This window comes from Brienomyrus brachyistius, chromosome 21 (assembly GCF_023856365.1).
Source record: "Brienomyrus brachyistius isolate T26 chromosome 21, BBRACH_0.4, whole genome shotgun sequence".
Lineage (NCBI taxonomy): Eukaryota > Metazoa > Chordata > Actinopteri > Osteoglossiformes > Mormyridae > Brienomyrus > Brienomyrus brachyistius.
In genome coordinates this window covers 5,271,024-5,343,112 of record NC_064553.1, presented here as the reverse complement: position 1 = coordinate 5,343,112, position 72,089 = coordinate 5,271,024, and the positions used below count along the sequence as shown (strand labels likewise).

General features: G+C 45.6%; 1 protein-coding gene across 1 annotated transcript; it reads left to right on the top strand.

Moving 5' to 3' along the window:
* Positions 1-12,981: 12,981 nt before the first annotated feature.
* Positions 12,982-27,290, top strand: LOC125716871 (divergent protein kinase domain 2A). Its single transcript, XM_048989678.1, has 4 exons — positions 12,982-13,992; positions 17,416-18,273; positions 22,823-23,126; positions 25,468-27,290. The coding sequence occupies exons 2-4, from the start codon at positions 17,620-17,622 to the stop codon at positions 25,797-25,799; spliced, it is 1,290 nt and encodes a 429-aa protein (XP_048845635.1). The 5' UTR covers positions 12,982-13,992; positions 17,416-17,619; the 3' UTR covers positions 25,800-27,290.
* Positions 27,291-72,089: the final 44,799 nt, after the last annotated feature.

Below are 72,089 nucleotides of genomic sequence, written 5' to 3'. Positions count from 1 at the left end.
TTTCCCACGGCGGGCCAATGATTCTGAGGACTGGTAAAATTTATTGTTGTGGATAAATTAAAAATTTATTGTGGGGCCATGTGAGACCCAAAAGTTCAGGGCTAATATGTTATCCCAAAACAGCCCTTCATAAAGGATTGGTTTGACAGTAGGGTTAGGTATATGAAATAGTTTGCTAGAGCAGCTCATGTGAATGCTGCTCGGTAGGATATACCTGCTGAGTCCATGACAGGGATGTGAAACCACAGCCACACCGGTGCCTTTTAGCGTTGAATTATTTGCCACCCTCCCATGAGGGGGCGCCGCTCATAGGCGTGTCTGGATGAGGACCGGTCTGACAACTCTTGGCTGCCAAGTGCCACCATCTGTCCATGTGGCCAAGTTAACGGATCTTTACACCCCTCCAGACGCAGCTGGAGAGTGAACCTGGCGTGACGGTAGAGCTGTGCAGGGCCGAACCTCCGCCGCTCCTGGAAAAACGTTAGCGCCACCTTTCCCGGGCAGCTCTGTTCCGTCCCCGTGGTGTCGCCCGCGCCTTCTGGCCACCTGTGAATTGGAAAGGCTGTGGGACATGCTGTTTGTGACAGGGGGGGGGAGCTGAAAGCTGCTACTACACGATCTGCTTAGGTGTCTCTGGGAGGGGGCACTCTGAGAGACGGGGGAGAACATCACACAGGCCCAACTCCAGCTTACAAATTTTGAGTGGGTGCAGGCTTACTTAAGGGGGCCAGGGGGTGGACCAAGCTGATGAGCGGGTGGGTCAAACTTATGACAGGGTGGGCCAGGGTTATGATTAGGTAGACCAGGCCCACCCTGGAGCTGAGCCAGACATGACCCCGAGTTCATGAGCCGGTTCTCAAACCATGTGTGACCGCTTCCATTCTCCGTTGGTGTGGGAATGTTCGCCATCCACCTCTGGGCTGTTTATAATTGGTCTGGCCAGCCATCACTGCCCCCAAAACAGCCTCCAGGCTCTGCTGGACCCGGAGAAGACCCCTTCTTGCAAGATGGGTCACAGAAATCAGCATTCTGCTCCTGGCCCCCATGAGGCAACAGCCGCCATACTAATTGGATAGTCCGTATGTTATATCATAAATATGGTCACTGGTAAAATGAATAACCCTCCAATGCAGTGAACTCCAGTATAAAGCAATATTAAGAGTACATTTTATTTATGATATTTGAATTTAAGTATCACTCTAATAGATCAAAAGTGGGTCAGAGGACCATTTTCACTGGGTCAGAGAACCAACTCCAACTGGATTGTGTATGTAAAAAAAAGTTGATTTCGAACATTTTTTGTAATGTCGAACTTCTGTGGTCGCAAATTATGTGATGTGCAACGTCACTCTGGAAATATTTTTTTTGTTTTTTTATAAAGCCCCTCACACCACCCATTTTTGGCTAATCAGACAGACAGACAGACAGACAGACAGACAGACAGACACAGACAGACAGACAGACAGACAGACAGACAGACAGACAGACAGATAGATAGATAGATAGATAGATAGATAGATAGATAGATAGATAGATAGATAGATAGATAGATAGATAGATAGATAGATAGATAGATAAAACCTAGAGTTGTGAGTTACTGATTGAGGAATGATGCAGGGCCTGACGCTATACCAGCTGAGAATTGCTGTTCTAGATACTAAAGAGATAGAAATATATTTTTTATTTTACTTATGCGTGCAATAAAGGTAGGTTTAGCTGCGGTAATTTTGTTATTAAACGCACAGTTGGGAAAGCACTTTGGCCAATCAGCACGAAGGCCCTGCTGTGAAACTGTCTGCTTTATAGAATCCATTAACCTTGGCCAGCGTGAACCATCGATCAAGTGTGAAATTGCAGCGCGCCCCCTTGTGCCAGGACTGTTGTGGGGGGGGGGGGGGGGTGGGGCACCCCAAACAGCAAGAGGGAAAGCTGCTACAGGGTTGGCCTGGCTGGACGTCTGCCTGTTCTGCTTCCGTATGTATAAGGTACACCAGACACTTTTTTTGGGAAAGCAGGACCAAACACACCATGGAGCAATTAGGGTTAATGGCTTTGCTCCAGACCCCAACACTGCCGACCCTGGGATTGGAACTGGCATCCTTCTGATTACAAACAGAGTCCTAACCCGCTGTGCCACACACCACCCCCAAACCCATCGAAAGCTCTGATTTGTTGTCTAACCTAATGGCTCTGGTTCAGCTTTCGGTCCAGCAGGAGCTTAGCGAAGCCTCCCTTTTGTGCCAACATGCCTCGGGACAAGCCAGGGACACACACAGGCACCCAGTAAGGTGTCTCTGCCAATCACAGAAAAAGCTGAAGCCAATTTAGGAGGCAATTACAGTGTTAAAAACCCAGGCAGTGGGAGCTGTCAATAAGAAAGCTAGCATTCAGCGCCCTACTGGAGAACACATGGCCCAGAGACAAGCCTGCTGGAAGCAGACTTTTATCAGGCGTGATGGATAACCTGTGCATTCTGTGCCTGATAAATATTCTGTGACAATTTATTCGTTTTGGTACCAAGGAGAGTGACTTCTATAACATTACATTTATGTATTATGAAATACGAACGCTGTAATTTGCAAATACTGAGGGGAAATTGCCTTCTGCCTGTGCCACTGTGTTGCTGTGCGAGTGAAAAATATGGGAAACCCCTCCCTTAAAGATAATTAACTTATGAAGGACATAGTTTTATTACAATCATACATCCTTATCCCTCCCCTTGTTCCAAGATGGATGGTACCTTCACTGTGGATTCAGATAAAATTGGATGGCCTTGGCTTGTAATTACAGGGTGTGAATCTTCACCTGGGATGCACGCGAGATGATGCGCTCTCTTTAAATAGCTGACAGATGGGCCCTTGTTGATATGGCATTCGGTCCAATCAGCCAGTGGATGGATGATTTGAAAAAGGGCAATGGATCGTCCAACGTTGCCTGACCCTGCCGTGTTTGTAGGGGGGGTGCACATGGTCTGTTGGACCCCCAGCCGGACACTATACCCGCATCCTAACAGCACCCTCTTGTGGTTATTGGCTGATAAACATGCTTTTGTCACATTCGTTTAGAAATGAGTTACAGTGTTATTTTTATGTTTAGATACCGGAGAACCAGATTGGGAAACACTGGCTTAGGTCAAGAAGGGAAAACATGTGACCTAAGACACAAAATAGCTGCTTTCTTGCTGAACTACCATTAGCTTTTAAGAATATTGCAGTCAGAATTTATTCAAAACGAATGTCCAGTGAAATGGTTGGAAACATTTTGGATGAGGAGATTATCTGACTTCTTTAATTATATTTACTGCAGCACAATGATATTTAACCCAGATGAAAAATCTGTCACCCTAACTGAAGATCTAGCAGATCGGAAGTCATTTTTACTGAATTCAAACATGGCAAAACAGGGTGTAAAATAAAATATGTTTCACTAGAAGCCAGGTGGATGGGAATTTCTGGTATATAGGCTTCTGAGAGAAAACCAGGCACTCGAAGGAAAACCAGATCCCAACATCGGGACACTCTAAGGAATTCCGAAAGATCTGTTTGCTTCAAGTGGGAGACCAGCCTGCAGACACGTTTCCGCACTACGATCCCGATGGCCTCACTCTGCTAAAACGTAGCGCCACTCTCGAGGGCGATACTGATGTTTGAGTTTCCACGGCAACCTCGCCAAGCTGCCGAGGACCCGTCAGTTTCCACAGAAACGCATCGCAAAGAGCAGAGGCAGGTTGCCGTTGGAGAAGCTGCTGGACCGAATAGCCTCGGACATCGCCGTGCTTTAAGTGCCCTCACAGCATGTGTGATTTATTGCAACCAAAGAGCCATTCTGGACATATGATTTTCATGCCCTTTTGGCTAGAATTTGGAATTACAGTGGGGAGCCCATAACAGCTGCGATTGAGAATGCCAGGAACCATGGTAAGCGTCTTAAGGAGGCCAGATCGGTGATGAGCTTGACAATCTGGTGGGTCTAGGACCAGGCAGATCAGGAGCAACCATATGACTCCGTTGAAGCATCCAAGCATGATGCTTCTCTTGGACAACTCTGGGATTCTGTCTGGCATGAGGAGAGCCAAAGGCGTTCTCAGTACAATCTGCCTGGATCATGCCTTCCATCCATCCCGGCATCCTCCCAGGAGAACGCAGAATCTGTCATTAAGGAGAGTGCATTCTGCCACCGTCTCAACTTGCTGACGCTATGACATTCCCAGCAGCTGTAAAAGAGAATGTTCAGATGGATGGTAGAGGAGAATGCAAGACTGCCGTCTCCTTAAACCGTAAGACATCTATTCTCAGAGTTCGGTAATTCAGGTCGAGAGAGTAAAAGTCCAGACCGAGATTTTATTTCAACCAACCAGTGGAGTGTAAAGAGTTACAGTCACGGAGTACTCAACTGGCTGGTTGAAACAAAATCCCGGTCTGGACTTTTACTCTCTGGACCTGAATTATTCTGGCCTTAATATGCGGCACCGTAAAGCCACACTGTGGGAGAAACATCAGAGAGGTTAGCAGCCTGACAAAGTCACTGTGATCTCCTGAGCTCCGTGCCCACTCAGCTATGGCGCCCCCCCATATTCATTGCTTAAGGGTGTGACGGCGAGTGGACACTGTTTTGCACCCAATGGCCAGGGTAAAGTCTTATTCGCCTTTCGTCTGCACATCCTTAATTAGGCATGAAGCTGCTCCATCTAACCAGCCATCTTCCATAACTGCTTATCCAACACAGAACCACAGTGAGGATCGAACCTATCCAGTGACATACAAGGCATGAATTAAGGGGCACCCTGGATGGCATGGCCATAGAGCAGCTGACAGTGGACCGACCTTCTGTTATAAAACGGCCCACAAACCATGCATGCAGTTATGTCATGTACTGCAGCGTGATATACTTAAACGTATATTGTATGTTATCTGCATGGTTTAATGCTTGGCAAGGTTTAACATTCTCTGAAAGAAAAAGATTAGTAGGATTTATACATTAATCATTACTTATTGCTCATTTCTTAGCTGTGATTCGCTGACAATGGAGAGCTCATTGATGAAATGAAGAGATCAATATTGTGTGCTGTCACTGTATTCTAATGCAATAATTTATTTATTTGTAAAATAATTTTACGTTAAACCGACCTTCCTCCTTCAGTTCCCAAACATTCAGCTACAGCTTAATAAATACAGTCACAACCCGTAAAGAAGAACAGAAAATACGCCTTTGAACAAAAAACACATCTTTATGTGGTAGGAGAAAGATATATTTTGTAATTATACAGCATATTGTTTATACAAAGCACCTCTGTTTTCTGCCTGATGCACACTTTTCCATGTTTAGGGGGAACAAACTGAATAGATATAGCAATATAACCATCTCCATCTGTCTCAGTTACAGTGTAACCTCAAACACAAACCAGGTGTTGGACATACAGGCATACTTCAAATGAGTAATTTAATAAACAAGATACATTGACTATAAATAAGAACAATAACGTCTTTATTTTAATCTGAGCAACAATACAATTTTTAAAGAGTAACTTTCCACGTCGTCGTTTTTGCTAGAAAGTGTCCCATAGCCTACAGTCCCAAGCAGACATGCTCCACACCGATTCCAGCTCCTGCCCCTGCCTGACCTCGCTGCCATGGCAACAGATCCTCGCCCACTCCTCAGGGCTGACAGTCCATCGCTGCTGCAGAACTAGGCTGAGATGAAACTGGGCTGGCAGCACGTAAGAATATCACCGTGTCTTTGTGGGCCGAAGGAGGTGGACATGGCTCACGGGGTGGTGCTCTTACGGCTTCCTCACTTTTGGTTTATCCCGAGTAGATCTTGCATTTGAGGTCCTAGCAGAAACCCGTCTGGTAATTCTGAAAAATTAGTCCTGAGTGTGCGCTAGAAAAGTTTGGAAATCAGGCCTGAAGGTTAGTTCAATGTAAAAACAGCTGCTGTAGAAGATATTCTCTGTATGATATTGTGAATTGTTTCAGAACTTAAAAACAAACAACCAAAGATCAGGTTTAATTGTCAAATGATGAAAAGGTATTTCTTGGGTACCTAAATGAAATGCATAAATAAACCAGGTCCATTGATAACATGTCACATTAAAGCATAATACAGTCTACAAACGCTGTTAGACTGCAAATGAAATTTAGCCTGCGGCTAAGTTCACGAATGCTCTTAATTGTCCGCTGTCAAACTCAGTAACATAAACTGACAAGGCTGGGACATACTTGTGTATGACCGGGCTCTTCTGTGTAATACCTTCTGCTAAACATAGCCGAGTACGCTTCACGTAGATCGCTGTTATTCAGAGCTGAACACACGACAACCACGCGGCTGAACAGCACCACCTAGTGCCCACGGCTGTGAAGGCGGGGTGTCGCTTTCTTGCCCGTGGTACGTATACTAGGTCTGTTTCTAAGCACGGTTCTACAAGACCAGAGGCCTCAGAGAGGTATGGACACCCTGGCAGGTTCATGGGGACCAGCACATGACAGGGGTCCTTGAAAATGTTATATTATACATACAATTGGGAGGCGGGAGCCAAGGTAACTCCCCAAGGTAGATTTTGCGACATGTCTCTATCGGTATTCTGGGACGGCTGTGTGTTTTTAGGGGGGTGAGGATTTGGGGTCGATCTAGTCCCTACCAATGTTGAACCCAAACCTATTCCCTTGGACATAACCTCAACGCAAGGGCGTAATTTTAGGTTGAACATGGGGGTGTTGAGGTCTCCACCCATTTAGGGGGCTCCAGAGGGTTGTATTAGCTGGTTTAATCACTGGGGGAGGTTACCACCTGCCTATCCCCCAGTAATTTACACCCCTGGTTCAAAGCCACGTTCAGCATGAACCAGGGCTTTCAGGAAGCAGCGTTTACTTGGCCCACTTGGGTCAGATGCTGTCACCTGTCCCAGAGGCAGGATCACGAAAAACGGGGAGTGACGGGCCAAGACATGAACGGACACTCAGCCTGCAGAATTCAGCAACAGAGGCTCTCCCCAGCGCCATTCCCAAAGCGCCCTCTTCTTCCTGGCCGAGTGCCACCTCGCCGTCTCGGGCTGCGGCTGGGGGCGGAGCCATATGACACGTGCGGAAGTGTCACAGATGGAGGGAGCTGTTACTGCCAGGCTCCATGCTAGGCAGTCTGATGACGTCTACATACCGTTTCTCTTTATTACACATTCGGAAAGGTGTAGGTGGTCTTATTTTGACAGCATGTTATTTATACCTTCCGGAAATTCTATCTTTAGGATAACACAATAGTGTCTCACAATATATGCTGTTCATCTCACACACACACAAACACACACACACAAGTTTGTAATTATATCTTTGTGGGGACTCTCCATTCATTTCTATGGGGAAAACTCTAATCCCAGCACGACGACTTTAACCCCGACCCACCCACCCCTAACCTTAACCATAAGTAACCAAACAAAATACTTTTGACACTTTTTTTTACTGCATTCACAGATCTTTGTGGGGACCTGGAAAAAGGTCCCCACAATGTAATATAAACATAATCCACACACACACACTTTACATCTCAGCAATACAGCAAATTTACAGCAAAGGTATTTCCAATAGTAAAAAATCAGTACGGTACACTTTGAAAGTTGGGAAATCAGGGAACTGATGGTATTTCAAACAAAGCAAGCCAGTTCTTTTCAAACTGCAGCCTGATTGTCCACTTGATCTAATTCCGTTACTGTAAAACTAGCCACACACCAGACCAGCTACAATATAAGAACGGCAGGGATATAAAGACGAACTGTGTAATGAAAAGCGGATGGACAGCACCGGGCAGCGGGCCGCATGTGGCTTTTAAAGACAGCATCTCACTCCAGGGCTGGCAGCATGTAATTGACTCAGCAATGCAACAAAGCCAGCACATCACCCCGAGGCGATGCCCTTTTAAGTGGACATGGAGAGGTGCTCAGCTTTAATTGCTCCAGAGGAATATCCAGCTGAGTAAATGGACGACATGTATAGTTTCTCAGTTCAGGAGCACCAGGCGAGCTGTAAAACTGCACCGTCTGCGGCAACTTGGCCTGACAGCGAGCAAGAGGCTCATGCATTTTAGTCACCGCTGTCTCCTGATCCCGCCCCCTAGCGACAACCTTTAACCTCCCACGGTGCCACACAGTGTCGGCCATTCCCTGCTGGCCCAGTCACACCTCTGCTGGTGGGCGGCTGAGCTCAACTTTCTCTAGAGTATATTCGTTTCAAAGATGCCATGTACTCTGCTAGCACTGTGCAGCAGAGTTGGGGTTTCATGTTACTACTCCAGGTACGAACTGGCGCCCAGTTAGCTATTTTATTAACTCATGTTTGCGCAAAACATAACAGCTTACAGACATTAACTGAAATCGATGGCCAACAGGTTATTTATTGACAGTGTGAAGAAAACCTTTTTTTTTTTAACATGGCCTTAGAAAATTCAGACCAGTCTTCCCACGCATGCTGACATATTAAAGCTGGAACGACAAAAGAAATCATTAATGATCATTAATCCTTGAACAGAGTGCTTTGTTTTCTATGGCAAGTCAATTTCCATTCTCAAACTTCTTTAGCAAGACATAAATGTACAAGATAGGAATTTAGTCATTCAAGGATGAGAGCGCGATGGGCTGCAGAGCAAAGCGGATACTAGTATACAAATTGATCAATGTCACATTCAGTATAAGTTACGTTTCTTCATTCAGACACACTGCAAGAGCATAATAAACTAACAGAACAGAGGCTGCTATGCAGAAGATTGTCGGGTTACTTTGTTAGCGACATTACCCCGCCTTGCCTAATCGCCCATTCAGCACGGAGAAGGTAAATTTAATTTGGATACAAATTCTGGAAGCCTTGCACAATGTGCAACAGTAACGCTAATGAAATTAAGCTCAGACATGCTGGTTCATTTTAGTGGAAAAAAAACGCTTCCCCTCTGGCCTTTGTGCCGCTCAGATCAGCATCAAACTGGAGTACAGGGGCTGAATCAGGTCCTGCCGGTATGGTGCCAGGACACCAATGAAATAGCTAAGTATTTCTGGCAATATAAAAGTAATTAAACCGTGTGGTTGAGACCAGCTTATCCGAGGCAAAATGAAACATTCCCGAAATAGCTGGGCTTAAGTTAAGCCAGCATGGCTTGCAGGTGTAAGTAGAAAATCCGACATGTCATGAAATTCATTGGTCAAATATCCAGCAGACCATTATCGACTTACCGGGACCATTGGGTCACTTGCAAGAAGAACTACACTGCAATATTAACGTCGATTAAATGACAGACAAAAGATAACGCACTTTCCCTGAAACTCCTTTACAGACACCTGCCCTTATGGTGTATGCCACGCATATGAGTTTATGATCATTAAAATAACATGCGTAAAAATCCCGACATTCCCATCTAAACGACGGTAAATTTGATACAGAACGATTTGTCTAAAATAATGCAATGTTACTTACTTACTTAACAAAAAGGAGATGGGCCATGGAGAACTAATAGAGGCTATACCTAAAACAGGAATGCACAAGAGACACATTTAAGACAAAGAACAGCACCTATGAAATCTGAAAACAAGTGGGAAACTGACACTGACATCTACAATGCACAACAAAAGAGCAGGGCAAGGGAAAGTATATATATATATACACACACTTTCCAGTGAGGGTTTGACACCGCCAGGGCTGCCCTTTGTCACCGATTCTGTTCATAACTTTTATGGACAGAATTTCTAGGAGCAGCCAGGGCGTTGAGGGTGTGCAGTTTGGTGACCTCAGGATTAGGTCTCTGCTTTTTGCAGATGATGTGGTTCTGTTGGTCTCATCAGACCGTGACCTTCGGCTCTCACTGGAGCAGTTCGCAGCCGAGTGTGAAGCGGGTGGGATGAAAATCAGCACCTCCAAATCCGAGACCATGGTTCTCAGCCGGAAAAGGGTGGAGTGCTCTCTCTGGGTCGGGGATGCAGTGATGCGGGCGCTGCATCGGTCTGTCGTGGTGAAGAAGGAGCCGAGCCAAGAGGCAAAGCTCTCGATTTACCAGTCGATCTACGTTCCTACCCTCACCTATGGTCACGAGCTATGGGCAGTGACCGAAAGAACGAGATCGCGAGTACAAGCGGCCGAAATGAATTTCCTCCACAAGGTGGCTGGGCTCTCCCTTAGAGAGAGGGTGAGGAGCTCGGTCATTCGGGAGGGACTCGGAGTAGAGCGGCTGCTCCTCCGCAGGGTGGCTGGGCTCTCCCTTAGAGAGAGGGTGAGGAGCTCGGTCATTCGGGAGGGACTCGGAGTAGAGCGGCTGCTCCTCCGCAGGGTGGCTGGGTTCTCCCTTAGAGAGAGGGTGAGGAGCTCACCATCCTGTCCTCCCTGTTATCAGCCTTTGTGTTTTCTCTTGCTTCCTGTCGGCCACATGGCTTGAGTCGAGCATGTGGCTACCTGTTAACCCCCCTGTTGTGTGTTTGAATCCTGCGTTCTCTGTTTTTGTATTTTGTTCCCTAGAGTTTCATTGGTATCAGTTTTCCTAGTGGTCTTTTGTTTTGGTTTCTTGCTTTGTGCCTGGGTTGTGTTTTACCCGTCTGTCTTATTTCTGCAGTATTAGATTCTGTTTCTGTCAGTTTTAGTTTCCCAATGATCTCCCAGTTTCCTTGAGTTAATAATTAGTTTCACCTGTAGCCTGTTTTCTTGCTGCAGTCTTTGTGTTCTCCCTGATTGGTTAATTTTTTCATGTGTCGCTCCTGCTGTGTCGTTACCTGGTTTGGTTTCTGTATTTAAGTCCCTGCCTTAGATCAGTTCCCCAGTGGTTCATTGTATGAATGACTGTATGCCAGTGATGGTGTACGTTAGTTATTTGTTGCCTGCCCTAATCCATTTCTAGTTAGTCATTTTGTTTTATAGTATTCCCTGTGTTTTCAGTTTTGTGAATAGACCCCTTTTCCCTTGAGCCACCAGAGGTTCACCCCCCCCCCCCCCCCCCCCCTTTTCCGTGCCTGCACCATGCCACGCCCTCGTGCCAGAACTGCCCGGGTGCATGACACTCTCATGCTAGTCCAGTGGGTGCCACTAGAGATTGTGGGCTCCATGAAAGCACATTATATTGGGCCCCTCAACGCAGAACAGACTAATCCAATTATGATCCCAATATTTTGGGGTCTTAGGCGCCTTCATGACCCAGCTCCCCCCCCCCCCCCCCCCAAAAAAAAAATCTATCAGAGGGTACACAGACTCAATCTACAGAAAAATGTATGGATAACAATCAGCTTATCTGAATGGCTTTAGACTATGGGAGGGAACATGCCAACCCACAAGGAAATAAAGACGGTACAAGCTGAACTCAAACACCAAGCCCTGCATGTGTGTATTAACTGTGCTACCCGCTAATTCACCGTGCCACTCGGCGACTATTACGTGGAACGGAGTTTATACTAACATCCAACACTAGATGTCACTGAACACTCGATTAAATCCTGATACTTCTTGGCTAAGATCAACCGTTGCGCACACCGCAGTGATCTTTCTTAGGCTTTGAACCATTGGGTATATTTATTTAGCATTTTAATAATGGAAATGTATCTGTTGATTTTTTAAACGTAGCCGCGTGTCTGCATACAGAGCTTCAAGCAATAAAAGCTTAAAACAGAATGCGGATATTCGAAGAGTTACTTCCCATTCTTCAAGATGAACCATTTCATTGTTTAATTGGTTATTCTATGATAATACAGGCGTATATTTACAGATTTTGAGAAGTGCTGTTTCTCCTTATGCTCACAAGTAACAGAAATATAAATACCTTCATTTTGATGACACTGGCATGTTTAAAACCAGTCCTACACAACAATGTCTAGCTACACTTAACTGTTGTGGCAGTACTTAGTTACCGCTGAAATGTCAGACTTCATGTAAAACTGTCTTCGTAAATTCAGTTATTCTCATTTAAAAGGGCACATATTTTAAAAGGGTACCATTGCAATTTTGCTCAAATGTCATATACTGTTGATTGCAGTTTAGCAGCATTATATTATATTACCATTGGAAAAAAGATTATTCAAAGAGAAATTTTGATATTATAAGCAAAAACATTTGAGGAGATGGTGGACCTTAACAATAATTAGCTTTAAAGGTTATTTTTTTACGCGAAGGGGGAAAAAGATAGAGCTGTATATTCATATTCTGCTATGCTTGTTTTAGTTAGCTGTATAATCGACATTGCATTGATATACCAATGTAATAGGTTTCCGACAATATTTATTCAGTATGGTAATTTGGTTGCTTGCAAAGAGATAAGTTCGTTCTAACAGCATATATGTTACGTAAACAAACCACTGGGAAAATTAACCTCGGTGAATATCACTATCCTGAATGTAATAAAGCCTGTGTTTTCTTGTACAGAGATAATGAGTTTAGTATTGATAGTTTACCTCTCCAAAGCTCATGAATCTACATTGCCTTAAGCTCACGGTCTGATAAAATATTCATAAGTGATTCAGTTGGCATTCCCTGCTCCCTTGGACACCGGGCTATTTTTGCAGAGAGGCCTCTCGTTATTTGCGATGCTGTCCAATTTTGCTTCTGTCTCCCCTGACGATGCTCCGGTTCTTCCCTGTGGGATACCGCCCGATGTTTACATGGTTTCAGTACCGGGATAACGTATGGCGCCTGGACCAGCGCACAAATAAAACCAAAATATACCCCTTTCCGCTCAATCATCGAGCCACTTCTATTACATGTAGTCTGAATTTTCAGAAAACTCTTTGCTCTGCAGATATCCCAAAATCATCCCCGGCGATTCTCAATGGGCTCGGGATTTGATAAACGTGCTAGTACTTCAGCGATCAACACTGAAATGGTGACAGGCTGCAACCAATGGTATTACACTATCCGTGTTATTCTGTACAGTATATTTATTTGTACCTACGTCTACGCATAAGTGACGATATCCATCGCACTACTAAAGCTCTTGACATATTTATCTAAGTTAGTGTATTGTGCATTTCAGAACAAACACACACACTTGAAATTTCTCTAAGCACACCGTTTAAGTCAGAGGACGGACACTCGATACATCTCGTCCCACACACACATCGCCTGAATTCGTCTTTAGGGGATTTCACGCTAAACGACTTTTTTTCTAGTGCGAAGCTGCAGAAAACTGAAGGGAATGAGAGGGGGGAAAACGGCTGATTCAAAACAAGAGAGGCGGAGTTGGAAAGCAGGCAATCGGTGAAACCAGCGGCGTGAAAGACGCTGCCGTAAAGGGACGCCGGTGGTCGTAAACTGGAGAAGTGGGAGCGGAATCCATTGTGGACGCTTCGGGGTGTTTCGGAGGAGCGGGGTTCGGGACACTGCACGCCGCACGGGTGCCCTTCGCACGCGGAATTTCGCGTGGGATCCGGAGCAAAGCGGTTGCGAAAAACGCCGCCGTGCAGGGCGATATCCGCAGCTGGAAGAGTTTGTTTGTGAGCCTGATCGCCGACGATCGCTCTCTAACCGTGCAGATAATTTGAAGCTTTTGAGTTTTTCCTAATGGTATTTTTATTAGTATCATTTAGCCGGATATGCACACAATGTATGTGTTCACCCGTGCCGTGTTGTTACTATGTATTCGTTAAAGAAACAAAGTTATGTATCGCATATCTGTTTACGAGAAGGAGTTTAACGAACTGGGCAGGGATTAACTTAGCTGCGTGTGGGTAGTTTTATTACGCCGTGCACGACTAGCTTGGCGTTTCCAACCGAGACGGATGGAGAGAAGAAAAGTGCGAGAGGTAGAGCCAGCGATCTAAAGCAGCCCGCGACGCGTCCTCGCCCTCCACGCCGGATAACCGGAGCACAGGCACGGAAAAGTGACGAGACGAATCCAGCGCTCGGGGTATTAAACATGCCAGACCTGCTCTTTCACCCCTTTCCCCAGACGCCTGCTAAGATACCTGATGATTGCAAGTCTGAACTCTAGATGGGCTCTGAAAACCATGGCGGAGTCGTGATCGACTGAATGCTGTTACACTGCGAAGAGGTAAAACAATTAAGGCACCATTGCAACTTGCTTTTTGCCAATCGAGTTTGGGACATTACACTGTGAGGTTTTCTAACGCGACTGAAGCGTCATTTTATTAATTTAATGACTCTAGCCTAGTATTACGCTCTTGAATCAATGTAGCCCAGGAGTTGTGGGAAAACTTAACCAAGAAGCCGTGTAACAGATTTATTTATAAACCTAATCTTAAACTTAAATAGTAGTTTAAGTTGTTTCTTCGGGTAGCACGAAGAAACTGCAGCTAATTTCGATAAGTTTGGAAAGACGCTCCGTCGTCTTGCAGTTACATGTTTTATATAGTCTGCAGATTACTTCATCTGGAGGGTAATTATATTGAAATTGCATCTGGCTTACCTCTACTGCTTCTTTTATTCAGGCATATACAAGAATACAGGTTATACCAAGATGGCATTTATAAACCTACATACCACAGTCCTGTTGCGCCATGCAGGAGGCGCAACCCAAGTTGTAAATAATTTATTGTCGTTGCATTCTACTTAATGTCGTGATTTTGCCGTATTTCACGGATATTATAAGACAACGTTGATGACTTATTTGAGTTGTCTCAAGTAAAGCATTTTATCGACGTAATTGAAGTGCTATTTCTAGCTGTCTCCGGATATGGGCTATAGCCTACCGTTTTTAATTTTAAAGGTGTCAGTTTTTCAGTATATATTAACAGTGTCTTTTAGTTGACGCCCCATTTGGGACGGTCTTCGAAACTAGGATTGTGTGGGTATTTTCATGTTAGTTGCACAATTTCCGGATTTGCATTAGTTACGTGGTTTGAAATGCTACGGGTTAGCGGGAACTGTGGTTTAGATTCGTCGAATGTGGTGGTAGTGCGGAACAAAAAACTATTTAGCCGGTAAAGCTATTAAATCGCTTTTATAACGTCATCTGTAGTTTAGAAGAGTCTATAAAAGCAGATATCAATCAATTCGGGTCACCTGACTTGCATACCGTGTGATGATCTTATTTATTGTTGTTGTTGTTAGTATTATTATTAATGATAATAATAATGATATGGTATGAAATATATTTGGACAAATAGCAGTTTATATTTTCTCCCCGTAGTGTCAGATATCAGGAAAGTTAAGGAGCATATTCACAGCTCAGTCAGCAGAGCGATTGATGGTTTTAAGCAGGTTCACACGGACGTTTTTCGTTACGAAGGGATCCCCAGACGACAGTGGTGACCGGGACCTTAACAAGCCCTGCACCTGAGGAATGGTCTTCATTTTCGGCGCCTTAATAACGCCCCCTGCTTCCGTGTGCTCCACACATTATTTACAGGGATGCTCTGCCTAGTCCATCCATGTAGGGTGTCCGTTGTATCCTGTTTTTCGCAAATTGGATTTCCTTGCGCTATGCTGCACATTTAGGTCACGGTAGCTCACAATCACGACCTTACATCTCTTCTGCCGAGAGGGGCACATTATTTTATTATAGACACTAATTTAAACTGACGTGGCTGAGTGCTGTCGTTATTTTTATTAACGTGGAAAGACAGTATTTTAACATTTAATTTTCTGCACATCTTTGTCACAGGGACACGTTCTCTGTTTGCTTGTGAGTTTAAGGAATGCAAGTACATGCCGGTGTTTACAGTTGGGAAGGTTGTGGGTTTATGCTCCGTGTTCAGGAGTGTTGGTGTATTTAATTTGGTGGTGTTTGGTTTTATGCCATAGTATTGTTTTTTTTTTTTTTTTTTTTTTTTTTTTTTTGCGGTTAAGTGCAATTGGCGACCTTGAGAACAGAATTGGTTCACATGCCCGCTGTGTGGCAGTTGTCCTAGTAGATGTTGCCTTCCACGATGTATACTTTTTAATTGGATCTACCCTAGTTTTTAATTCTTTTAAGGCCTCAAGGTGGCTTAGGTGTGTGTATGTATAACCTATAGCTGTGGGGGCCTGTCTGCCCACCAAGATGTGTGGCTCTCCGGAGGCAGGAAAAGCGAGATCTGGACTCACACGGGTGGGAGGGGAACAGCTCAGAAAGTCTGGCTAGAAGTTACTGGAATGTGAATGGTACCTGCAGTACCTGGACAGTGAGGTGGTTTTAAGTGATGGTGAAATGGTTGAGGTTATGGCTTCCTGCTTGAAGGTCCAAGGAGGGTTTGGATGTCATCCTGCAGAAGTCAGTACCTTCATGGTCTGGCCTGAAAGGCCCGGTCTTCTTGCACGTGGCAGTGGAGCTCATTCCAGGGTTAGAGGATTAGGGACATTTATCCTGGGAAGCGATGTCAGTGAACCTGATTGGCTGCTCCTTCGTGGCTTTTTCTCATTGGTGCTTAAATGGGTCTGACCTCGGCTATTTTTTTTTTTATTTGGATTGGCTCCTGAAAGACAGGTGGGGGCCGATTGTAACTCGAGCCAAATTAGCGTGCGTCATCCTCTGGGCCTTTGGTTAAACCCGAGGTGGTGGGGAGGAGCCTCGGAAATGGTTTGGAGTGAAAAGGTTTCTGGTTCAGCCAGCCAGGTGGCCTAAAACTGTGTGTGATGGGTACAAATCTACAAGTCTGTGTTGGGGGGGATGTTACAGAGCCCTCCGGCTTGATTTAATCAGCAAATAAAGGTCAGAATGTGTAGAACCATCCATCGTCAGCATGCTTCTGTTTTGAGCTTAGCTTTTCTGTAAAATGGGGTGATTATCAGCCTTTATTAATCCAGGAGCACCCCCGACTATATATAGACCAGAGTCGTGTGTGATCACCAGATGTAAGCAGTCGTTTTCTTTGATCTAAGGGGGTGGGGGGATTTAGCTGCCGCTAAATCTGAATGTTGAGATGTTGCAAAACAGACAAACCCCTCAACAACTGCGCTATGGACCCTGGGTTTGAGAGGATGTCCATGATGGGTGGTGAACTACATGATGACTGTTATAAAAAGAACTGTAAAAGTTATATTTTTAATGCTGGGGTGTTAACCTCCAGTCCTGGGGGGCTGGAGCCCTGTGTAGCTTAGCGCTTTCCCTGTTCCACCACAAATGATTCAGCTCAAGAGTTGTGTGGTAATTAGCACAAGGAGTTTGAATCAGGTGTGTTAAATGAGGGGGAAATGAAAAATGTGGGCCCCCCCCCCCCCCAAGGATTGGAGTTTGACACCCCTGTATTAAAATGTTTTAAAGTACTTTGAATATCTTGCAGTTTGGTGGCTTTCGTCTAAAACCAGTGCAGGGCAGAACCTCAGAAATAAATGACTGCACTTATAAGAGTGATGGTTCATGGTGAAACGTTTAAAATAGTTGGCATGATTACATTGTAATGATCTTGCTCACGTTTTTGAAGGTCGTTGCTCAGTGGTATAGGGTGAATGTTCTCGGTTTGGTTTTGAATGAGATGGAAACATGGTAATTATCTCTTTTTTTGTGTTAGAGATCTTATTAATCTTTTTGTTTTAGGTTACAACTGAAGTTTCCCACTGGCAGCTTGCTGAAGGCCTGAGAACTCAGATGGCTCTTCGAGCTGATGGAGACGTGAGCTTCTCTATATGCTGGCACCATGGCGATACATAGATGATGACTGCGATCAGGCCCCGGGGGTGATGGACCAGTGACGTTTTTGTTGCGCTTCAGCCAGAGCCCCTCACCACCTCAGGCCAGAACATGCTGCGTTTCTCCTCCCTGAAGCTCGGCCGACTCTACAGGTGCTTCAAGTTCCTGCTGGTGGTGGGCCTGTGCGTGGTGCTGCTGATGAACACGCACAGCCTGCTGGCGTCCTTCCAGAGGAACGAGCTCGCCGACCGCCGCTTCGTCAACCTCAACAAGTGCCCGGCGTGTTTTGGCACCAGCTGGTGCCGCAAATTCATGAACGGCCAGGTGACCTTCGAGACGTGGGGCCGGCTGCGCTTCCTCGACTTCTTCAACGTCAAGAACGTCTACTTCGCCCAGTACGGCGAGCCGAGGGAGGGCACCAGGCGGATTGTCCTCAAGCGCCTGGGTTCCAACCAGGAGCTGGCCGACATCGACCAGAAGATCTGCAAGCGGGCCACGGGCCGGCCGCGCTGCGACCTCATCCAGGCTATGTACAAGACGGAATTCGCACGCCTCAATGGGGATGTGAGGCTCCTCACCCCAGACGTTGTGGAGGGCTGGTCTGACCTGGTCCACTGCCCTTCTCAGAGACTCCTCGACAGGGTGGTTAGGAGGTACGCAGAGACTAAAGATTCTGGAAGCTTCCTCCTTAAGAACCTCAAGGACACTGAACGGATGCAGCTGCTGATGACGCTTGCGTTTAATCCGGAGCCCCTTGTCCTGCAGGTACGTTGTGCGGCACGGTCTGGTCTCCAGGAAGTCTGGTACCATTTGAAAAATCTTTGTTTAAATAGATCCTTCCATGTATAGTAGGGGGACGGAAAGGAGGTGTTGTGGTTACCACCACACCTCTAATATCAGGGTCCAGCGAGCCGAAGAAGGGCCCCAGGCAGATTTCCCTTAAGCGCCGGGTCTGTCTCTGCGTATGGAATTGGCATGTTCTCCCCATATCATCGTGGGTTTTCCTCTGGGTGTTCTGGTGAATTGGAGCTGCCCGTAGGTGTGCTTGTGTGAATGAATGGTGTGTGAGTGCACCCTGTGATGGTGAACCACCCTGGCGTATTCCCTGCCTTGCGCCCGCAACTTCTGCAATAGGCTCTGGATCCCTGCAACCTTGCGCAGTTGGAGCAGCTACAGAAAATGGATGGATGTCTATTTCTGTCTCTGTTATATTTATCTTTCAATTAAGCGACCAACCCATTGGTCAGTCAGTCAATTTTGGTCTCTTCTATTGTGTTTATATGAAGTTAAATCCTGGTAAGATTTAGCATAGATCATAAGTCTATTACTTGGATTAACCATGGTAGGATGTGATGTAAACTGTCATCTTTAAGAAATCGCTTTAGTTCAACATGTAGTGTTTCAAAGGAGCCGGTAAATCTGCCGCAGCCTCGCAGACGCTTTGCGCTGAGCGATTTAAGTGCAGTCGTTCCCCTTTGCAAGCAGCCTGCTGCGACATGTAACCCTGCATGGGATTTTGAATCATTGAAGATGCGTGTCCCTTAATGGATGCTAGGGATGTTTTTTGCCTCTTTCCTCAGGCTACTGTCTCAGCATGAGATCTGAGGGATTTCGTGGAACTAGGCCATGGACCAGTTAGGACGTACGGAGGATGGCCTGCTTTAGCGATAGCGCCGCAGCTAATCGTGTTGGGTGCTAACGTATCCCATGCTCGATTGGTCCTGGGGGCTCGCCTTTCTTTTTTGCGCTGATCTGGCAGTACTTTCATCGCGGTTAAGATGTCATCACACTTCACTCGAGGCTACTGATGAATTGGCTCGCTCCCTGGCATGTTTTGACTTGGAGTCTGTTTACGAGAATCAATAATTTTGTTTTATCCCCCTCTATACTTGGCAACCCTCTTGTCTGCATATCGTAATTGGAGATGAACAGCCAGGGGTTTAATGCCTTCTGTGGCCCTTCAGGAGTGACTTAGTGGGTTTGATTTGGCTGTAATAGTTGCCCTATGTCCAGCCGGCCCTTCCAACTCGGCAGATGAGAAAACGGTTAAGTGGCTATTTTTCTTGGGCGATGCCCCGCTGTTTTCCTGCACTTTCTGTTTTCTTATGAAACGTAAGCGGAACGTCGTCTTTGATTTGCTGACTGTTGTGAAACCTTCCCTGAAACTTGCTGCGAGTGCGTCTCTGCCGTCTGTCGTCGTATTCAGCTCTCTGTCAAACCCAACCTATAAGAATATGGTAATAAAAATATAAACCCAAACCCTTTGGATGAGTTCCTAGAAACATGTTAGCAGATCTGTCGTCCGTTGACGTCTTGACTGTACATATGGCGCACGCTGCTTTTTATAGAACATGGTGGTTTCGCGGTTGTTTACATAGTTATTGGGTAGGCAATAAATTTTGACCTCCTGGTTTCTGGAAGGAACTCAAAGGAAATGGCTTTGCGTGTCTGTGTGTGAATATGAGGCCTCACTTTGGGGCCTGTGACACGTTGAAGCTGTTTATTTATACAGAAGGGAAACTGAGGAGTTGTAACCTGTGTGAGTCTGTGTTTGTGGGAATCCCTTCCATCCGATTTCAGGCAGCCATTCGTGACTCTGCTCGCTTCCCTGTTCTTTTATGAATGTGCTTGGCAGGTGTCCCTGGCTCGCGGTGGGGGTGGAGTTGGGTGGGATTTACTGCAGAGACCTTTGAGTCCCCTGGGGGGTTGCCTTGCAGGACGCGGTCTGCGTCTACTGTATGCTAGTGGGGCCCCTGCTCCATCTCCATTGTCACGTGTTCAGTGTCCCCTGTGTGATTTCTCCCCCCCCCTCCATCCTGTCATTGGCTCGCCCGCGGTTTTTCCCGCCCTTTGACTATGTCTCTGCTGCTTCCGTAATTAGAGGGCCTGTTTACTAATTGCACACTGGGATTTAGAGAACCAGATGGAGATCTCTGCGCTCAAAGAGCAGCGGATCAAAAGGCGTAACGGCAAATGATGCCCCCCCCCCCCCCCCCCCCCCAATGCTGACGTGATTTATTTCACACCTGGGTTCAGGCCCACCTGCATCAGTCAGCCCTTACTTCATCCTCCGCCCAGTTTTTTTTTCCTGTCTCTCCTCTGAAAGCACGATTTGGGGTTAGGGGTACAGAGTAGGGAGTGACTTCTTTTTCCCACCTACACCCACTAAAAGCCCCCCCCCCCCCCCCGAAGATCTTTGTACCTAAACCATTTAATAGAAATGACCTCACTGTCCCAGTTATGTAAGGCAATGCTACTCCTTTTTTCTGCTGTCTTGGCGGATATGACTTACAGCTGTTGTTTTATGCAGGTGGGGGTGTCGTGGCTAGGTGAAGGATGGGGGGGGGTGTTATTTGGCATCTCCATGCTGAGTTATGTCCCTGTGGGGGTCGTATATGTTCTTCACCTAGTAATGTTTAACCAGAGTGGGATAAGCCTGTTCTGTGGCCGGCTTCACGTCCGTCTGTATTTTTCTTTTTCTCTCGTCTTTTTCTCTCGTCTTTTTCGTCGTTCTCGTTCTGGTTAGACCAGGTTCCGTATTCGGACACGTCGGTTTGGCCTGTCGTCACGTCCAGCTCGCGCACAATACCAGGTCACTTTTTATAACCGCTGTTAACTGTTCAGGGGGAAAAACAGTAAAAGTTGTGAGTGTGATTTTATTTACTTGCTTCTGGACGTGCCGCCTTGTAGGGAATCGAGTCCTACGCCGAGCAGCTGTACAAGACGCTGGTGGAGCAGAAGCTGCTGGGAAATGGAGGAACAGTGGGGCCATTGTTCCCCGGTGAAGGAGGCATCACGCTTATTACACAACGGCTCTCAAGTTTCCTTCCGCGGTTTTCTGCAACCTTTCTCCAAGCACCATAGCGCCCCCCCCCCCCTCCTTAAAAACAAGCGGGCTTTTTCAAGGAGAGGGGTGAAATTACACCCCAAGGCTGACCCACCTTCCCCCCCCGACTGTTTTGCCAAAAGCTCGGCATGTGTTCTGGGTGGGGGAGGAGGTCCGGGCAACGTGCATACGGGGGACATGCGTGTCGTAGGACTCCGAATTAGCGGCTTGCTGGCTGGGTTTGCTACAAGCTGAACCTCGGATATTCGTGTTGGGTGGTGCTTTGTGGACCTTGACATTTTTTTTCCCCCCCCCCCCCTCTTGAAGATTACTCAGTCTCTGGGGGCTGATTTAGGTCAGACTGAAGGGATGTGGAAAAGGGTGATGAGCAGGCGAAGTGTCATTACGGAAGACGCGACAGTTTGGCGCCACCTAATAATGGTGGGAGGGGCCTGTGTGTCCCGTCCCATGTCTCTGACATCATCTCGTTGCCATGGCGTACACCAACACGCCTGTAAACCGCAAGATCGTGCCGGAAAGCTGTGGTGCCTTGTGCCTTGCTTCAGACCCCTCCGTTGACGGCCATTGACCATTGACCATTGACCATTGACCATTGACCATTGGCATCTGAAGAGCTCGGCCTAATTAAGACCTTGCCGAGGAATGTGGGCTTCACGTGCACAACTCATTCATTCCAGAACCTGGTCTAACCAGTCTTGGTGCTCCTTCCCACCCTGAAAGCTCGACCGCTGGAAGCTAACGGTGCTTGAACTTTACCTTGATGCCTGGACCGCGGTTGAGGATGAAGCCCTATATAAAAAGTCGCACATTAACCTCGCCGCCCTGTTTAATGCAGCACTGCTGTGAAGCTCTGTTCTCCCCTGGAGCGAAAGGAAGTCCTCACGCCCCATCGGGAATGCTCCGCCTCGTCTGTGGCTCTGTATTCCGTAAAATCTTTAAGAATTCCGGTCTGCCATATTTTTCCGCGCATTTCCGATGTAGGCCAATGGTTTTCCCGTTGCCGGATCTGCCGCCCGACGGCCCTGAATTCCTTGCCAGGCTACTGTGAATGAACGAACGTCATACTGTTTGTCTTTAAAAAAATTCCTCCCCTTTAATTGTTTACTTTTTTTTTGTGTGGCTGCCACAAATTGAAGAGGCCACGCTTTAATGAGGCAGGCACCTCTAGAGACGATTTCGGAGTCTGTCTGCGTTCAGGGGTGGGGCTGGTTTGCAATCAGCTCATGTGTCTTGAAGTCCCTCTGGTGCAGTGTTTCTGTTATAACCGCTGATATTGTGCTTTTTTTATAAAAAAAATTGTGCTATTTAATTATTCTAAGCATTGGGTCTCAGGAATGTTACATTCAATGTCATTAACATTTGATGTTTGTGGGAAGGAAGTTGGGTCGGACCATTTTATAAATTCAGTATTCTAATGAGGCTTGAGGATCGGAGTTTAATGCTTCCGTTTTCTGGCACCTTCCGCAGAGCTTTCCTTCCGATGAGGGCTGGCCCTTTGCCAAATACCTGGGGGCGTGTGGACGGATGGTAGCAGTGAACTACGTGGGCGAGGAGCTCTGGAGCTTCTACGGCGCCCCCTGGGGGAAGCGTGTGGACCTGGCCCGGCAGCTGATGGACATCGCCGAGCAGCTCACTAACAACGACTTCGACTTTGCGCTGTATCTTCTCGACGTCAGCTTCGACAACTTCGCCGTGGGCCCGCGTGACGGGAAGGTCATCATCGTGGATGCAGAAAATGTCATCGTGGCAGACAAACGGCTTATAAGGCAAAGTACGTGACTCCCGGCTCAGTATTCCTCTTTGCGGCGATGTTCGTGCAATTTTCTAACATTTACTGGAGACTATATGGAAGATTGAGGCGTTTAAGTGTGAGGATTTGTTCTTGATTTATATAGATGAAATTCAGCTTAAGCTTTAACTCCTATGTGGCTCCAAAAGAACTTGTATATTTATGAGTCGCGATTATTGACATGAACCCAAAATCTTTAGGCTAAATCGCTTCTGTGCAATTCAGGGCTGTGTAAATTGGTTCAATAAAGCTGTAATCTCCTTTGGGTGAAATCGTCAGCTAGCTAAATATAACTGATATAAATAAAACTATTAACACTAGGCAGGTTAGATAAACTGAGAGGAAAAATAACTGCATTGGGGGTGGAGTGTGGCTCAGCGGGACCGGGTGCTGCATTTGTGATTAGAAGGTCAGCAGTTCAGAAGTCAGGGTTGGCAAAGTGTAGTCACCCCTTGAGGCCCTTGAGAAAGACTGTTACTACGGGGACTGTCTGACCCTGGCTTTTACTAAGGTAATTAGTTGGGTAACAGTATTAGCTAAATAGGTTAAATGTACATCCCCCCCCCCCCCTTTCATTTTTCCTTTCCCGTCTTTGGGTTGGGATCACGTGTCAGGATGATTTGTCAGGTTTGCGTTGCCGTTGCATTTCGCTGACTGACACAGGGGAGCAGCGGAGTGCGGAGGGTGGCCTGGTTGGCAGGGGTGGAGGTGGAGCAGATGGCTCAGGGAGGCCGGTGTGTGGGGGTGGGCGCCTGGAGCCCTTCAGTGGTAGAGGGAGTCAGCGGTCTGCCAAGGCGAGGAGTCCACATCGTTTCTCCAGCTCCCACTCGCTGCTGCAACCACAGCTATTTCTTCTTTAAAAGCAACACAAAGGTTGAACCTAATTTCTTTCCAGTGACACCTGCAGGTCGGTCACTGAGAGTGCAGGCCGCAGGTGATGGTGGATGAGGAAGGTTGACTGCCGATTGTGTGTTTGACACATTCCACTGCTTGTAAGGCTTCTCCACGTTTATCGGGCCGATTGTGTGGGAGCGGCAAGATGAAAGGATGGGTTAATTCCATTTTCCTGAGAACTGGTTTTTCTTGAAGGTTTGGCGGGGGGGGGGGGGGGGGGTGGGATGATAGAGAAGCCTTGGGCTAATGAAACCTGGAGAATTACAAGGCTTGTCTCTCCTTAGGGGATCATGTTGCCCCCCCCCCCAAAGTGTGGGTGAGTAATCGCTGAAGTCCATTGACTTGGAAACGGCCCACCGTGTCAGAGCGAGCTGCTCTCAATCTCAGGCTGGATTTAATTCTGGTTTCCTACCTCAGTGGTTTAAGGGTCTGGGGTGAAAGACAAGCTGCACACGTTGTTTTGTTGGGGGGGGGGGGGGGGTGGGACACGGCTGTCTGGGGGTGCAAGGTCAGCTGATTGAGGTTACTCATGTTGATTGACTCTCTCAACATTACCATTGTTCATATCTGATGGTGTAAATCGATGTTTTGTATCTGGATGTGCGTTCTGTCTCATTACTGTTCGTGTTCTTGGGGGGGCATTTTGGCTAAAAGGAAACGTTTAGCAATGAACGTCTTTAACCTTTGTGTGTGTTGACCCTGTCTGGTTCCATTCTGGTGCCTGTAAAGTCTCACGAAGGAATCCCATCTGTATATGTGCTGTCACATACCCGCGTTTGCTCCCCCAACCTGGCTGATTCTCACAGGCACGTCCTCCTGTCTGGACTGAGAGAGGTTGGGTTTTGCTCCTTTCCTGCACATTTTTAATATGCGGCCATTTACAGAAAAGCAGATAAGAATCCAAATCCCGTTAAGTGATTTTTAAGTGACTTTAATCCCGTTAAGTGGTTTTGAGGAGGCTGGGGGGCTTGCATGTTGTCAGTCATAAATGAGCATCCTCCCCCCTCCCCCCCCATCTCCATGGCTACTCTTCACCTCTTTAACTGCAGCTGTACAAGTGTCTGTCGCACTTTGCTAAACCGCAGTTAAGTGGTGGGATATGTTACTTAGTCACCTGGGCAAAGATGCAGGACGGTGGGGGGATATGTAACCCCCAACATTTAATTTGGCCTTACACCCCCCGCCCCCGAAAATATATTACATTTTTATTATTAAATAAAATTTGTCTTATTATTAAATTATTGAATTATTAAATGATTAAGCTGTGCCAAATATCAAACACTCTCCTACACCCTTACATCATAGGAAACACTTTTCAGTTGCAATCAGGAAAATGTATTGAACACTGGATGAAACACATGTGGCGCATCCACGCTGGCTGACCCATACAGAACTAGGCTAACTGCTTTTCTACCTGCGCCCCCTACAGATAAGCCGGAGAACTACGACGTCTGGTATGAGAGCCACTTCGAGGACTGCGACCGCGAGGCATGCCTCTCCTTCTCCAAAGACATCCTCTGTTCACGCGTCACAGTCGACCACAACTATTACGCCGTCTGTCAGAACCTTCTGTCCAGGTATGCCAAGTGGCGAGGCACCACGGGCGGCCTGCTGCACGACCCCCCCGCCGATGTGGCCAGAGAGGGGCGGCTCGAAGCCCTGCTGGACGAGTGCACCAACCCTAAGAAGCGATATGGCCGGTTTCGGGCGGCCAAAGAGCTGCGTGAGTTCCTCACTCAGCTTAGTGAGGTTGCTAGGTAATGAACGGGGAAGGCTGTGCCTCTCAGTGGCCGCGCCCCCTTTCCTGTTTTCACCACGGCAACGGCTAACGTCAATCATCTTTCCTCATCACTTTCCCATCATTGGAAGTAGAAGGGATTATTAGCCGGTTGAAAACCATTTTGCATCAAGTTCATGACCCTTTCTGTGGGATTTTTCTTTTCTTCGTTTGTCTATAAAGGGGATGGTTATGAAGTCATTTTTATAAATTTGCACTTTCCTGTCCCATGAGGACGGGTCGTGTCACTGTAGGGCATGTCTCTGCTCATATTAATCCTACCGAGGTTGCCATGGATCCCATTCTGAAATTAACCCGCAACTGCATCTAAATCGATATGATTTTTTTTTTTTTTGGCTCTCTCAATTCTCCCGGCTGTCCTTTTAAAGATGAGTTGATGGCATCCGTCCTCCTACCCAACCTGCTCTGAGGTGGCCATGAAGTTGCTGAGATGTGGACCCCCTTTCCCACTGTACAGTCTCCTCACGTCCCTGGTCTTCAGTCCATCATGCGAATCAAAATATAAACGATGTAGGGACATTAGGACGTTCCTTTGTAGGGTCAATATTAGATTTTTTTTATGGGATTTTGCGATTGTGGTTGTCCACATATTGTAAGTGTTGTGCATATACCAAAGATTCTGGATATATGTAAGTCGTTAGCCCACTTCTGGAGTTCCCACCACCTGATGAATCATTTACACCTTCTGGAAGCTTGATTTAAGTCTTAGGTTTAATGTCATTGGAGTTCTTGTCCTCAGAGGAACTGTCAGGGAAGTCGTCACGATTTTATTTTTCTTTCGGTTGTATGGAAAGCTGAACTAGTATTAATTGATTAAACAGGTTTACGATGGTCCCCGACTAAGTAATGGTTCTGATGTTCATACAAAGCTTTGGGGGCGTGTCGGTGTGTTAAGGTCCCACATTTTTATTGGATTTTTTGCCCATGGCTGACATTACAAAATGGAAGCGTCATGTCTCCACAAATCCAGTTTCCTTGGTGATTTTGTATGGATGTTTTTTTTTCTCCCCCCTTCACGTGTTTCTTCGTGGCGTTAAGCCAACGACGACCCTTGGATCAAGCTGTCTATCTGCGTGCCCTTTTAGAGTAACAGCCAGAATAACGTGGTCAAGGATCATGAAGATCCCTGCCTCCCCTTTGCCAAATGGCAAGTTGAAGAGGAGGTGATTTCTAGTTAAGATGCAATAATGCTCAGTATCAATATGTTGCAGTTGTCCCCCCCCCCCCACTTTGGTAACAGTGTCACCCCCCAAACCTGTCAGGCACCTAAAGGCAACCTGAGGGTTTTGTATGTTTGCGAGAAACTGTCCGCTTTTGTACTGTAACTTTTTTTTTTTTTTCATTTCAGTCTTACGTCAGCAGCGTCTGATCTTTTTTGACTGTGCCTTTCATTCAAAAGTTGTATTTGCAACTTTTAGTGGGTTTAAATATATTAAATGAATCTCTATATATAATCTGACACTGCCCTAGACTCTTTATTCCCCGACTGTCTTTTTGGATAACTTAATTTTCTCCTTTCAAGCAGAGTAAATGATTCTCTCTGTGATATAAAAAAAATAGGGGTTTGTAAGTAATAAGCTTTTGGAAGAAGCCATTCGGCCGAGGTGAAATCTGAGCCTTTTCTGGAGTCTGTCGGACTGTCGCTCTAATTCACTCAGTCTCTTTCCCCCTCTCTCACGCGCATGCACTACAAATCTAGCATGAAAGCCGCAGGAAGAACCAGTACCGGATCCAACTTGGCTGTACAGTCTGGCTAAATTTAAAACCTCCCCCCGAGAGGCACTTGCCCTGAATGAGGAAGGAATAAAGCATTATTTAAAAAAAAAAGGGAAAAAAAATCTTTGCTGCGCTGCACTTTTCTGAAACATCCGCTAAATCCGCACAGTCACACATACGGACACTGAACGGCTACAGACCCGCGTAGACGGAACGCGCTGACATCGGGGCCGAGCGCGCGTGTGCCGCCTCGAACCCACCCGCAGCCGGTTCGCCTGATTAATGAACCGCCGTGACGCGGCAGCGGCGGGGAAAATGAACGAGTCCGCGGAACCGGCGGGCTTCTTCCCCATTTAATAAACATGGGCGCCCTCAGAAGCAGTCTGAAGGAGCCTTTTATTGATGGTGTTTGAAATTTACTGAAGCAGCACATCCTTGAGATCCAAAAAGAAGGATTTGGGACGGAAAGGTGAGGCAGAGTGAGGTGAGGTCAGTTGCTCAGTGGATGTTACCGGTTAAAGGAAAACTCTTCATTTGCATGTAAACTTGGACAAATAGCCCCCTCCCATATTTGGACACATGTTTGACTTAAAATCCCGGGCATAAGAGGATGTTTAAATGGTTAGCGTCCTGTGGAGACCGCGTCACCTAAATCCGAACTTTCCCGCCGGCTATACCGAATCGCCACCGCCGTGCCGCGTCCTGTTTTTGTCCGCGGGGCGGAACAGCAGGAGTGCGGGGATGAAAAATGAGCGGCGACACCGGGACGTTTCCTGGAAGCCGCGGCTCCACAAACTTGATGTAAAGACTATTTCATGGTTTGTCAGCCCCGACAGAAGGAAGACGTTTTTAGAAATGGAATAACCTACATTTTCTAAAGGAAATGAATTTGGCCAGTGTTGCATTTGGTTTATAAATAACAATGGAGTGATCTCTCTTGGGGGCTTTGGTTTACATTTTTCTTCCACTAGTATTTATTTTAACCCCCCGCATCCAAATTTCACTGATTACAGAGCAGCCAGGGGGATTTGGGGGGATTCTGTGGTAAGGGAAATGTTCTTACAGATTGAGACGTTTGTTTGTTAGAGCAGTTAAATTTTTGTCGTGTCCAGCTTTAGATGCACAACTGCAGTTCTTTTTCCTCCCTTTCATGTACATTTTTGGTACAGAGAATCCCCCAGTGGCTCTAAATTTTCCTCCTCTGAGCCATCAGAGGCCCGTGTGGTCGAGGTCCAGAGAACCTGGACCGAGCATCTGCCAGCAGCTCCAGTCCCAGTGACTTGCAGTTTCACTCACCTGCTGGCCAAGGTTGTGAACGTGCAGAATATTACATTTGCGGGTGACGGGGCAGAGAAGCAGAGTTGGTGGGATTATTATTTTTTTTATTTATTTATTTGTGTGGAAACTGAATCTAGGAAAGCAAAGTATAATCATGAAAACAGTGACATTACAATACCTGTTTCTTCTTGCAGAATAGATCCAACAGCCCCAAATCACATACGAGCTGTTTTATCTGCCTGCCCCGGTATTTAAATGTTTTGGCTGGTGATGATACTGGATCTTGTACAGATGTGTGTGTGTGTGTGTGTGTGTGTTTTTTTTTTTTTAAACCTTGGCATGCTGGTGCCCTGATTTCAAAAATGCGCGGCTCAGAAGGCAGATGCCGCTGGACGCCTCCTGTTAACGCCACACGGCCTGCGGTTCGCTAGGGCCCTGCGGGGACAGGATGCGGTCTGTGCTGATGTTGGCGCCACTGACCATAGAGTACGAGCGCTAAAATGGCAGGTGTTGCACTGATAGCCTCGCTCCACTTGTGAAAACCCCCGTAAACACGTCCAGCTTTGTAAACTTGTACAATTTTCTCAGTCCATTTAGTGTAGTCATGGTAACAGTGAGTGGGGGGGGTGGCGGCAAGGGAAGCCTAGCTTAGATATTTCCTGTTATGTTACTGCTTTGATTGTATTTGAAACTAACTGCTTGGTGACACTGCAGTAAAAGTAGCCCACCCCCCTGGCCAAAAAGAAATGTGATGGATAAGTGTTTTGGTTCTGAATTTTCAGGTGCTTTAATTTCAAGCAACACAGGTGGAGTGGAATCAGCCTAATTCCTGCGGGGATGTACAGGCACACGGATCTTGGGCATGTTTGCTTGGTGCAAGCCCGGAAATCTCCCTTCATAGTGTCCTGGCCTGTGTTAACCATCCACACGAAATGGGACCCGGTGTCCTCCATCGTCTTCTAAGGCACCCGCCCAATCCAAGGCAGCAGAGTGGGGGGGGTGGGGCGGTGCGGTCACGCGTTATCGATCTGTCAGATGGCTAGGCGAGGCGTGGGCCCGGACCCCGGGGTGATGGTGGATTCCGGCTCTAACCCAGGAATGGGACAGGAAGTGTGTGAGAGCCGGGACAGCCGAGGCTGCATGCTGCCTCCCCTGGTGTACGCATCCGTCCCCGGGAGGAAAGCCACAATGCCCCGCCAGTTTGGGGCGGCAGGGTGGGTATATTTCTGCTTGCACGTGTAACACGGCATTTCAGAAACTGAGGGGGGGGGGGGGGGGGGGGGGGAATCAAAGCGGGAAAGAGAAACTATAACTGCAAATGAATTATTCTCAGGTTTAAAAAGTGAAAATATGCAGGATTACATGAGTCGGTTTGTGACTATATAAATGAAAAATACACTACACTCCCAAATGACAGAAAGCTTAGTTATGAACCATCTTTTTGTTCCATTTTCTCTAAAGAAATTGTTTGGCTGAATTATAATTAGGGGAAGACTAATTCCATGGAACATGGGTTATTGTGTGTTTCCTCTGAAGTGAGTGATCTGGGTTTTAATTCTGCTTTTCAGTCCGTCCCAAAGATATGCCTAAGTTAGCCTGAATTGGTGACGTCGCTATTTTTCCCAGCTTCATTCTCTCTGCCAATAAACTATTTTCATTTCATTTCTCTCTTTTAATAGCCTCCTGGCTTCTGCAGCCTGAGGGCTGTTGTATGAATGGGAAATTATATTTTACTTCTTCAAAGGTAGAACAGCAGCGGTCCTTGTTGGACTTAAACCTCTGGGCTATTTTTTTTTTTTTTTAACATCCATTGTACTGCTGTGACGTCTCCAGTCTCATACTTTGTGTAGTAAGGCGCAGGCACGTGAAGTAGAAAGCCTCACCGTGAAATTCAGTTGTCTGGCCCGCGATGCTTGCAAGCAATATTATTTAACATTAAAAGGTCAGTGTGGAGGAGGATAAGTGGCCTTCAGTGTAGCAAGTGGAAGGATTCATATTCACCGGATGACTTTTGAATGGTGATCCAAACCAGGGTTGGGGTGGGGGATGGGAGGTGGCTCGAAACACTTGTTTCCGTCATATTTGGTGACTCCTGTGGGCTCCCTGAAGAGGCCTCAGCTCTGTTGGTCTGCCTGAGGTGCCACGTGTGAAAGTGACGAGGGGCTGGCCGTCTAACCCCTCCCCTTCTGCACGGAACAAATGTCAGCCGTGTGAACTGTCATGCCCCGAATGCTGAAATGCGACTGATGATCTGGCACCATTACAGAGGTAGCCGTGGTCTTTTTAAAGAAAGAAGTTTCTCGGAAAGCCGGACGACCGTTGGCAGCCGGTAATTGGGCTTTAGCGAGGCACAGAAATGAAAGGCTGCTTGTTTATGACTCTGCTTCAGTGCTGTTTTCTAAAGTGTTGAACAGCTAATTTGACAGGAAACTCAGAAACCCGGCAGTGTAGGTAAAGCACTTGTCATAGGCGCCAGAATTTTAAATAAAATTTCAAGTGTGCAGCAGAAACAATTAAAACCTGTCAGAAAAACTGTGATGTTGTTGTTTGTGTTTAGATGCCAGGGGTCGCAGGTTCATGAACAGACTTGACTTGTCTTCAGTAAGTATCATGGTTCACGTTTTAACCCGGTTTGGTTCCTGTCATGTCCCTGGTTCCCTGGAATTCTTCTGTTTTCATGCCGCCTAATAAGAGAGGGAGATGGATCGTCACAATAAATGCACACGCGGGTTCTGCTCCCTGTGAACCGCAATTCTGTCAGCCAAGACGGCGGCGCGCTCGTCTGATAACGGGACAGCGTGTGCCGCTCCTCAGAGGGACATCTGTCTGGCCGCTAATTACGCTGAAATGGAACTAGGCTTCAGCCATTTGTTTTTGTTTTTCCACAAACTTGCCTCCATCCATGTGAGCAAGAATATTTACTGCATATCAGATGTAATGGTAATAGGTGGACGACCACCTTGCTCTCTCTTTAAGCAGGGAAGATTTCATTGTGAGCTCAGGACTTCAACCACTGTGCCACCTGCTGGTGTGTGCTGTGCAGCCTGCATGGTGTGTGGGGGGCAGTTTGTCAAGGGATTTTTTTTTTTTATGGCAACATGTGCTCTGGGCCCCAGTAGCCTCCCCCAGACACATACACACCCCCAGAGGGCCGGGAATGGTGCGGTCCTGTGTTTACGTGATAGACCCCATCATTCACAAGCTCATTACAACACAAGTGGGAGTTCAGGTGACCTGAAGCCACTATGTGAATGTGCCATGCAGGCCTCTGTCTCTTCCATTGTCTCATTTTAATTACAGACACAGCTCAAATGGATAGTGATGGGGCGGGGTGCGGGGGGGGGTAAATGATGCTGAGAGTATAGTAGTATAATAAATACCTCATGAAGCAGTACAAACAAAATGGGAAAAATAGACAGTTTCGGCAGGAAAACCGATAGCTCTAGAGATAGCGAAGCCGTAGCATATTTTGTTATGCTTTCAATTATAGTGATTTTCCCTCGGAGAACGAGCGAACAATACGGAGCTGGGTTTCAAAGCCAAACAGAACGGAATAGCCCGGGGTGTTCGTTAAGCAAGCTGTTTTAATTTGCTCTGGAATACACACACTTGGTTTAATATGCAAGACGGTAATTGAAGTCATTTCAAGTGCATGCTCTTGTCATTTGAATTCCTTTTTTCTTTCATCCCTGTTACTTTTTTGTGTTGAATAAAAAGTCAAAGAGAATAAAGGTGGGACTTTGGTGCTGGTCCCGTCATGTCCAGTTATGTTTAGTGCATGTTTTTGGGGTTTTTTTTTTTGAGAGGGGGGCTTTGCAAAGTTATCTGGTTTGCTCCTGGTGTCCTTGGTCACAATCTGGGCAATTTGCCATGGCTACTAGAGTCGGCTTAGGAAAAATAAATACAGAGAAACGCTTTGCTCTGACAGGGGGCACCGATGACCTTCCGCTGCTCCTGTCTGGTGTGCCGCTCTGTATGTCTGACGCCAGGCCAGATTCCCCAGGGGGGGAGTACATGGCGGGGTGAGGCGGTGGCTCCAGAGATAAATACGGTAGAAAGAAAAACCAAACTGGCCTCCTCCCAGGCATCCTCCTCTGCCATTATTGGATTTAGATTCATTTTTAGGTGTGCAGGACGCGGCAGACAGGTAGCCGTCAGCCATTTTCTAGTTCTCAGATACGACGGACTATCGATATCGACACGGGGTTGCAACCGGGAGTGGTGGCGAGGCTTCAGCAGCGGGACCTGCTGTGAACTTTGAAGATTGCCCGTTTGTTAGGAGACTGCAGCAAAGAGGAGCTAATGCCAGTCCCTCTCAAGCAGCACGATGTGTACCAGTGGGCACCTATAGCTTGGGTCAAAAACAAAGGGGAAAACATCCTGAAACTCACTGCTTCACAGCTACACAGAGCTGCAAGGAAACAGTTATTTTTTTTCATTCCGTTAAGTAGGTCAGACCCCTTTTGATTGTTTGGATTTCCATTTCTTTTAAGCTTTTGTTTCCACTTATTCTCCCCAACCCCCCCCCCCCACACACACACACACACAATGTAAACTTGGATACCAGAGGGGGGGGGCATTGCGCTTGCGCCTTCTCTGTCTTCTGGTGCTGACCCGGGTGACGTCAGCGTGCCGGACTGCTCTGTGTGGGCTGTAGTTGCCCCGGGGTGCTGACAGATGGAATCCACAGTAAAACCTCATGAACTCACCGCCTCCGAATACGGGGGGCAGGCCAGGGCCAGTGCCTGCAATTCTGAGAGCTTGATTCTGAGCTATGTGAAAATTCCTGGGAATCGGGAGCAGCAATTAATGAATTAATTAATATCACTTAAGGCTGATACTGTGTTGAAGCTAGTCACGGTAGAAACCATATGCTGCTGATATGCTCTTCTGATTGGTGGATACCTTACACATGTAATAAGCCAATGTCCCGTCCTGCCTATAGTATATTGTTATTGAGGCTAAGGCCGCACTAATACATTGAAACATTTTTGTGGGAGTTTCGGAAGAAAAAGTTCTGCATCCACACTACCGTTATCACTGGCATTGAAAAAAACTTTTGCGTCCAAACTGCACTGTATAAAAGGCAAATGCCATAGATTATGATGCATATTATTCTACACTGGAGAGTACACTTACCAAAAATATATTTTATAGTGTTGTCTCCCAGTTTTTTGTCCAACCAAAATTTTTTTTTTATATAACTCTAGAAGTGGCAAAGCATTTATTTTGAATTGTATATTTTCGGTTTATTTTGTAATAAAATTAAGTTTTTGACTGTTGATTTCTCTCACACACAGCCACGTGTTTAAAGTAAATGCACATGTCTTATTTAACAAAAGCGAAATATCACAGTACTGTAGCATCACAAACACAAAAGTTGTACATAAAAGGAACCATGTAGGTTATCGAAATCACCGCAACAACACAGTTATCAGTAAAATACATCATGGATCCAGAAATGTAGTCACTGCATGTCTTATCCCCTCAGTTTCACTGCATTCTTGTCTTTATCTGCAATAAGCAGCAATCGGTAAATTCTTAGCTTTCTTTGGCTGTAACCAGCATACAATGTACACAAAAACAATTTAGCTGCATACAAGTAAGAAAAGAACATCTGCTATGTAGCGAAAGCCCTATATGTCCTGTCCTCCATGTGAAAACTAAGGAAAGGGATTCTTCTTTCCTGTGGAGAATGATTAATCAGGAAAAGACATCAAAACGAAGACAGCTAATCAGGAAAGGGTCACGAGCTACTGTAAGTACGAAACAATCGGAGCTCACTAATGTAGGTATAACAAAATTTTTATGTTTATCAGCAACCGCACTAAAGCCTTCTCGTCACAAGCAGCAGAGATGCTAACAAGATATAACACATCTTTTGCCATTTATGAAGTGAGGGCCCTCTCGATTCAGCTGCATACTGAATGCATATTCTCAGACACAGTGCACTACTGCTGGGAAAGGAGATTAGCTAATTAGATATCTGTAAGGTACCGTCCAACCACCAGCGAGAAGATCGTATCGGCATCACATGACCCTGAAACCCCTTGAAAATCTGTGCTGACAGATGGGACCCACAGTAAGACCTCATGGTCTCGCTGTCACCGAATACAAGGTGCAGGGATGGGACAGGGCCTGCAATTGTGAGAGCCTGAGTGTGACCGAGATTTCTGGCAATCAGGCAGAAAAACACTTAAGGCCGAGGCTCTGTTGAGGCTGGTGTGCCAATAAGGAAACTCAGGGTCAGGTGATGGTGATATGATCTTCTGATTGGTGGGTGTGGGGGTACCTTACACATACCTAATTCGGTAATTTCTTATCCTGCCTTTCAGAGAATATGCATTCAGTACACAGCTGAATTGAGAGGCCCTCATTTCACAAACAACAAAGGTGTGAGCCCCCGCCTCCTTGCCTCAGAGTACTAGTGTCCTGCTGAGTTGAGTTCCAGAAGAGTGGTAAATATCTGGGGGGCGGGGGGAGATACATAGACTCTCCAGATTTGAAAAAAACACAATAGTACATGTTCACTGCAAAATGGTTAGAATCGATTCAGTGAGCAGACTCACGTCTCCAGTTCCATCCCTTTGAACCGTGAATCTGTTTCGTTCCGGTAGTGATTTCCTCATGCCTGAAAAAGCACTTAGTTATCAAAGGTGTTCATCATCATTCTGCTCTTACAACATTTTAGGGGGGGGGGGGGTGGTGGGTTGATGGGCTGAATTAATATTTTAGACCAATATTTCAAAGGTATGAAAGCAGTGGACAACTGCAGAATTGTGCCTGTCGCCGATTGGAATTCTAGGGGAGGTGGAAAGTGGCTCCCAGAAAAATGTAAACTGGAAGAGCGACTGTGGCCGCTGAGCCGACCGCAGCACCTCTGCTCCGACGAAGACACCATTCCCGAAAGGCCAAACAATGACGGGTGGAGAAACAAACAGGAAAGGCATTCAGGGATTCAGAAAGCAGCGAGTAACGGGGGCAGTATTTCCCTTATTGGAAAGGGAGGAACATTAAGGGAAAAAAATAGCTCTTTGGGGACAAAATGACACTTCGTGCCCGAAATAGTATATTTTAACACACAACGGCAGAAATGAATATTTTTACAATGGGACGCCTCATAAACATTTATTCTTGACTTTGGACAGTAAGCATATTTTCCTGTGAAGCTTTTTTGCTCCGTTTTCCAGATGGAAATCTCCCGTTATAGCACCAGGCCCCCTTCTGTCCTGCAGATTGCATTTCTCCATCCCCTATAGGGAATACTGCCCAGTGTGAGCTCCTCAGACATATGCAGGCCGTGATGACAGAGCACTAGCATGGATTAAACAAAAACCGGAGCAATTCATATGCGGAGGAGAGCCGGGTACTGTCCGGGAGTTACGCTGCAACACAGTATGGATATTGACGCCAGGAAATACGTCTGCGTCGGACAAAGCTGAGTAGGCTGGCTGTGTTAGTATTGACAGGAGACAATGGAACACAGTGCTGCCCTCTGTTGGTCAAATGGAAAGGTAGGAGGCAGATGGGGCAGAGATGGGAGAAATCTCCTGAAAGACTAAGATATGATGAGAGGGCAACAGCCCCAGCCAACTGCACCACCACTGCTGGCCCACTAGAGGCACTAGTCGCACTAGTCCAGCAGAACAACCGATTCCAATGGGAGATTAAAAAAGCAGACCTCCCTGGAGTCTCCCCTGCCCTCCAGTTGCTATAAATTTCCCTTTTTAAAATTCTCTTCTTCTACTTCTCCATTCTTTACGAGTGCTACCTGACCTGGGGGCAAATAGCCTGTCATGGCCATCTCTGTGTTTGAGGTGTGAATCGGAACAATAAACAACAGCATTCCCCCCCCCCCCCCCCCCAGCAGAGTTAATGAGTGTCAGCAGTAACATATTCATTGATCAATCGCCGGATGTTTTAATTGGGATTCAAGCACGAGTCTGACAGAGTAGCCATCGAGATGTTTCCGACCAATGGCTGGTGATTTACAATAGTTTACCCATTCCTCTCATTGGGACCCTGTAACTCAGGGGTGGCCAATCTTACCCAGAAAGGGCTGCTGTGTGTGCAGGTTTTTGCTGCAACTCCCTAATTACATCACTAATTAGAGGGCTGATTGGCTGAAGAGTCTTAGCACCTGGGTTTGAACAGCTGACCTAAAGGTGATCACAAAACCCCGCATACACACCGGCCCTCTGCAGGTAAGATTGGTGACCCCTGCTGTAACTAATACCACTGTGCCTGTGAGTCTGTATATTCCAAGGTATTTTGGGGTAAAAAACAAAGTTCTCCTGCAATTCACGAGCCTAATCCTGCGTTTGGTTTCTTTCTAAGCTGTTTTTAAGTTCTAGTCTTGTATAGGGAAGCATCGGCCTTGTGCTGCCAAGAATATATCGTAGGCACGCCTACTGACCCACATCCAATCAGAAACGACATAAGAGCTTTGTATGTTGTTAAGTCAATTTCTGTTGGCTGGGGCAATGTGGTATACGAACTGATGGCACATAATGGTTCCAAGATGAAGGGATTTCCGGCAGTCCGCTCTTCTCCACCACCAGAACTACCTGTAGTCTGACTGAAATGCAAATCTTCCCCGTATTAGAATATAAACCAAGTGTGGATTTGATGAATTTATGCTAATATATACATGAAAAAGCAGAAATAGGGAAGCACAACATTTTATCTCTATTCCTTTTAAAATACTATGACACACATATATGTAATACTACAAAGAAGTCTTTATGTATAGCAACATGTATATATTTACATACGTTCGTTTATATGCTGTGTCAGTTGCGTGAAGATTCTTAACTCCATTTGAAAGAGGATTTTTTTTTAAGCCCTGACAGAAAGACAATGCATTTGGGAGGTAATTAATTCCAGCTATTTACTCCGTGTCGAACATGATATTTGCATAATGCGGTTTTTAGCTTCAGTGCTCACGAGCGTCATTCCTGACACCAAACAGCCACTTTTGTCGTTTGCTCAGCAGCCTGCGCAACACCTGTGCAACCCCTTGAGAAGCCGGCAGAGTGGTGCCGATGTCCACGGCGGTGGCGAGGAAGCTGCGTGGCGCAGTTCTGGCGGTACGCTGGCTCAGAGGCACAGCGTCAAACGAAGTCCTCCACTCCTATGGGGTTAAGGTGAGGGTGGAGGGGGGGCGGAGGTATTTGGAACTACACAAACGCTAGGAACTCCTTCATTAAATCTAATAGTAATGCTATACTGTAATCAAATCGGCTCCAAGCAGAAAAAGCTTGTTCTGACATTCGGCAGCGGGCTTAAATGGGAGACGGAAATTAAATTAAGAGCCTCTTTGATTGAAACCAGTGAGAAATCTCATATCTGCTATATTAAAAGCAGGCGGATGCCCTGACTTGTTTAAATCTCCCACAAAACATTGCCAAATTTAATTTGCTTGCGAGCAAATGAATAAAAATGACACAAAAAGAAGACTATGGCGTATGGAAGGCTGGAATAATTTTTTTTTTTTTGGGTGGGGGGGGGGGGGGGGGGGTACTGGACTAGCTGGAGAAAATGGAAAAAAATGACACGCAGAAGTGAGCCGGGAATGAATCTTCATCTCCTGGTGCCTCTGGGTGTGACAAACGGGGCAGAAAATAAGCAGGCTGAAGCAGGCGGCCGGCCGCACTCCGCTCTGGGATGCGTAAAGCGAGGTGGCTCTAAGACAGCTGCCGGTCGCGTAGCCTTGGGCTGGGGGGGGGGTTACACTGACACCAGCCCCGTCACGTCCTGATTTGCTTCTCCCCTCAAGGTGTCGCCCCCATAGTGGGGCTGTGGAGTATTGCATCTTTTTTTCCATGGATGGGGGAGTGAGCCACTCCCAGCACCTGGGTGGTGTGGATAATGAGGATGATGATGATGATGATGATGATGATGGTAGTCAGAGTGATGACGGAGGAGCTAGCCTGGAGCTATCTCCACTAACGAAGAGTGAGATAAAGTATTGGAAAGCCTGGATTTGTTTTGGTACCTGGAACATGTAAACACCAATCTTCCTCCCACATCTGTCTGTACTAAATCACCGGAAACCGCAGGCAGTTTTAAGTCTTTATCACCTAAACACAGTTTTGAATGTGAAAATGAATTTAGACTTGATTATCACTTATATAGTCAAATTAAATCTGTGCTTTTAGACCAATTTTTGAACCATTTAGAATACCTTAAAAGTACTATTTTACAGTTTCACTGAAATACTGTTATAAGGAAAGGGTACTTCCCTGAAACCCTGTTTAGCATAATTGGTTGCAAGATGGATGGATGGGCTAATATAAGGAGTAGTTCTCCATAATGATAATGGTCCCACAGTAATTCCCAGGGATTCATGGTTCAAATCCTGAATGGCAAGAACCTGAGCAGGACACAACCCACATTGCTTCGGTATATTTGTGGTGTTAAATTATAAATGACGTGAAGTTCTTCACAGGGAATGGAGCGAGAGGTTTGCGGTGTGTGATTCGGTTCACATAATATACATGAAAGATGGGGTTCTCCGCTTTTTAGGATCTTCATTACCATCTTAAAAGCAGAAGGTCCCTCTGGAGAAGAGTTTTGATGAGAGTTTGGACATGACGTGGTGACGGGGGTCTCGGCGGAGGCGGCGCTCCCCAGCACATGCTCTGACACGGTGATATCCGTCCGAGCTGCCACGTTTCCTCGAGTGTGGGAGGATGCAGGCATTTACTTCCTCGAGGATGTTTCACGTCCCGCCAGTGCTGTCACTAACCCTGTTCCTTAGGCCTCATTATGAGCACAAACATCCAATTACTCTCATCGCCCAGTGGAGAAGTTCTAACAACATCTAAACAACTTCTTACTTTGGAGCACTGACAATTTGACTACCAGTACTGGTCGCCTAAATTCAGGCTTTTGTTTACATGAGGATACTTACTTCTGGACACTTAGTGTCACACTCTTCATCAGTCTCTACTTCTCAGTTGAAAGGTAATTAGTATTATGTGAGTTGTTTCTCTCATCACCAGCAATGCTTGATGGGTGGTTGAGCCGGCTGAAGCAATGAATCTAATTACCGCTCCCCCCGACCAAGGACCTTTTCAACGCGACTATCGCAGCTCAGTATATTTTTTTAGTTCACAAACTATCTTTTTTAGCTTTGATAATAAGACGGAATGGATGGTGTTACTACTCGGGAGATGGAGCTACTTGGTTTTGGCACTTGTTTTTAAGACACGCGAGTGAAGATTTAACATGGAAGTCAGAGCAGTCTGAGCTGAGCATCCCTCAGTTGTGCATTATGTCGCTCTGCGTCTAGCTACAAATCCATCTCTTCTCGGAAGATGGCTTTCAGGTATTTCTCCTCACACACCATTTCATGCTTGCGTGACTGATTGATCAGAAAGTGCAAACCATAATGTGTTGCGTATTTACTCGCCAGACAAACAATAGCCCTCATAAAGGAACCACTGGAGCAGAGTTTTAATTAATGCCAACATTTGACTTACATCTAGTCAGATAAAGGAAGGAAGATTAGAAAAGGAAGGATAAGGGTGCAGGAGGCAGGAAGCTTCTATGTCCATCTTTCTGCTTTTAAATTGCAAATAAAGTCTCCAATAGGTAATTTGAGTTTATATGTCTAATTCTTTCAGATTCTTAGAGTCTTGGTGAGTCTTTAAATGTGACCCACACATCCTGTTTCAATAAGTGTTTTCCTGGTTGGGGTCAAGGTGACCCCAGTTGTAGGAAGCATAGGGTGTAAGGCAATTCAGTTGCCGGTTCCCTTAAGCCCTAGGCCAAAGCTTTCAAATGCTGCTTGCGGTCTACAGTGTCTCAGCCATTTTTCCTGTGGGGGTGTCAGTGATGCCCCCCCCCCCCCCCCAAGGGGCGCGTCTGACTCTTTCTCATCTTTTTTATTACTGCCTTCCTCTGAGCTTGTTTGTGCCTCTGAACCTAAGAGATTTTCCTTTTATTAAACTCCTCCATCTTGCTCCTAGTTAGCGCTCAGCCATGCGCCTGCATTGCCGAGCTGAGCGGAGTTACGTAAGCGCTTACAATTCAGGCTCCTGTTTCCGTCCCGCATGTGAGGAATTCATGTTAATATCATGCCTGGGGAAAGAGATACTCTACTCTTAAGTCCTGTATACTCCTAATTTGTCATTTTATGAGGGACATCTCCTAAAAGCAGAGGCTATAAAAGCTATTGAGCAGGGAGGTAAATAAGACAAAACAGTACGTGCTCAGTCTTGAACTAATTGCAAGGTGAACAACAACTGCCTGTTTTAAAATCCGATGAAGCTGCAAAATATTTAAAATCAACATAAAAGACCAGTTTTGATGAAGCAATTTCTGCTCAGAGATAGAATTTGGCAGTTTGGAGTAAAAAACACATATGGCACTCAGTGGACACAATGGCAAGGAGACAAAACTTGACTGAAAGAGTAACTAAACGATACAATAAATATCCATTCTGATTAAAGGCCGGGAGATGATCCAGCGGGGATGTTAGCTAGACAAGGCCTGTTTTCCAGTTACCTTTCAAGGTGGCAGTTGTCTCTCCATCTCGAAGCTTAATGGTTCAGCCCATCAGACCAAGTAGTGCAGAATGTCAAGAACGGAGACATGGCCTCAAAGAAGCATTGAAGATCTTCTGTGGGGATGCTATAGAAGATTCTGGAAGGCGAATGGCCTCCAAACTTATAGCCAACATAGAGGTCACATGGAGAGGTGATACCTGAACATTCCAGGAGTCAAATAATGCTTCTGCATCGATGTTCCAGATGATTCTGCACCATTTGTTAGGTGATTTCAGCCAGGAGCTGTAGTAGTTTTGACAAGAAGCGACCTGATCCTAGATTAGTGACAGGTTGACAGCAGCATGGAATAATCCTTATACACCCTGACTGTGCCCATAGTTTAATTTTATCCACAAAATGAGCATTACTGCTGGATATTTACCAAAACAATCCCTTGCTTGAGGTTACCGCATCAATTCCCTGGAAGTTTGCGTAATGTGGACCCACAGCATCTCAGCTTGGCACATATTCTCTCTAAGCATCAATATATCCAGGGATGGCATGATTATTTAGGTGCTCAGGCTTGTGTTATTGCATGCAAGTCCCCTACCGTGTGCCCTACTCATGCAGAATCACGCTACAACACGCCCTACTGTGAGGAAAAACGTCAATACTGGCTGCTAGTCACGGGACCCAGAGGAGATGATGCCATCTGGGACGTCGTGAGGAAATGGTTAGAACCAAGACTGTGATGAGCAGTGACCCACTGAGAAGCCCTCACGGACAGAGATATGTCACGGGTCACACCCGTTACTGCTCCGGATCTGTGAAGGACCTCTGGAGCCTCCTGGCTTCCCTTTTGATCCTCATGATTTGGAAGTATGAAAGAGTAGGATCTCTTCTAAGGTCTGGCAAAGTGCTTTTGCACTTTAATTTGCCCTGTTTTTTAAAAAAAATATAAGGAAACCTTGCATAGTCAGAGTGATTATTCTTGCATTAACGTGCAGGCTGTAGCTTCTTGGAAGGGCCATGAAGTCACTCTTGGCTGCCACAGGTTACTGAAATGCCAAACCTGGTACCGGTCTTCTATCAACTGTTAAGCTGTGTGATACCCAAGGGACAGTGCACCCGTATTACTGCTGCAAGGCCCATCTAACCCTCCATCAGTCACAACCAGAAGAAAGACACCTTCATTTAAAATTGACTACTACCAAGAGCAGCTAATACTTTCCAACCAGTCTCCATGGGGATGCAGTTTAGCTACCAGAGCTTCCTTGATGTCAGCCTTTATTCTCGCTAAGCATGCAGACCCAAGATCTAACCAGTACAACACCATCAAACACAAACCACAACTTTGTTTAGCTTTTTTGACTCGATTAATGAGTTTTGCCTGCTAAACCAGGTCTGCTTTGCGCATGCAAAGTCATGCAGAGTCCATGAAGGCAAGACACTTCCTGAAATGTGTAGTGACAAGGGGGCAGATTCCTCTGGCTACACAAATAACCAACAGCTTTTCAGACTTTTCGGACAGAAACATAATTAACCATTGGTTGTATCATTGTTTCACAATGGTTTGATTTTTGGAATAAGGGAGCCAGCAAAAAGCCTATCAGTGTCTGTTACCTGCTCATTTGCTCTCTGTTTTTTCCTGGCCATCAGGTTTAAAATATGCTTTTCTCGCTCCTTTGGTAGAACCACACAAAGACAGTTTTAGAGAGCTACCCCCTCATTATGGGGAAAAGCTCGAGTTCAAAGCCAAGAGACATGCTGAGATGATTCACACGTGCTTATTTATCCTGCATGTGCCTGTCCCATCCTCAAGGGAGTGGCCCACACATAGAGACAGACCGGAATGCCAGGCCTGCCCGCTGAAGACCATTTGGACCAATTTGCTTTCGGGCATAGGCGTGTGTGATTCCTGTAGAATTTGAATTGTGTACTCCTCTGCCTGGTGCTTACTGTAGACAATGTGCTCTTGGCTCTGATGCTGTGTGTGTTTCCTGCCTTCTTCATACTCAAAGTCACAGTCATTCCTGCCAGGATTTACCGCTGTGCATCATGATCGCCTAGACCCTGTGCGGCTGCGAAGAGACATCATCGGCTGCCTAGAGAGGCATCAGTCTCTGCAGGTGGGAGTTGCGGGGGGGGGGTGGAGCTTCTGACTGGCGGGAACCCCGCTGAGGACAATCAGTTACCGCCACAGGAGTGTCGAGGCAATCTGCAGTTAGCGGCTTTCACAGGTGGGAGGGACTTCCTGCAGCTTGGGCCTCTGGACTTCGATCTGAGGCCCAGATGGGCAGTTTATGTGCCAGCTCACCCCGCTGGAAATGCGGGCCGGCAGAACCTGTTCCCGCCGACGCAAAGTGGGCACCACGATTGAGGACAATTATTTTTGATCTTCTCCTCTCATCCAGCCGGGAAGTTTAATATCTGGTCGCCAGGAGGGCAAAGTAGACAGGTGAGTGCGACTGTGTGTGTAGTGGTGTGACTCGCACAACCTAGCACAAGCCTCATCTCGTCCCCCAGCCACTAGCCAACTGACTTCACCGCCTCCCTGAGATCCCAGGCTTCCCAGTAGCTCTCAACAATGACCAGTGAAGCTCCACAGCCAGAGACTAAAACAAGGGCTGCGACCCATTTATCACATCCAAGCTGGCGGTTAAAGAAACAAATCTGAGAAAAACAGCTAAACTAAGGGTCAGTCCAGAAACAGGAATGAACAGGTTCTTCCACGTGCACAAGACTGGTCATTGGATTTCAGAGATGCAAACACACCGGCTTTACAAAGGCTTGTGATTCTGTGACGGTCAACAGCGGAACTGCGGTAATATGGGTACGCAGTTTGATTCTTAACGGCTTTGCAGCTCAAAACAGTCGGGGATTTATGATGTCACAGAATGGCAGGAGTGTCCCAGTTACCATGACCCCCCCCCCCCCCCCATAAATCCACAGAGAAGTATATAGCCCAACTGTTAATATTTACTCCTGCTGCAAAGTGCTTGGATTGGAGTGCCCTGCCTCCAGGAGGCATTCAGAAACGTCAGGGCGAAGTTATGCTTGGGTTTAATGTCCTAATTAACAGCAAAGCTTGATCAATTAATAACCAGGGAGCTACGTTTTTATCAACAAAGAATGACACCCTCAATATTGGGAACAGACTGTCCTCTGTCAGCTTAAATCCCAGACAGGCTCTTAAGTATAGTTTTTAATCCATAATGTACCAGCTAAACTCTGTAATTGGACATAAAATGAGTGACGTTATGTGCTACGTCTGACAGAAATGATCTGGAATATTTGTATTGTAAGAAAAATGTGCTCTGGACGAGGTAATTATGCTGAGTCAGTTGAATTTAGCCCGGTTTCTTGCTTGGTGTGGTTTCAGAGGGAGAACAACTGATATCAGGTCACGGGAGGTGCGGAGTCACGGCCTCAAGAGTGGATATGGAGCATCATCTGTCATCCGCTTCAGTCAACGCTTGGGAGGTGAGCCAGGTGCGAAGGAGTGTGTCTGTGGACCCTCTAGGGTAACTCTATTATTTTTCCCCAAGGTCCAAATTCCATCAGCAGCACAAAGCCATGGTCCGCAGCCCATAATAAAATGTTCAGGGTTGCCAGCTCTCACGCATCGGGCGTCACACTCGCACTTTCAGACTCTCAGGCAAGAAATCTAACGGCAAATTTGTATTATTCTGTTATAAACCTAAACTTGGCTACATCAAAACATCGGGGTAGTTTGCAAACCCTACAGACTATGTAAAGGTAATAAAACTGTCACATACATGTAAATGCGTGCGCATGTATGTGCAGACTTGTTGGAAATCTCACTCCAGCCAGCTCAGCAAAGTTGGCAACCCTGAATTCTGCCGACTGGGGATGGTAGGCCCCCTGGGGTACATGAAAAAAGGAGGGGAGGAATCGATTGTGCGGTCCAAACTGTTCCCCATTTCATTACCCCTGCTCTAGCTGTTCACAGTCACGGATGGCCCTCATTCCTGATCAGCCAGTCCCCTTTTCTAGGACCTGTGGACAGTATGAACTTGGCACACCATGACATGAAAATGAACCTTCCACTTTGGCAGCAGACCTGAAGCACAATTGCTCTCCCATGCCAAAGGAAACAGCTTTGAAATCAGCATTTAAAAGAGCTTTAGCAACATTCATATTATATGTGAAAATAATCAGTTTATAAAGACAGTGGCTCAGTGGGTAGCACTTTTTCGTCACACTCTGAGGGTTGCTGCTGGAATCCTGGCCCAGCTCAGTGTGTATAAAGTCGACACCTCCCTGAGTTTTGGGGGAATTCTCTCAGGTACCTGAGACCCCCCCTTGACCCTGCACTGGATCGACGTGTATATATATATGTGCTTGTAATTTAAAAGCTTTGTTTTGGATGATATTTGTAGTCTGCCGTCGTAGGATAAAAATGATTTGAATTGGCTCTATAATTTCTTTAAGCGTTTAGCTTTAATTAGAAGGCGCGGTAATAAGCATCGTCCCTTCTGGTGTCCTTTGGCCCCGGCAAGTTCAGGGACGTGGGATCGCTCTGCTCTGCTCCCCGTGAGCTGCAGCTCAGCCACTTGGAGAGTCGCTCCACAATTAGAAAGTGATTTATACTTGAAACAAACCGTGCATTGAATCACTGTCTATATAAGTGCTTAAACGATTAAGAGCCGAGGAGGAATAATTAGCGGATCAGCGACTTCCCACCCCAGGAAGATGAGTACCTGTTCCCCTGATTTCCCTCGACTTTGATGACAGGACACCGTGTTCCATCAGCAAAGCTGGTGAGGTGGGACACTGCAAAACCACGGCGGGTCTTCATACAACCTCTGGGCCGTCTTTGGCTTTGCCCGAACTGGCAGGCTGTTTTTAACACAGACAGCTAATCTCTTGTTCAGATAGCCTGCTGGTTTTTCACCTTTATAAGCATATACTGCTGATTGGTGTCATCCAATAACATTGTTTGAGATTTATGCATAGAATATTGTTTAAATTCATTATTTGAATAATACATATATAACACTTCAGGGTTCTTTGTCTCGTTATTATCAAACAATTCAGAAACTAATATAAATCTGCACGAGCTCAGTAAAGGAAGAAATGAAAATCGGTTTGCTTGTGCTGTAAAATCAGGAGAGGAAACGTGCCGACCGCAGAGCGGAGCAGTTCTAGGTGGAAATGCTGACGTTACAACAGGCTCCCAACCTGAAAGCGGCGTCTGCCTCCGAAGAAGCAGGGAAACCTGTGGGCAAGTCTTGCAGATTCATGCTTCCTCACCATTTAGAGCAATTAAGCCATAGGGCACAGAGCTGGGCAATATCATACTGATATTATATCACGCAGGCGCGATAGTCAGCAGGGAGTAACACCCGGCGGGACGCCAGCTTTTGGCACTATTCAGACATTTATTTATGTGTACAGTTTGGTGAGTAGTTTGGTAGTACGACTAAAATAAAAAGACACTTTATGATGCTCAAAATTTAGTAACCGGTATAAATTTTGCACATCCTCATGTTTAATAAACGAGTCGGACTTTAAACTGCAAAAAGTACCACCACTCCACAGAAGTCTTTTTACCTTGTTTTTCCACAAGATCTCCTCTTTTAAAAGATATTGTGGCTACTGAGCTGTACCTTTCTTCACCAGCATAGTATACCAAAACAGTATTATGTAGTGTGCTCTGCTACAGTGCATATCGTACCAAAGTATACCAAACCAGGGTATACCAAACCTGTATTATGTGGTGTGCTCCACTACAGTACATATAACACTGAAGTATACCAAACCATAGTATGCCAAAACAGTATTATGTAGTGTGCTCCGCTACAGTGCATATCGCACTGAAGTATACCAAACCATAGTATACCAAAACTGAATTATGTGGTATGCTCCGCTACAGTGCATATCGCACCAAAGTATATCAAACCACAGTATACCAAATCTGCAGCTCAAAGCTAATTGGTCACCGTAATGCCCCCTCACCTGTCACTCATTGATTTCAAACATATCATTGGCTAATGACACCTAGAATCACTCTATTTCCTGGCACAGGCTTTGATGACCCTATACAGCTTAAGTAAACATCTCTTAGGCAAGAAACACTAATATGAATCAAAAATATATCAGTACTGTATAGATCATATATGTTGTTTAATGTTGTTTGCTGCTTCTGATACTGTGTTATTTTCATTTTGAGGGGCCTTGTTAAGACTCTCAGGTTTTTAAACAACCAATACTGTCAGAAAGACAATCAAAATAATTACAAAGGGAAATTTTTTTCAAGATATCCTATGCACTATAATGGTAATTGCCTGTAATTGATTTCTTTAGTGCTCCTCAGACGAGATAAGCACAACGCCCAGAGGTGGGCGAAGGCACGCCCTGGCGAGATGCTCCAAGCGGGCACTGAACGGTAATTAGATTAAGCTCTGAACGGATTATAAACACATGGCGAAGGCTGTCACACTTGACTGTCTAACCCTTGTAATGTATTCTCCAATGGATCTGCTCATTTCTGCTCTGACCCCCCCCTCGGCCTGCCGCTTTCCCCCAGCCCAGCCCACCACCCGGTGTCATTGAGGACATTCGGGTAAAGCCGTTACGGCACAAACATTTTCCCCATTGCCCCACCGTGTGAGAAGGCTTGTGGTGTTCTTGACTCCATTAGCGACGTCGCTCCCCTTCGGATTCATCTGAAGGACTCTGAACCTCTCTACCTCACACAGGTCGCCACCTTGTGGCCGGTAGCGTCCGCTGGTTGAATCTTGCCCTCTGCTGGCTGTGCAGGTTCCCAGGCTGGACCGTCAGACCAAACAGGGTCTTCTCACAAAGTTGATGCCTTTTTTTTTATGACCTAGATTATCCTCTGTTTCTTCTATCCATTGACTCATCAATTTTCCATATTTGCTTATCCAGTACAGGGTTGTAGTTCTGTATTTCCTGTCATGTTTATTCAGTACCCAGTATGAAATTTCTTTGACAGTATTTCTTCTTAAATGTATTTAAAAATGTTCTGAAAGTACGGCATGCTGTCCTACCACCACCCCTGATATCACGACACTGACTACAATGTCGAATGAAACACACCAACTGATCATCATCTGCATCTCCCTCTCCTTACAGCCCTAGTGCCCAGCTGTTTTGAGGCTCTGGCCACATTTTCATAGTCTTAGTAGTTGCATCTCTTGTTCACCCCACATGTGTCTGCTTCGATTTAGACACCCCCCCCCCCCCCCCCCTTCCCAAACATACTAATTAACCGAATGTGTTCCATCCTCCAGGTACACAGATATCGGTGTTTGTTTTTTTTTTTCATTTCTCTTTCACACTAATGACGGTCAAAGCATCGCTGGGGATAAGGGATAAGGGATAAGGGATAAGGGATCTTTCCCTGGTCTCTACATGGAAGGACAGAGAATCATCACAGCTGCAAACGCACCATGTCCTCTTTTGTTCATGACTGACTCGTAACTGTACGCAGGGGCGATGTAATACAATAGAAATACGGCCAGTGAGCAGTTTGGGAGAGGCAATTTTCACATCTCTGAGTCGGGGGAATAAAATTGAAGATGTGGTTTTATATTGTCTTCAGTAGGCGGAGGGTCATTAATCATTGCAGTACTGCGTCCGTCAGGAGAAGCTGCCATTTTAATATGAACCCAGTGCCTTGTATATAGACCCAGTGGACTTCGCAGAAACGTTCCACATCTCCACTTGACAGCAAAGTACCAGAGCAAAGGGCAATGCGTGGCTCTGTGAGTTCGGACTCAGAAGGTCGCTGGTTCAAAACCCTAAGGCTGGCAGAGTGATGTCACCGTTAGTTCCTTGAACAAGACTAATAACCCAAATGCTCCAGTGACACTGGATGGCACTGCTCTCTGATCCTCACCTCTATGTCGCTTTGGATAGAAGCATCTGCTTAATACATGAAGGTGACATAAGGGCAAGAATACTTTACTGCCAAGGCAAAAAAAATGCCCCTTTAACATACAAGATTTGAGAGCAGGTTGTGAAACTCATTTAGACATATTCAGCAGTACAAGTTTGGGTCAGGAACAGGAGTCTGTGCTTGCCAGATATCTCTTCAGTAATGACAAAATTAAGATTGATGTCGAAATGTAATCCTCATTTTCTCCTTGAGGTTCTTCATTCAGCTTGAGTCATCACTCTGATTAACCATCTCATGATACTTGCAAAACTGCACCACCTTACCCTAGAGTGGAATTCATTTAATCCCCAGTGAGAGAATGGTTTCACATAATGACTGGTCTCCAGGGGCAGGGAAAAAAACTTCTGTGCTGATTCAAGGACTAACTGGTTTGATTTCCCTTATTTTTGGGACAACTTCATTCCTCTAATAAGGATTTCTGCACACATTTTCTGGCCTGGATGGACAGCACAGTTAGAAAGAAAAAGTTATTAAGTTTGATCATGTGGGAACTGAAGAAAGTTGTGGTCCCCCCCGATCCCGATTGTCCGTCCCACTCTGTAGGGGGCAGATTTGAGATGAGTTTGCACACAGCATGACTGTGAAATTCCCTGCACTCGCTCTACACTAACGAGGTTAAAAGTGAAGGGATGCCCCCCCCCCCTACTCCCATACCAGGGCCTTGACTCTCATGGCCCAAAACAAAAAAAGGGGGCAGGATGTGAAGCATGTCTCTCCTTTTGGGGGGAGGGCGTGAGACAGCACCTAGCAGCCTAAATTACTTAGTTCCCAAAGAAGAACATGCGGAATTTCATAGCAAACTCCAATCTCACACTACTCGCCCAGCTGCCTCGCGTCGGAACACATTTGTAATTAATGAGTTCCAGGAAGCTAGAAATATTAAAATTCAAAGGTTATTTACCCCTTGCAATATTAAGCATCCTCTCGCTGAACTTCCTGTCAGTAGAGATGTTTATATCTGCACTTGGAGGAACCTGCTGGTGTCTTCGTTAGTTTTGGTTCACCTCTATGTGACCCCAAGGCTGTTCACGGAGCCAATCTGAGGAAATGGGGGTCTGTATGGAGGGGGGGGGGGGGGGGGGGGGCCTTGTTAGGGCCACATAACCACCGGCCATCTCAAGGGGGCAAGTCGGTTCACAGGGTTTTCGCACACTGATTTACTCCACCTGCTCCTCATTCTCCTTACAACGTATATATTGATGTCTCTCTTTTATCTCAACCCCATAAAACCTGGATATCAGATATTACAGGCCACTCCTAAAAACTCCGACCTCCCCCTGGGCATTCATATCCCCTCTTCATCCCATTTGTTAATTTTGCCTTTATTCCTAGCTGTGGTGTTTTCATTTCAATGGCATTCGGACCCAAAACGGGTGGGAGACATAGTCAATAAAACCGGATGCCCGCCAATAGATTCCCCGCATCTCGTGGTCCTGTCCGCCATCCCAGCTGAGATATTCTTCCCCTCGGTTTTAATAACAAACGTCGCCCGCCGCTCATGCCGCTTTGTTCCCGGCCGCTGGGGGCACATCCCACAAGCGGGGTCTCGCCTCGGTTTTGCAGACCTCCCTCCAGGTCACATTGTGTTCTCGCTAGATCCCGCGGAGACCTAAAAGCTCGGGTCCGGCTGCCGTGAGCACCTCGTACGCCTTGGCCTGAGCAATTACCGGCAGAAACCATGGAGATATTGACCTGCTGGGGAAAGTGGAAGTGAGAAGTCTGGGTCCAAATAACATGTCTTGTTGGGATGAAAGATAAAATAAAATAAAAGGGAACTGAAAAAAAACCCAACAAACAGCGAGCCAAAAATATCCAACAAAGCTTTGAAAATCGCTCAGTCGAATTGAGTTGATGTTCCCATCATTTTGGCTGTTATAATGGAGAAAAAAGACTCGCAGAAAGAAAAAATCATTTCATTTACCTTGCTGACAGTCATGCCGCTAATGGCGGAAGTGTGGTACAGAGTCGTATGTTTTGGCGAAGGTACGGTAATAATTTAAATGGTAGAGCTTTTGGCTCTATTCCGTGGATGAGTCAAGGAAAGCCTGGAACTAGGAGAACCATTGTTCTGCTGATTTCTGCTTCTTTGCAGAACCCAGCATGATGCAAATGACTGTAACGTTACACAACTACGGAGCTGGGGAGTAGGACTCCTTTGACGCTGAAACAATAGGCCGTTAAGCGTTATGTGGCTACGGGGGGCATTAAAATGGATGACTTCCCCCATAAATTCCACAATTAATTTTGCGGCTCCTTCCACAGCTTTGTACGAAGCACATTTTTAAGATCAAAGTAAAAGGTGTAAATCAGCAGCTGTACGGGCACGTGCGATTTATCAGTTTTTGTACCCGCTGGCATACTGCGTAACCCCCGGGGGGTGTCGACGCACTGATCTGGGGGCCACCCGTGATGGTTCGGGCACTGCAAAAACAAGGCTTCCTTCGAAAGTCCAAACTGTGGCAGTATGAAATGCATTGTGGGAAAAAACATCTCTGGCCTTTGTATGGGCACCATGGTGGGGATAGAATGGGACAGGGTGGGAGTGTAAATCCGTATGAAAGTCGTAATCCTCGCTGCAGCTGAAATGACCAAAGAAAATGGGTAGCTATTTGTTGAGTCAGAGTTGAGACAGGCATCTAAATGGAGTCAAGGGGTCATCACCACCTCAGGAAATGCCATGGAAAGACCCATTAAGATCGATGGGAGGAGAACCAGTTGGTGAGTATTTCCTAACCCGTAACTACGTGCTGCATTGGTCTCCCGCTGGCAAGCTGATGCTCCACAGCTCTCTCTCTCGACCCGGGGATGCTGGGTAGCCTAGTGACAAACAGCCTCTACTACCGATGCTGTCTCCAAATCTCGACACCCTTAAAAAGCATTGCGTGTTGGTCGCCGCCGAGGCGATCCGTTCCACTCTTAATTGCCTTGCCGCACACATGCCCACCAGGCGCTCTTTGACAAAAGAGGGGGGGGGGGGGGGCTCCATTTCCTTTGAAGGACGCACGACAATCCGGCAGTCTGTTCACGGATACGTCGCCGATTCCGGAGGCTGCTTACCATTTACCACGGTCTGGCGTATTGTTGCTGTAGCGACGGGTCGTCCTTTGAAAGCCAATCTATGATAGAGACAGATTGATCCCCCAAGGCTGGGTGGTGTTAATTATTTTGCATTAACATGTGCCCTTCATTGCAGTGAATACAAATATGAACCATGCAACAATTCATTGGTCAAACCTTTTATACCGTTGGCATTTAAAACAGCATAAAGTCAGGGTCATGCCGTCATGCTGCTTCATGATTTTGTTTCTTTACCTCCATGTTCAAAGGCTGCCTAATCACAACACTTTTCCAATTACTAAATATAAATGCAATTACCTTTGAACCTTCTGCTGTTAAGCTACTAAGTGCCCATCAATGCTACAAGCAATTAGCGCACGAGAGTGGGCCCGTGTGCGAGTTTGCATCAAAGAGCCGTCAGAGGAAGTTAGTCTTGAACAAAATCTAAACCGAGGGCATGAAATGTTGCACCCTGTATTCATGCACATCGACACTGACGTTTTAATTAGCAAGCACACGTAGTGCAAACCTCACAAGGTCCTTCAGCCTTTAGGGGAGATTATTTTCACGGGATCTGAAAGACAGGTGAGTTTCATGGGAGGTGGTCTTCTCACTTATCCGTCGAAATATGACGTTTTAAGAATGTCATTCTCTCTTCGTGTTTTTTTCCTTTTTATTTTTCTGTTGCTAACACCAGCGAGGTGTGATGAAAAGGCTGCATTCGCTCGGGAGAGAAATACTGCTCCAGATTTTATGGGGGGGAGGGGGGAGATGGGGGGCGTTGTTATGTCAATCACTGACTGGTTTAATTCATCTATTTAGGTTACCTGATTAGCTCTCACCAGGTTAAATCAGCCTCATTTCACCAATCACTAGCTTTTCCTCTGAAGTCCTTTCCGCTTTTTCAGTTCTGTTAACGGTCAAAAAAATAAAACACAACAAAGTTTAAAATCCTTTGGTTCCAAAGCCATAAATGTCGAATTTTAGCCTTCTTTTCTCTTTCCTAAGCAATAACAAACCTGCCATGAACTAAGCACTTACGCCTCCGCCTCCCACAAATCTTTTTGACATTCTCTGTCACATTGGGCACAAACTGTCAAGCCCTGAAAATGAACATGGCTGCATTCTTCTCAAAAATGTCCTAGAGGTGCATCACCCCTTCCTCCTGGCCAAAAAAGAGTTCTGCCCACATGTGCCAAGTAGATGATGGCCAGTGACCTTTGGTGTCAGAGACAGTCCTGTGAAAGTGCTAGAAACTTCCATCCTGATGAACATTTTTAGTGGGGAGGAAATTCTTGTCTGTCAGTTCAGATGCTTTGACACTTAACTACGGAACTCAGTTACCAAAATATCTGTTCCTGTGCTGGAAAAAAACAAGACTTCTTTCCTTCTATGCAAAACAGTTGGGTGATAATGGAGGACACGAGGTGATGAAAGAGAACATGAGTATGAGGCCTTGCCGGCAGCAGCACTGACAGCCCCTGTCTGGCATAGCGCACGGCCGCGTTGCGGCGTCTGTTAGGAGCTCCAGTATCTCTCAGTTCTCAAACATGCCGCAAATATTCTTGGTGCCTTGCTCTGCCGAAACGAGACCAGACTGTTCCCCACAGACTGGCGTCCCATTTTGAGTTTGGTGGCCCGGGCAGATCTGGTCTGTGCAGCTTTCTGGATCATACTTGAATTCGCCGAGCATTCTGGGAATGTGAGGCATTCACTCCCAGTGACTCCCAGGTTACCCACACCGTGGAAGGAATGGAGGCGGGGTGTGGTTTTGTCCTTGAACACGTTAATTTACCGAGTGACGGAAGATGGAACATTTGCGGGGGGGGGGGGTGAAATATTTGGTAAAGGCTACTGCATAATGACAGTACTGCAGATAAAGGTGTCGGAATGCCAAGCAGCTGTGAGACGATGTGTTTACAAAACCTGCAGCTTTTTGCAATAACTGAATTCCTGTCACCGGTTAAAAGGTACAGATACGATTGGCTGCATTTTTTTTCCCCTCATTCTTCCACTGCCAAGGCTTCCACAGCTCCGGTCAAAGATGGCATTGCTATTGCTAAGAAAGCATGGCTTGCCACAGCGGTGAGTATCAAGGACCTGTTTTGTTTATTTTTGCAGTGGGTTTTAGTTATGAACTCTGAGAGGACTCCTTGGATGGGAGGGCCCTGAGAGGAAGCCGGAGATTTCCAGGTAAAACGGACTTAAGGTATCTCCACGGATGCCTGCTTTCCAGGGCACTGAATCTTAATTATCGGTTAATAAGCTTTACAGCAGTACACATAAGCTAAAGGCAGCAGTTTTCTGGTGGCTGAAAAGAAGTCGGGGAATGTGTCCGTGCGCTGGTGGTTTTGTTTACGAGCTCATGCAGAGCTACAAAAGGTTCTTGAACAAAAAGCTTTTCAAAATTTATAGCCTGGCCTGGCTTTTTAGTTAAAAAATTGTTGGCATTAAACATTTCTAAAAAGTAAACGTACCCTTTTTGGAGACCTGTGCCGTATAACACGTACGCAGACGTGTCTGGCCCCGCCAAGGGCTGTGGCTTCAGACCCATAATAAAGACGCTTTCCACGGCGGGCAGTGGTTTGCCATGTCACTGGGGCACTTATCTCATTATAACGTCCCCCTTCTGTTACAGATCCATGCCAGGGAGGATGAACGTGCAATCGTTGATCACCACTCTCCTACTTCTTGCTAAATTGGGTGTTTATCTCTGACACTCCACCCCCGCCATTTGATGGGGGGAGCCGTGGCAGTCATGACGGCGTGATTAAACTCTTTAATGGTGCCTTATCTTATCTCATCCAGGCACTAGTTTCTTGCTTTAGCTACAGGAAAAAACGCCTGACGCGTGATGGACGTCCGCACCTCGTGTCTTTAGACCCCTGGCCGTGTCCACACCCCATGTGCAGCCTCACATCCTCCGAAAGCAATTATCCATCCATTTTCGTCGGTCGCTAATCTGGCGCAGGATCACAGCAAGCCTGGGGCCTATCCCAGGATGCACAGGGCATAAGGCAGCGACAGAACACCAGTCGACTGCCGTGCACGATCTAACACTCCCAATTCAAGTGAAGGCAAGTAACGCTTTATTGCCATCTCAGCCATTTACAATACACAGTGAAACGAAATAATATTCTTCTTGGACACACGACGCGACATTCATAGCAGGACAGATATTACGGTGCTAAACACAGAGTTCTGGAATAATTTATGTTGTGCAAAAAAAAATCCTGTACAAATATCAATAATTTAAAGGAAGAGAAGATGGAGGGAAGATTACAATCTATATTTTCTACCTAAGATGACAAACATTATACATCAGACAAACAATGAGCAGGCAAACCCAGGGAAGCAGCAGGATTATAGATACCCTGGCAGATTCAGGGGGGCCCCGCACTTTATAGGGGGCCTGAATTATGCACAATCCATCCATTCATTTTCAGTAAGCGCTTGTCCTTTGCAGATTTGTGGGGGTAGGGGGGATCTGCAGTCTATCCTGCAGACTAAGCCGGGAAGAACCCAGGACGGGGCACCAACCCATCACAGGGCACATTCACACACCATTCACTCACACACCATTCATTCACACACCATTCACACACACACACCTACCGGCAATATGGTAACTCCAATTAACCTCAGCATGTTTTTGGACTGTGGGGGGAAACCCCAGAGGAAACCCCACGATGACATGGGGAGGACATGCTCCAAACTCACATGGAACCACGGTGGAGCCTCGAACCCTGGTCCCCGAGGTGTGAGGCAACAGTGCGCCATTATACCACCCAGTATGTAAAACTATGTGTTAACATTGGCCCAAGACGGCAAGGTGGCATTTTGACAGGGGGAGCAACATTTCTAGTTGCACCCCTGGACATGGTACTGGGAAATTAGTGCATGTATTATGGGTAATATAGGAACAGGAGTTCAGTTAATGTCTTTGGATTGCGGTTGGAAACGGTATAAACAAAGAGGAAAAGAGCAAACTCTAAAGAGAAGGCTGTGGAGAGGCGTTAAAGGCGCCACCAGGGAGGTGTGAAGCCAATGAGGTGCCCAGCCAGCTTCCTCTCCAGCCAGCTTCCTCTCCAGCCAGCTTCCTCTCCAGCCAGAAATGCAATGAACCGGGATGGACACAATATTCAATGAGGTTAATGTACATATACCAGATGAGGACCTGGACAAGTCACCGTAGGCTGGAGTAGTGGGGGTATAGAAAGGTTAGCGGGCATGGTGAAAGGTTTGTGGGTGTATCGAAAATTTCGCGGGTGTGTTAATAGGTGGACGAGTCGATAGGGGGGCATGTTGACAGGATCAGAGTGTGGCGAAGCCGGAGGAGCCATGCATGTAATTTTCTTTGCGCTTTCTGCAAGTATGGCGGTGAATGTTAAGCGCTGGGAATGTCTTGCGCAACAGTACGCGAACAAATATGAATCAGGCATTAAATTACGGATATCTGTAAATCATAGTTGTTGCCTGACGTATATGTGTTGATGGAATGTCTGGTCTCTTCCTGAAATAACGTTTATTGACAACAGCATTTTTGGCCAATAAAAATAAACCTCCGGACACGCCCACCTTTTGACGCACCAGTGCTCGCTCCTCGTAGAGATCCGTGTCTCGAGCTGGATGGAGTCACATGCTGCCATTCTGCCGCTCTCGCCTCATCTCACACGTCAGGATGTTAATTTATCAATGTCAGCTGCGTCGGGCTCTCACAGCCTTACAGTCGAGACACCGTCGTGGGGCAGATGGAGCACTAGAGGACGATGGGGGAAGTGACCCTGGATACGGAACCCGGCGGCTGCCAGCTGTTCGTTTGCTAGCGGGAGTCTCCCCGCTCGGGACCCCGTGATTAGACTTGGATTATTTTCCATCTCCCCCCTCCGGTCAGCGTGCCCCTTTGCTACTTCTCTGCTTTTTCAGAGAAGCGTAAAACTGCTACATATTCAGGCTGCGCTGATTATGGAATTAAATAAAGCTACGTTGTCAAAGGCAACTTTATCGTTATACACACGCACAACGGAACAACAGAACAGCACAAGGATCACACATAGTAATGCTGTTAATGTAGACAATAGAATAGAGATATTTAATCTTTTTGCCTATCCCATTTCGCATGCAGTTGAGAGTGAGCTTGGGGGGTCACAGGACAGGGTCCGCCAGCATGGAGCTGGGGGTTAAGGGCCTTGCTCAAGGACTCATGGACGTGTAACCATTCTGCCACGGCTCCCTCAGGTGACATTCCGGTCTTTGGCACAGTGGCATAGCCCTGCTGGGCCACACACGCCATTTCCTGAGTTAGGCATGAACTTCATGTAAATACTTATAGCAGGCAGAGGTGGAAGGTTCCGAAAGTACAAATCCAGACCAAGATTTTGTTTCAACCAAACAACTGAGTATAAGGAGTGACAGCTGCTGAGTAAGGAACTGGTTCCGTTTATTGAAAATCTTGGTCTGGATTTGTATTTGCTGAACCTGAATTTTCTACCTCTGATAGCAGGGGTTTGGCAGTGTGCAGAAGTTTGCAGTGCTCAGTGCCTGCAGTGCTAGTATGAGATACTGAGTGTGTTTGGTAAGACCCCTCCAGGAGCCCCTACAGAGAGCCTCCAGCTGACGGGTCTGTGCACCGAGCCGCTGCACTCCAAGCTGCGAAGCTAAATGCTGGACGTGGCCCACGCGACTCGCATGCTTCCCTCCCTCTGCTGGTCCACCTGGCACGCCCAGATGCCTGCTGCTGGCACTGCCAGTAGCGTCCGCCCCCCGCATCTTCTGGGTCACTGGGCCCAGGAAGAGTCCCATGGGCATACCTGGGGCCTGGGACTAAGTAGCACCATTACCACTGGGGTTCTGTGAAGTGACCCGGTCTGTAGATCTGGCTGGATGAGGGAAGCAGGCACCAGGTTCTCTTTTCCAGCTTCGGGGGAGGGGGGGGGGGTGGGTAACCGAATCTCTGCTTTCTTGGCAACAGGCATTACCATGTCTGAAATGCTCCCCCACTCAGGAATCCTTGCCATCAGTGTGTATCAAATGTCTTACGACTATTGAAATGGTGTGACCAATCAGCTCTTAAGAATATTAAAAGGCCGCGACCAATCAGCTCTTACGACTATTAAAAGGCCGCGACCAATCAGCTCTTACGACTATTAAAAGGCCGCGACCAATCAGCTCTTACGACTATTGAAAGGGTACGGCCAATCAGCTCTTACGACTACTGAAAGGGTGCAACCAATCGTATTTGAGCAATATGTTAGATCAATTGTGAAAACAAAAAAACAATATGAGCTTCACTAGTTTAGTACAGTGTAGCTGGCTTAAGACAAAGCCCCAGCATTAACCCAGTGCCCTGCCATTATATACAGCAGACCATATGAGCAACTGTGCGCTTTAAAACCTCCTGACTCTTCTGTTTTCATAAACATAGACCTTCTGCAATTAAAAAGGTTAAGGAAGACGATGCGTGTGAAATAGACACCTCCATTCTCGACGGCATTTACATCTATTAATAACATTCAAAATACAGGAAAACGGGCTTCACTCCTATTTGTATGGTACCTTTCAGAGTGCTGGACAGCAGAAAAGGGGCTAAATCTTTGCCTTAAATGCAGTTGCACGGAATATGATGAATGAAGACTCCTCCCTCACCTGCTTTTGGCGATATCAGTTCTTTGTCTGGTAATCATATTACTGATGAATTATGTTATGCCTTATATATTATTACAAAATTCAGGTTAAATACAATGGTTCGTAATAACAAAGGCATGGTCTGCTCTGTGATGCTTGTGAAATCATCGCCCGGTTTCAGCGGTTTGTTGGTCCAAGGTACAGTACAGTACTGTATGCAGCTACTTTAATTATTACTGTATATAATAATTATTATTATTATTATTAATGTTATTATTATTATTTTTCCAACTTACCTTCAACTTAAAGACAGACTTAGGGAACGGATCTCGTTCGTAACCTGGGGACTGTCTGTACATGTGAATCTAGAGTAATACCACTTGCTTTAATTATGGGTGTGGTCTCATGACATCTCGCGCGATACTTGCTGTGTTACCACTGGCCGTCCAGCAGGGTGTGTTCAGGAGTATGTCTATTTTAAAAAGTTAGTGATGCACATTGTCATTAGCACACTGAAGACGGCATTGTGCTGAAATCCATAATATTACTTGTATTGGCCATTCAAGCATCTCCATTTGCTGTGACTTTCGGATGAGCCACACAGCGCTACAGTGATATAGTTATGGAGACTGACGGTACATCACAGTGCCATAGTTCCTGGTTCCCTTATTACCCGGAAGCTAGAGAGGACAAGTTTTTAACCACCGTACATTATTTAATATAAATACAGATGAATTTAACACCTCTGTGCAGAGCCCAACTCTTACTTATTTCATTAAGGTGGTGAACCAGCCCATTAATTGTTAGCATACCTGTAAGAAAAATACACTTTTTATACCAATGTGATTGAATATGATGGAATCGGGGAGGATTTCAATGCTGGGATGGATTTGGCTTCTCCCTAAGCAACCCATGTTTGATGCATTCGCGTCATCTGGAAGGGTGTTAACGAACAGGATGAGTCTAATGCACTAATTTGCGCATAAGGTGTCTGCTGCCAATTGCCTGAATGAATCCCACTAATGGGCCATATTTTACATCCGTCTGTCCAGGACCTTCCTTGCAGCGGATCTCGACACCGAAGCATTTTACGGAAGCCATATGGGATGTGATCGCAGTCACGCATCCACAGGAAGTGACCAATAAGCAGGAAGGAGCCAGTCCTACAGGGCCTGCATGCATCATCGACCTGAGGCACACGACAGATTCATTTGTTCTATTTTTATTTTTTTTTACTGCTTATTATAGAAAAAAAAAACTTTCAGAAAGTTTCTCTGCCGCTGTGAACCGCGGCACGTTTTATTGACCTGGAGTCTTCCGTGTCATCCCAGCGAACACCGGCTCTCCGGTATCAAAGGCCTTCACATGATCACTGCAGCTCCTTATTCGCAAGTTCCTCTGGAGATGGACTCAGCTATAGTCATGCATTTTTAATGTGGAGCGCAGTATAGGATACTGTGAAGTTCACTTCTGAGGGCTCCAATTAGGTGCTTTGTTAGCACTGGAAAACAATAGGCCCAAATTCCACAGCATTTACCACGCAAAGTAAGAATCCAGACTAAATTCCTCAGTTTTTAAATAGAAATATGCAAAATGTTTAGGTGCAAATCAGTGGAATAGTCGGCTAGTGTTGACGCACGACAGAACTTTTCGTGCTATAAATGATTTTGCGAGGGGAATTCGCAAATTACACGTTTCATTTCGGGGCCACCTGGAATATTCTCCAAACCCCAGTAGCCACACAATAAGCGGTTGGAAAATGGATGATGTTGGGTCCTCATTTGATATTACAGTGTAAATGCACCTTAACAAGCATGCAAAAATTTACCCTGGACCCAAAGTATATCTGGATGCACTACATTTCTTAAAAAGACAGAACTCGTAATCTGTCACAAGCAATGGGAATGTTTACTTTTGAATTTTGGTTTCGTAATTAAGATCCTCATCTACTCCTGTATGATTCTGTTCAGGATCATAAGGTGGTACGTCGTAGATGAGCTGTGATCATGGAAGCTTTTCTCCACATAGTAGAGGAATACAGCAGTCAGATGTTTCAGATTATAATTTCTAATTATGTATGTCGTGCTTTGTTTTATTTACTACAGACGATTTATTGTTGAAGACACGAAAGGTGCTTCATTAAGATCTTTCCTGCACTGTTCCCAGCAAACCCAAATCATCTCGAATTGTCTGTGATCCACTTAGCAGTACCCGCCAATTTACGGCTGATGTATTCGGGCTGAATTGCGCGTAGTTCAAGGGTCCAGGAGCTCATGGAAATTGTGCGAGAAAAACAGAAGTGACGCTGGAGCAAAGTATAACAGAGTGGGATTGAGAAGGTTTAAGGAGAATGTGCACGTTGGGCATGACCATTGATGGCTTGTTATGCTAATTAGTGGAAGGGCTTTAACGGGATGCGTAAATGTGTGGATTATGAAGACAGCATGAAAATATGAGTGGGAAAGGGAAGAGGGCTATAACACACACCATGCAAATCACACTCTGCCGTCGGGTTAATTTACACTTTTCACATACCATGGACACGTGTGTCAGCGCCGCTGGCGTGGTGGACAGACGCCGGAATGAAAAAAGCGATGCCTGTCCTGATTTTCTCTCGGATGACAAGCATGACGATACCAGCCTAGAATAGAAGCCGCAAAGCTTCACCTCCGTAAGCCTGTCGTCTTTTCTGCTGACTCTATCGTCCTTGGATCGTCACGCCGCTTTATGGGGCAGTTTCCGTTGACGCGTCTCAGTTTCAGTGAAGCGTCTTCTGTCTCCCGTGGAAAGTGTGCCGGGGCAGTGAGTGAGAATGACCTTTTTCCCCATCTCTGAGGTGTCCGTGACAAGGGCTAAAAGAAGCCGACTCAACAGCAAAAGGATCCACGAGCTTCTGTTGAAAAATAGCCCCTGGTGGAAACTGACTTATAAAGAGCTTAACGAAACAGTTGCAGTGAGCTTCAGTTAAATAACCTTTAGTGAATGGTGAACTTAGCTGTCGTAGTTGCTGTGAGGGATACGCAAGTCGCTTTTTTTTTTTAGGTTCTCTCCTGCTGCTCAAAAGCATTAGCCACTGTGGCTAACTGTACTGGAGATTCCTTAGCCAGGCATGAAATGCACTGGCCACAAAATCATCGTCACGCTGAAAGTGGGACTGCTTCCACAGATGCAAAAAGGTCAAATTTGTGTGGCTGTTACACTACGTATCGGCACATCTATCTTGCGGTGTTGCTATTGGCAGAATGCATTTTTGTGCATGTATTTTTGTCTTCACATCTCGAGATTCCTTCCTCGCCTTCAGCCACAGATCAAAAGCCTCCTCAAAGCCAAACTTAGGTAGAGCAGAACCTTCCGTTCTGACCAACTCTTTCGGCTCTCAGGCAGCCCTTTTTTATTTTTCAATAAAAAACTCCATTATTTTCATTTAATAAATGGCTCTTCTTCACATAAGCTGGCTCTCGTCGTTCAGACGTTCACTTAAAAGAGTCGGTTCTTAGAAGCAGCCTATTCACAAACACCCCATCACTAGTTTCGACCCACTTGTCCAAGTGAAGGTTGCAGTGGTACTAGAATGTTTTTGAGGAAACCCGGAAAGTAAACAGCATATTACAAAAAGTGTAACACACACTCAAAAAAAACTGGTATGGTCAGGATTGCGAGTTGAGAAATAAATTCACACGTTTGCATTTTAATCACGATGTGGTGAAAGGCTAGCAGGCGCCTAGTTTTGTAGATATGCAGAAAGCTGAATACTTTACCTGAGCAGCTCAAGTTAAGTGCCTTTCTTTACTGGATTTTCTCTGAGACTTCAACCGGAAAAACTTCTGTTACTAGTCCATGACATTTAACCAGTATCCTACCCGATGCTCCATGCTAGATGCTTATACCTCCCAGTCCAGCATCAGTTAATCATCAACCTCCCTGATCTAATAAAGAAGTAATTACGTGATTGAAGCCGACACACAGTCTGCTAAAATGAATTTGTGTGGGTTGGTGCTGTTTGATTGGATGCCGTTTGGTCTTTCCAGTGCAGCGGCAAAATGTTTTTTATCACATAACCAAATGCATATTTTAATTTCCATAATAAATGAAATATACCGTTTGTGTTTCCCTCTATACATGAAATTGTACTTACAGCAATTTGTAGCATATTGTGTTATACAGTTTCTTTACCGTCTGACGGCCGTGACTTATTCTTTAAAGTGTGTCTTCAAGTATGCTGGCAGATGGCGATTGATGGCAGGTTGCTGATTTTCCTCTGGGTCGGGCCAGAGGTGTTGGCTTAAGTGTGGAATCCACAGAACTCAAAGCGGAAGGTGAGTTTTGCATGTAAGACAGACTGGATGGAAATTCCTTAGCCGTGGAGCGTTACATACGAGGCCCACTGGCTGCCGCGATATGAAGCTTTGGGAGTCGCCTATGTTACTGATTTGTTTTGACATTCTTGAATTTAGTCTTATAAAATTATGCAAAAAGACCAAGAACTGGCACACGATTCTGTTTCATGCTCATTTTCCCCACTTATGAAATATGCTTATTTCTGCATTTGTTCTCCCACATTTACATACTAAATGATATTCAGTGATTTGAAATAATTTAAAGTAAAAAAAAAAAAAAAAAAAAACACCAAAGTACTGGGGGGATATAAAGCAGGGTTTCAAGTAAGACCAGCAGCTGGTGTATAAATATGAAGCAGTGGAGAAATTAACTCGGAAAGGCATGAGTTTGTGAAGGGAAAACGCTTCTTATTTCTGATTACTCTCTTAAATAAATGGAGTTATGCAATACAGATCTAATTAAATCATTTTAAACATTTATTTCTTGAAATTCTGGTTCCATTTTTCACTCCACTAAATTATCAGCAAGCCTGAGTAGACTTCAAAGTGACTTACAGTCATCGCCTTCTTTTTATTTAACTGTGATGGCAATTAATTTACATAGTAAGTACTGACAGCTATTGGTTGGTTCATTTCCCAGAACCACACACCCCATTCACGGTTATGGTCATCCTCGGGTCATCAGACCCTGGAAGCTGTTTTGAACGGCACATTCAATGCCACACAAACAGGACAATTCAGTGATGCCATATCATCTGCTACAGCAGTGTAGCTTCAGACTGCGGGAGCAAATCAGAGGACCTGAAAGAAACCCAAGTGGACACTGAATAAAGACGCATACCCCACCGAGTGGTGGCGCGATGTTTCCGACCATTCCTAATTTCATACTGGTCTTCATAAGCCAGCTGAATATCTGCAGCAGCTGGTTAAACATGACATCATATTTTTTCGGCACATTTTATTGTCCCATGCGATTAATCCTTATGTAGAAATGCACAAGACTTATATTCACTCTACCAAATTGCTCATTTGCTGCTAAGTCCTATGGTTTCCAGGCCAAGACACATAACAGTTGCTTTTGTGTGTCATGTGATTTGAATCCATTTGCAAACACAAGAGGAGGCTTGATCTACAGATGGGCTATTATAATTGGCACCACCCCACCCAACTTCCCTCTCAAGCTGGGGAGTGTCAAATGCGTATCGATGTGGGGTACTGCCATGCCGTCCCCAACCTTGTTGGATCTTCCTGCCCGTCAACACAAGCATCCCTGAATGACTCCGTTCCACCTCGCTAATCCCGCTTAATGAAGGCGTAAACGGTTTCGGCAGATGGGTCACGGAGATTCCCATGTTACCCCATGGTCGGATTACTTCTAATGTTATTCAGTGGGGCGGCGATGTTCTTAAGGTTCGGGCTTATCTGGGGGAGGCTGGTCGAACCGGGGCCTGTGCTGTCAGCGTAGAGCTGAAAGGCAGGTAAGTCGCCACGCTCAGATAAACCTGAGGGGGCTGAGCTTCATTCGGAGGGAATCCGTAAAGCGCATCGTTGGATGCTATCATGTCATTCGAGGTAAATACCTCTGCATGTATCTTCTAAAAGCCCTCAGAAAGATTCCACCTCAATGGAGGACCCGCATGATGAGAGATCAGCATTTCATCTTTGATTGAATTCATGGGGGGGGGGCGGGGGGTGTCGCTGATTCACTGCCTCTCTGGTGTCCTGTTTAACTCCTTCATCATCTGGCAGGGCGGTGTTCCACTTCTTAGTGCAGCTGATCTGGGAGCCACTGCATTAAAAATGCAGGATTTGGAGCACTTTACCAGCTTTGAGAGCATGTGTGTTAAGGGCAGCCTATTTCACACTGAATCCGAAATCCGAACACAGCTCCTAAATCTTTAACTCACACGGCTGAATGCCTAGATATAGAGCGGCTGGCTCTTAGCCTTAGACAGATTCAGTAAATATTTTAAATTTGGTTCTGTAAAGCAGTCCTTTTTGGATTAAACAATAACATTTTCCCCTGATATGCCAGTTTTTAGCCAATTTGTTGAACAAGGCCTTTGAAATCATACAGATGCCTGGAAGGTTAAAGTTATTAATCATGTCCTTGTCCAGTTCCATGTCATACAGATCCGTGGAGCAGAAAACTTCCCCTAATATTTATTTTAAGCGAGAATTTATTTTGTTTCTTCATATACAGAAAGGGTAATATCAGCTTGACCCAAACAATGAGCTCCCTTCCCATCTGCCCTAAACAGCTAGTGTGTCTACCGTGTGCCGAAGTCATCGTGGCCCTTTGATCCCCGATAACGCATCTGACGTGTGTAGGGAGGGGTGCTCTCTGATCCCGGTTTGACACACCGGGGTTTTGTAAAGCATGTGGTGCCTGACAGTCGGGGGGGGGGGGGGGTACTTTTTGGAAGGCGAGAAGCGAAATTAAGAATCGAGCTTTTATGCATGCAACTGGCAGCCGTTGAAATGTAATTTGATACGTGGGTTAGGATAAGGAAGCTCTTGGATGGATTTTTCAGCTCGGAGCTGATATGCATTGTCGTAATTCAGCATAGCCGCTGCCTGGACTCTACAGAGACGGTACAGATGTTTCCGGAGCCCACGGGGGGACGGTGTATCTGAGCAGCGTGCCAAGCACAACAGCCTATTAATAATCTCCCATTGAATTTCATAATCCCCTCTCGGAGCCGTGATTTGCATTAGAACTTAGACACTCTCCCAGGAGCTGTGTATCTCGTTCTCATCGATAACTCCTCTCAAACCTCTTGCTCTTTCGTGAAAACCCAAATGAGTATAATTCAAACAGCGACGGACTTCATTAATGCTCATCACTCATCATTTGGAAAAATAACTCCATAGAGCCAGTGATTATACGGATTTATATATATAAAAAACCCAAAACGAATAAAGTTGGAGATTAAAAAAAGACATTATTCCTCCTGAAATCTCATGCGTATTGTACTTTATATTGTATACGCTCTCATTAAACATTTAAAGACTTGGTGGGGAACCATGGTTAGATCGTTTAAAGAGGTGGCTCTTTCACGAAGGCAACAAGCACATGAAATTAATCTGCCCCCCCACCCATGGGGGTGGTTCTTCTGCCAGCCCGGGTCATTCTTAGGGGAATAAATATTTATCCGTGGAAAGACGACCCACAGCGCGTCCCATTTTCTCTCTTGAACTAGCGCACGGAGAGATGTTATGTAACGGATAAATAGGTTGGCCACGTGAAACGCGCCGTCCCCGTCACTGGTAGCCGCCTCCAGCGACGTCGCGTGATTAATTTCCTGGAACACCAGTTTGCCCACCACGGACCCTGACCTGGATGGAAGTTTGGAAGAGAAATGGATGGAAGTTCTAGTTGGTGTACAGACAAGTGACCATATTTTGAATATATTTGTCGAAAAGTACACAAGTGCACTTCTAGTCCTCTTAACTGGGCTCCTGGTTACGGACGTAGATTTATAAAATTGTAGAATAGACATCCAAGAACATGAGGCTTCGTAAATACATTATGTCTGCTATCTATAAATATCTATTACATGGTATGAGAATAGCAGACGCAGGCCCAGTCTCCCTTACGACAGTCCACCTCACACTGAAGAACCCTACAGAATCCACCCCCCCCCATCCCCCACCCTGCCAGCCACCCCCTCTTCTTCCATTTCTTCTCCTTCGCGAGCTAAAAAGGGCTCCCCACTTACCCGCTGTGAACATCAATCTCACTCAGTCAGCAGAACCCGGCAGGCCCATATGGACCCACGGTGACGGTAAGTCGGTTTCGAGGCGTGATGGTGTTCCTGATCAGGCAGACTTCCCCAGTCCCACGAAAAGTAGCTGTCATTGATCCCTCCAGTGTGAGAATTTCAGCTAACAGCTTATTATGTACATGTATATAATTATGTATAAAGTCACTGGAGCTTTGTTTATGACACATATTGTTTCGCTGTCTTAACCCGACCAGCTGGGAGCTCAGTGGGTAAGAATTGATGCGTCTAATGCAGATGTTTATGCGTCCTGTCACTACCCCACCTAATGTGGTCTGTTTTCCTCTTTTCTGGCAGTAGAGTACCACTTGCTAGGCTAGCTAAACAGCGTTGGGGATTGGGGGGGGGGCAGTGATGGACCTTCCGTGCGTATATAAAGTGTAAATATATATATTTATTATATTAAAATATTAAAGTAAAAAGCTCATATGTCGGAACCTATATTGGGATCAGCAGTTGTGTATCGGAATCGGATCAGAAGTGAAAAGTCGGGGACTGGCCCACCTCTAATCACAAATCAAGGCGTGAAGAACAATATGGTAGTTTGCTCGGAACTATAGTTTATCACATGCTTAAGAGAGTATAAGCTGGTAATCGAAAGCACACAGAAACCTTTGCATTAATATGAGGAATCTGGAGCATATAAGTTTTCTGCTTTATTTAATGACCCAGAAAAGGATGTGACTGCGATTTCTTATCCGTTTTTTTCCACGAGATGAAGGTGCAAAAGCTCTTTTTGGAAAATGTCATTTTTGACTGCCCAAAAAAATGGTGATTAAACTATTCAATGCATTACAGTGTTTAGAATTGCCTCTTGCCTTCAAATCTCAGGAGTGTCTTTTTCAATAAGGTAAAAAAAAAAAAACAGATTATAATTCTTCTGCATATGTAGAGATTAAAAGGGTTTTAACAATCAGTCTGTGTGCCAACAAGGAATTATGTATTTGCCAGCATCTAATATCTAGTCCAGATTTCTTATTTGCATGAAATTATTGGGAGCAAAATAATTGTATTTGCTCAAATTCAGGCATGTAGAAAATAGTTCTATACTGACAATGGATAGTTATCCTGTGAACCAAATGTAATTTTTAAATTTATTCATTAAACTTGCATAAGTAATATTGGCATAGTGTCCAATACAGGAGCTGTAACAACACATTGTGTAATAACACCGTCTTATATTACATTTTAGAGTGAAAATGAAGTCTGTTTTTGTTGTTTATTACATAAAGCATAGTATTCCATTTTCATTGTTAAAAAATACAACTCTGCATTTTGTAACAACAGGCACAATAGGTAATAATTTCTGAAAAGTGTACTGAATTTTATAACTTATTGCATTCAAGCTATTACAAAATGTGGGTGCTATTACATAATGAGGTGAAAATCTGTTACATTTTGTGGCGTTATTACATAACGGGGTATTCGCATTGTGCTTTTCCTCATAAAATGATTATTTGGATTTGTAATTGTCGTTCTGTCAGCTGTTGTCAAAAATCAATCGCTTGCTGTCGCAGGATGAGAGACAGTTTGTTAGTCTAATCCTTTACGTCCTTCCGACAGCCCACACGCTACAACACCTTCTTTCCCATTAAAGTTTTGTCTGGGTTGCATGAGTGGACCTACAATGCGATGATGAAGGCAATAAGTCACGATTCAGGCACCCAGGACCAGGGTTAAACACGCTGACGATCGCGCGCGAGACCAAACATCGACCGACGCTGCATTTCGCCTTGAGCTTTATCGATGTCATTTTGTTAAGGACGTTTTTTTCTTTTCTTTAACCATCAAGTTGGTCAGTGAATAGCTGAGAGGAGGGACAAACATTCGCAGTGACCTTCGGAGGCTGAGAATGGAGGAAATCGTAACGTAATTACACCTGCTTGCCTCCATCTAGCACTGAGAAATAGTAAGTCTATCACTTGTCCTGTGGGCGCAGTTTATTCACACGGCATGACCAAGCAGAAGTGCCCTCGTCCTTCATTCTCTGGAAGATGTATGGCAGTCTGCAGACTGCATGGCAAGACTGCATCTTCTTCTCTGTAGGTGTTGTTTTTGTGTGTGAGAATGTGAGCTACTGGATACAACTGGGCAAATGTCCTTTGGGACACACACACACACACACACACACACACACGCACACACACACACACACACACACACGTATATGAGAAATGTAGCTTCAAATCCTATGATGGGTGGGGTTTCCATCTGCCGTAAAAAATCTCGTGGTCCAATCCAAATGAAGCCAACTGAAGTAACCAATGCATGGTGGCCTAAGTGATGATTGGCAGCTGCAGAACTTGCCGAGGACTTTAAATGCCCATTCCTACCTTGGCTGGTTTACTGCTTTTCTGCACACAGGATATCAACGCGCAAAAACTCGCGTCATAGTTGTACTTCTGAGGCCATTTTAACTTTTCATTTGTGTCGCTTTTTTAGCCCCTTGAAGCAGGTTATCACAGGAACACCAGCAAGTTCAGCCAAATAATTAATGCAGATCCCAAAATAAATGATCTCCATTGTGCCAGAAAATGTTTTCCATATTTGTATTTCTATACGCTGTTGTGTAATGAGCTGTTGGGTATATGGCTTTAAAAAGTATAAATATGCCCATCAATCGCATTTCCCCATCAAAACTATAGTGTGGAATGTGACTGGTTTTTCCTGGCTCCCCTACATCACACCACCTGTCCCACATATACTAAATCTCCCCATTTGTAAGTCTCAATCATTAAAGTTCCCGCAAGCCCTGTTTAAGATATGAACAGCTCACTTACAATGGATGGATTTTCAGCTCTGAATGTAGCTGCTGCTGACCACCGAGTAATTCTCGCAAACAATATTAGCCGGACTGCTTCACGCGAACCTTTAAATGCTAGATACTGGCCGTTTCCTATTGGCCGGATGCGTAAGGGAAAGCATCTTGATATCAGCCAATCATAAATCAGAGGTTTAAGTGGCCGTTCCATATTTCACAGGGTCTTTCTGCACTGCTCCCAAAGCTGTAATGATCAACGTGAATGGCACAGCCAATCTGGTCATGTCATTTCAACTCGATTGCAAACCAGATAAATGTTGCTTATTTCAGCTTGAATTCTGCATGCGAAAGACTGGTTTGCATACACAATTTAGAGCAATGGCCTCAGGTAATGAAAACCAGCTGGTGCTGATTAGGCTGCCCTGCAAAGGCTTAAATGGAGTCAGCTGAGTGGAGGGAGACATGTTTTCAATGATATGTACCCTTGCCATGGGCTTGTTGTTATTCAGATTATTTTTTTGTATCACGTGAATTTACTGACCATCTCCAAATGTTCATTATAAGCAGATGCAACCAACTTGGTGCCATTTTAAACACATTTTTCTCAAACCAGTTCTTGATAATAGAATCCCTTTAAAGATTAGCGTTGCATTGATTAAAGTGAAGAATTCCTTAATTGCGTTTGGTAACACTAAAAATCCGCGTTACAAAACAAATCAAAAGAATGTCCTTCCCAGACACGCTAATCCTAAAGATCCAATCACACTGTTGAACCACAAAGATTCGCAAACAATGAAGAGGCTAAATGACAAAAATATAATTCTACTGCGCTACACGCAGCAGATCTGGGGAAGACGTTTTACTTCCAAAAGATTTTTATGTCGAGTTCTGTGCATTTGTTATTCTTTAATCCTCAGATTTTGACAAATAACCCTTACATTGGTTTTACAGCGTGTTCGCAAAGCTGTTAGATCATAGTTTTAGAAATGACTACTGATTTCATGAGGTTGCGGAATAGCCGACTACTCAAGCAACAACCGCAGAAAGAAAAAAAATATATCGGTTTTAAGAGCACTTAGTTTTCCATCACTTTAGCTGGTAATTATCTTGCTTATGTATCATTATTTAATATGCAAGTACCATCTACTAGGAGGTTTTAGCAGAATAACAACGAAGCCGTAATTATACAGAGGTCACACTACCGCACATCCGCCATTTCTCCCTGTATGTCACATCTAATCATGCTCATTTTCCCTACCTAAGTGAAAAGTAACAGTAAATCTCCTCACTGTCTTCCCTTGTGTCCCTTTCAATGCGAAAATGGGTGCAGCAGTTACTCATTATTTTCTAAATGCGCAGAAGAGGAAAACATGTTTTATTTGACAGATTTACCCCCCCCCCCCCCCCCTCCCCACAGTTCAAAAACATACTGAGGCGACCTGCAGTTCTGAAAGTGCCTGTGGGTGTGCATGTGCGAGTGACTAGTGTGTGAGTGTGCCCTGATATGGGCTGGATGCCCGTAGCTTCCAGGATAGGCTCCGGACCCCCCCCCCACGCCCCGCCACCCTGAATAGGACAAGCGGGTACAGAAAATGGATGGATGGACGGATGGATGGATGGATGGATGTAATCAGAGGTTTCTTGTGTTTCTTGTTCTTTTAGCTTATTGCACTATGAAGGATTTACTGTGAGTTTTTAATATTATTCTCCATATTATACTTAGTCTTGAAAATGTGTTTTGATTACTGCCTACCATGAAACAGTTATAGTGTGTTTATCTATCTATCTATCTATCTGCCTGTCTGTGTCTGTCTGTCTATCTGTCTGTCTGTTTTTTTTTTTTTTTTTTGTGAATTCTTCCTTGGATGGTTTGTAATTTTTCATGGCAGGCAAACAGATGCTGCCATTAGGTCGCAAAAACGTTTTAATTTGCGTTCATTTAAATGCATATAATTATACCTTATGACTGAAATTAACAGCACCCTATGGGGGAAATTCGTTGGCACGTACAAATAATATGCTATGGATTGATTACAAAGCAGAATGAAACAGTACGTAAAACGGAGGCCCGTAGATGAGGTTAATCATATAGGGATGCTTTCTAAGTTTATAATTAATGCAGATTAACAGTAATGATATTCAGATATATTCAATGATACGTGGGCTGCTCTTTTCTTCATTACATCCGCAAGGAAACCTCTGGGTTATATTACTGATCAACGGGCATAAAATCTGCATTAAGGTTAAAACATT

Excerpts from the sequence above, each read along its gene's own strand:
- LOC125716871 (XM_048989678.1), top strand. The coding sequence starts at position 17,620 with ATGCTGCGTTTCTCCTCCCTGAAGCTCGGCCGACTCTACAGGTGCTTC. Across the intron at positions 18,274-22,822 it reads CGGAGCCCCTTGTCCTGCAG|AGCTTTCCTTCCGATGAGGG; the intron begins GTACGTTGTGCG and ends CACCTTCCGCAG. Across the intron at positions 23,127-25,467 it reads CAAACGGCTTATAAGGCAAA|ATAAGCCGGAGAACTACGAC; the intron begins GTACGTGACTCC and ends CGCCCCCTACAG.